Source organism: Somniosus microcephalus, chromosome 18 (genome assembly GCF_052327205.1).
Source record: "Somniosus microcephalus isolate GS21.2 chromosome 18, FLI_Smic_1.0, whole genome shotgun sequence".
NCBI lineage: Eukaryota > Metazoa > Chordata > Chondrichthyes > Squaliformes > Somniosidae > Somniosus > Somniosus microcephalus.
Window position 1 is genome coordinate 21,429,396 of NC_141004.1, and position 72,089 is coordinate 21,501,484.

General features: G+C 46.2%; 1 protein-coding gene across 1 annotated transcript; it reads left to right on the forward strand.

The window, feature by feature from the left end:
* Positions 1-32,302: 32,302 nt before the first annotated feature.
* Positions 32,303-49,338, forward strand: LOC147105106 (gastricsin-like). Its single transcript, XM_086011185.1, has 9 exons — positions 32,303-32,434; positions 34,286-34,451; positions 36,101-36,218; positions 36,332-36,450; positions 38,980-39,179; positions 41,361-41,483; positions 44,191-44,335; positions 47,288-47,386; positions 48,881-49,338. Exons 1-9 carry the CDS (start codon positions 32,379-32,381, stop codon positions 49,034-49,036), a joined length of 1,182 nt encoding a protein of 393 aa, XP_085867311.1. The 5' UTR covers positions 32,303-32,378; the 3' UTR covers positions 49,037-49,338.
* Positions 49,339-72,089: the final 22,751 nt, after the last annotated feature.

The following is a 72,089-nucleotide window of genomic DNA, read 5'->3' on the forward strand; positions in this document are numbered from 1 at the left end:
GTGACGCCAAAGGGAACCCTAAGGAAGTGGTAGAGGCGGCCATTCGCCTCGAAGGCGGTATACTGGCGGTCCTCAGGGCGGATAGGGAGTTGGTGATAGGCCGACTTAAGGTCAATGGTAGAGAATACCCGGTACTGTGCAATCTGATTGACCATATCAGATATGCGGGGAAGTGGGTACGCGTCCAGCTGGGTGTACCGGTTTATGGTTTGGCTGTAGTCGATGACCAGGCGGTTTTTATTGCTGGTCTTAACGACTACGACCTGGGCACACCAGGGGCTGGTGCTCCCCTCGATGATGCCCTCCTTTAGGAGATGCTGCACCTCAGAGCTAATAAAAGCTCTGTCCCCAGCGCTGTACCGCCTGCTCTTGGTAGCGACAGGTTTACAGTCACGGGTGAGGTTAGCGAACAGGGAGGGGGGCGGGACCTTGAGGGTGGATAGGCCGCAGGTGGTACGCGGTGGGCGGTTTGAAAGCTGCTGGTTGTAGACTGTGAGTGGGGGGAGGGGTCCACCGGAGGTGGCATTGGAAATCCAGCCCGAGTAGGACGGCAGCGCAGAGCTGGGGCAGGACGAGAAGTTTAAAATTTTTATACTCCGTGCCCCTAACCGACAGGGTCACAACACAGTAGCCGCTGATGTCTGTAGAATGGGACCTCGACGCCATCGACATCCGGTTGCGCGTTGGCCGGACAGTGAGGGAGTAGTGGCTCACCGTGTCTGGATGGATGAAACTCTCCGTGCTTCCGCTGTCGAACAGGCAGGTCGTGGCGTGGCCGTTTACTTTGATGTCCATCATGGACTTGGACAGGTGATGCAGGCGAGCTTGGTCAAGTGTGACGGAGGCTAGTGTATGGCTGAGCGAGCTGCTGTAGTCTGCGGGTGAGGCGGTGGTCGGGTCTGGAGACAAGGTGGCGGTCGAGTGTGGTGAACAAAATGGCGGCGCCCACGACGTTGAATAAGATGGCGGAGAAGATGGCCGCCCCCACAACTCACATGAGGCACTGCCGGCGTCGGTGGCCTTGATCAAAGATGGCCGCCCCCACGACTCACACGAGGGGATACTGGCATCTGTGGCCTTGATGAAAGATGGCCGCCCCCACAACTCGCATGAGGCACTGCTGGCGTCTGTGGCTTTCCCCCTGCAGGCCTTCGCGAAGTGGCCTTTCTTGTGGCAGTCGGAGCAGGTCGCGTTTCTTGCAGGGCAGCGCGCCCTCGGGTGTTTCGCCTGGCCACAGAAGAAGCAGCCGGCGGCCCGATCGCGGGGCTCCAATGTCGCAGCCGGTACCGGGGGTGGCGGTCCCGATCGGTTCCGGGACACCGACGCTGTGGTAGGTCCCAGAGGCGGCGGTGCGAGGGGTATTGAGGCCGGGGTCGGGCCCGAGTCCCAGGGTCACGCAGCACAGTACCTGGAGTATGCCTCAAGGTCCCGATGGGCCACTTCCAAGGAGCGATCGAGGGTAGCAGCTGTTTTCAGGTCGAGGTCCTTTGATTCCAGCAGTCTTTGCCGTGAGTGGTCTGACCGAAGGCCTTTCACGAAGGCATCTCGGATGTTTCCATCTGTATGTTCTGCAGCTGTTACGGCTTTAAAGTCACAGTCCCTGCCGAGTATTTGCAGCGCCCGTAAGAAATCATCAACCGACTCTCCTGGCTGTTGCGAGCGGGATCTTAGGAGATGCCTGGCGTACATTGAGTTTACAGGGCTCCGATACTGTTCTTTTAGCAGGTTGAGGGCGTCCTCGTATGTGGCAATGTCCCGGATGAGTGCAAATACTTTAGGGCTCACCTGAGCGGTCAGAACTCTTAGTTTGGATGCCGGAGGCATGCCGGATTCTCCCAGGTAGGCTTCAAAGCAGCTCAGCCAGTGTTCGAAGTCGAGGGCTGAATTCGCAGCCTGTGGGTTTAGATCCAGGTATGGCGGCCGGAGGGCTCGTAGCCAGGCCGGCTGCTGGGGCTGTTGTAGATGGCCGTTTGGCTGAGGCTGTACGTCTGACTGGTCGTTTGGCTGCTCCGTTGTAGACATTTCAAAATTTAGCCAATAAAATTGATATACCTATCAATTCAGTTCATGAAAAGCGACGAGTTAAGTTAGTAACTATAGGTTTTTATTGGCTAAATAACAGAGCCCACCCTCGTGGGTGATCGGATCCAACAAGGAGGAATACCAGCCAGTCGACCACCTTTATACCTGGGCAAGCAGACGGAGCCATGGGCGGAGTCAGCTGTGGTCAGCCCAGGTATAACAGCGTGACAAGAGGTGACCTTGTGTAGTGATACAACAGTGTAAACAGTGATAACCATAGTGTAACGATATAAACAGTGATAACCATAGTGTAACGATAGTGAACGATAAAAGTGGTTTACCACAGTTCCTAACTGTAAGATTGTACTACTTGTTTGGAGTTAATTGGAACAAATTGCATATGCCTATGAATTGTTGTGTTTGCAGATTGTGAAAATTTAAAATACATTTATGGCTGAAAAATAGTGCCATTAAATAAAGTGTCAGGCAATTGCATTTTAATTAAAAAAAGGGGGGAAGCTCATTTTCTTCCATTTATATTTTTAACAGATATGTTTTGGCTTGGTGGTAATCCCATTGAAGATGTCGTATCATGTTAAAAATAAAACTATGTCACAAGTGGTGCAGGGGCATTGGGCCCTCCATGCTTGAATTATTGTGAATACAAGTGGTGCAGGGGCATTGGACCCCCGCCGTGTATTGATTATTTAACTAATCTTGTTTTTCTGTCGATAGATGCCTGCCATGTACTGTGATTCTCTCTGGGTAGGGGAGATGGAGGTGTCGGGGATCAAAGATAGATCTAGATAAGTATAAGGGAAGGTTGTTTGTGGGGGGTCAGAAATTATTGCTCACCTTTGGACAGGATACTACAAGCATGTTTTAGTATCCGATGGGGGACTGTAGGGTTTTGCAAGAATTTCAAAAATCTCTTCAGCTCTGAAGATTTATTTTTTGACTAAAGAAAACCTGGGTAGAATATACCTTTAAAAATCCAGGGATCAAAATGGCCGTCAGACCTCGTGGCAGGAAGAAAAGGGGCAGCCTGTGTGTGTGTGGAAAGGAAAATCAAAGATGGCTGTCCGACCTCATGGCAAAAGACACAACACAGCCTGTGTGCATGTGGAAAGGAAAATCAAAGATGGCTGTCCGACCTCATGGCAAAAGACACAACACAGCCTGTATGCATGTGGAAAGGAAAATCAAAGATGGCTGACAAAGGATTTTTTTTTAAAAACAGCCTCTGAAGTAATGAGGTATTTAAACTGTCAATCAAATGTGGTTTGGGAAACTGCTACAATGTTGACTCAAAATTGTCAACATGAACAAAGGAACTTTGTTTACATGAACGCTCTACAATGTTGGCTCAAAAGATTAAGCACTTGAGACTGCCAATCAATTGCGGTTGGGGACAACGGATTTGTTTACACTAGCATCCAAGGGCTGTTTACCCAGCAATTAAGGAAACAGACATTTTTTTTCAAACTGAGACAGCTTTATCCAAACCCATCACAATGAATGGGGATACATTCAAAAACCCATCACAATGAATGGGGACAGATCGATTCCCTTTTGTATAGCCCAGATACATCCGGATTTGGGCGCGAAGATTTCGGCTCCAAATGGGGTATAAAGATAGCTTCTCAGGAAGCCATCTCTCTCTCTCTCTGCCGCCTCACCTCCTTGCTCTGCCTGCAAGGAAGTACAACTCGACAGCCCGCCCAAAGGAGTGGAATACCAGCAGTTACTTTTAAACACTGGGGTATCTCCATTTCAGGGTGGTGAAGAATCTAAGACCACAAGGGCACAGAGCAGGCGTTTCTGGTGAGCATAGATTTTCTGGCCTGTCACAAGGCAACTTAGATAGGTATTTAGGGGTGGGAATTAAGGGGAATTTTTGTTAAATTGTGGTTTTAGTCAATTTTCCCTCGTTGCATCCGTTCTCTCCTCCCCTATTAAGTAAGAGTGTTGTACTAAGCAAAGGTGCTGTAGTAAGCAAAGTGTACTGTATTAAAGGTGTGCTGCAATAGTGAAAAGTGCTGTATTTAAGTAAAATAGTGTTGTACTAAGCAAAAGAGTGCTGTAGTAAGTAAAAAGTGTACTGTGTTAAGTATAAGTGTTGTATTAAGCATAGGAGTGCTGTATTGATTATTTTCAATTTATTTCTTTTTATTTCAATAAATACTGGTCTGTTTTGCACCCAACCACGAGTCTCGTTTTGTCTACATTGCTGCTGAATAAGTCCGGCAGTCAGAACAAGGAAAGGGGAGAGATTCGAAACCGCACGGGGCTCTGGAGCAGCTCAGAGACTTCCGACTGGCCAGAGGCAATAACCCCAAACCCCCATCAATTCCTACACCTCCACATCTGATGCACTTGTTCACAGCAAAACCTTTACTCTCATCCATCCTGGTCAACCTCCCTGATACGGCCCCCGTCTTTGCTCCCTTAAGTCCAAGGAGTGCAGACTTCAGTGTATCTGGTGCACAACTGGTTTAGCCATCCACCACCAGATCTGGCTAGATCACATTGAGTGCTATCGGGCTGTGCTTTCTTCTGCCAAAACCACTCACTACTCCTGGATCACCCTTTCTGCACTACCAACCTTCTCCTTAAAATTGTCTCTCCCCTACCCCCCTCCAACATTGCAACAATGATCTTCTTTGTCATTTAGATGGAGCTCATCCATTCAGCTGCCTCCGATGCTTTCCCCTTCCTTCCCCTTGCCAACCAAGCCAAATCTCCCCCAGGCTCCCCCCCCCACCCCCCACCCCCCCACCGCCACTGCCCTAACCCTGAACTTATGTTTTTCCTCCCATTTCTCTCTCATCTCCCCTCATGTCCTCTCCAAGCTCATCTCATCCGTGAGATCCACTTTCTACTCCTTTAATCCACTCCCACTAAACTGACCACCCAATATCCTTTCCTGGCCCTCATGCTAACTGATATTGTAAACATTTCCCCCTCCTCAGATACTATACCACCCCCAACTGCTGTTGTTACCCTTTACTTCTTTGTCCTTACAAACTATCACCTCACCTCCAATTTCGCTTTCCTCTCCAAAGTTTTTAAAGGTTATATTGCTTCCTACATCAGTGTCCGTCCTTCCCACAAGTCCCCATTTGAAACATTCCCAAAAGGTTTCCGCCCTGCCACAGCACTAAAACTGCCCTAACAAACTGTCACAAATGACAGCCTCCATGACTAGTGCATTATCCCGCATTGTCCTCTCTGGAGCCTTTGAGACAGTCGATCACACCATCCTCCTCCAACAACTCTCTTCTGTTGTCCAGATCCATGAGACTCATACTTAGATCCACTCTTACCTACCCAATGGTAGCCAGAGAATCGGCAACAATAGCTTCTCTTCCTCAAACCATTGAAACCAGAGTCCCCCAAGTATCGATTCTTGGCCCTCTCCTCTTCCTCATATACATGTCTCCCCTTGGCAAAATCATCCCCAGACATGTGATCAGCTTGCACTTGTACGCTGATGACACTCAGCTCTACCTCTCAACCACCACTCTCAACCTGTCCACTGCCTCAGTGTTATCATACTGCTTGTCCGACATCGCACAAACTTCAGCTCATCTAAAACTCCGCTGCCCACGCCCTATTTCACACCAAGTCCCACAGACCTACCACTCTGCCCTTGCTGGCCTACATTGACACATCTAATTTAATGTTCTCATCCTTGATTTAAATCTCTTCATGGCCTTGCCCCTTCCTAGCACTGTGAATTCTTCAAGCCCAACAACGCCCCCCCTAAACCCAACCTCTCCTTTCCTCTGAATCTTTGGGCTCGATTTTCCTGCAGGTGTGGGGAATTGTCGGGTTCCCTGAATGTCGGGGTTCCCACACGAATCTAAATGGGTCTGCCAGATTGATGCAATTTTCCCTCAATTGGCCAATTCATTTCCAGCGTGTGGGAACCCTTGCTAATTGACTATTTCCAGTCAGAAAGCTGCACAGTATGATGTCATCATTCGTGGTGCTTTTAAGGTCCACAGCAAGCATTGCTTCCTCTGCAGGCTTCCAAATGAACCAGACAGGATGGCAGAGGAGCCTGCAGCGGCTGTGGCCAGTGCCAGACCCCGAGCTGCCTCCAAATCCGACGAGGCTTCACTCCAGGCATTATTGGATGGGGTTAGGGCCCATAGGAAGGTCCTCTTCCCTAGGTGAGGGAGGAAGAGGCCTCCCACTGAGACCAAGGCTGCATGGATGCAGGTGTCAGCAGATGTCAACTCACTGGGAGTCACCAGAAGAACCTGGATACAGTGTCGGAAACGATTCCATGACCTTCACCGTACAGGAAAAGTAAGTATGAAGTTTCCATCACCCTCAAACTGATCCCCATTGCCTTTCCCCACCAGCACTCAGCTTTAGCACCCTCTTCCTCCACATCCCACTTCACAGTCACACCCATGCACCCTTACCCATTCCCTCTCTCTCTATGCTCACATTCACATAACTATTCCACCATGCAGCCCTCACACTCCCTCTCACTCTGATGCTTTGAACACAGCTGACAACACACAGGGAGGGCCCTTGGTCTTGCAGCCTCACACCATCTTTGTCTCCCTCTAAGTATCTATGCTATGCAATCTCTACACTCACTCCTTCATTCTCACTCAAACTCCACTTGTCTCTCTCATTGCAGGAAAAGAGAGCTCACAACAACAGAGAGCGAGCCAGGACTGGAGGAGGCCCACGCTCAATAGCCCACCTGACCCCTTGGGGGGAAGGAGTGCTGGAAATTGTCGGGGCTGATGTGGCTGCGGAAGCTGGGGAAGGAGAGACGGGGCAGTCCCACAAGCTGGTGACAGAATAGTTTTCCATCTCTCTCATTGACATAGCATGAGTCGCTGTTATGATTCTGAAGCTACATCATTTGGACTTATGACCATCTGCAAAATCCAATGTGCATGTAACCTTGGCATCACATCTCTAACTCTTTCCTTTACTCCTCCACAGGACCATCCAGAACCCCCGTCCCCACTGTGGAGGAGGAAGAGGCTGAGCAGCCAGACTCCTCAGAGGAAGGTCCAACATCTGAGGGCGCAGCGTCAGCAGAAGTAAGCGCACCCAGCACCAGCGCAGACACTCACAACTCGGGGGGACCTTCGGGACATAGAGTAGTGTTGTCACCTGGTGTATCACAGCTCACAAGTGAGCCTCAGCAGATTCTGGAGACAGGGACAGCAGTGGAGAGTCCTCGTCGGAGGGCGCAGGACTCTGCCAGCTCGGTTCAGTTGCATGTCGGCCCTCTGCCCCTGGGTCCATCCGCAAGAGAAGAGGTGATGGATCTCCATGCACAGATGCAGTAGTCTCTGGCAGGTTTTGTCTCCAGGGTCGCTGCGAGTGTGGAGCGAACGGAGGAGTCAATTGCGAACAAGAGCAGAGCCTTAGTGGAGTCATTGGCGCATGAACGCATCACCATGGAAAGGATGGCAACCTCCATGGAGGTGATAAGTCGCTAGAGTGCCAAAACAGGGTGAGTGTTCTGAATAGAATGACATCTCTTTTTTTCTCCTTTCTCTTGCCTAGAACCCTAATTGAAGACCTGCCTGAACGTTGGACTGAACCTTTCACTGCTATGTGCAATTGATTGTATGAGCGATGATCCATTCCAGAGTCAAAAGACATCTCCATTTTAGGTGTTTGCCTCTGTGGTGAATCCAGACTTGTGGGTGGAAAGCACACTGTATGGTGTTAGTAAAACACATGAATGTGTTTGTATGAAATTCCTCTGTCCATTATGAGCAGACGTGTTAATCACTCTTAAAGCAGCAGATAAAGGATCTTCACGCGCACACATGGTGGGGAATTTCCACCTGCACGGCTTGGGCGGTAGATTGGCGTACAGCATTGCCCTTCGCTATAGAACCTGCCCGATTTGCAGAAATGGCGGGCGGGACTTTACCCGCCCAGAGAGTGAAGGTGACAATTATCCCCATTGTGTTTGTTACTAATATCACGCAGTGTGATTTCACCTTGTTGGTGTATGCCAGGTATTTTCTGTCTTTTTTTGGGGGAACTTTCATTTCTTGATTGCAGCAGCTCAGCAAAAACAAAAAGACAATAAACTTAGAAGTATTGCCAACATTTTTTCTGTTGTTACTGTTTTTGTTAGCTCTGATTGTGGGTGGGGATGTGGGCTGCACCGCACTGCAGCTACAAACTCATTAGTCCTCGGGCCTCATCTGAATAATCTGAGCGAGCTGCCAGCGACTGTCTTGCCCTCACTTATATACGTATGGGGCTTACTGTCTGTTTCAGGCGGACACCAGGGACGACCGCGAAATGGCTTGGCCCAAGTTTGGATGGGATGTTTTTTCAGGCATCCTTGGGGCCCAGGACATTGGTCCCCAAAATTGGGCCTCGTTGCATCCTCTTTATGGGCGTAAAATAGGCGCAACACGGCCCACATTCTAACCCCAGAAGTCCAAAGTCACCCAAAGCATGCTAGACTTACCATGTCATGTCTCAAATTAAAAGACAGAAAGGGAAGACTTGCATTTATACAGCACCTTTCACGACCACCGGACGTCCCAAAGCGCTTCACGGCCAATGAAGTACTTTTTGAAGTTTAGTCAATGTTGTAATGTAGGAAACGCGGCAGCCAATTTGCAGACAGCAAGCTCCCAGAAACAGCAATGTGATAATGACCAGATAATCTGATTTAGTGACATTGGTTGAGGGATAAATATAGGCCAGGACACCGGGGATAACTCCCCTGCTCTTCTTTGAAATAGTGCCATGGGAACTTTTACTTCCACCTGAGAGGGCAGACAGGGCCTTGGTTTAACGTCTCATCCTAAGGACGGCACCTCCGACAGTGCAGCACTCCCTCAGCACTGCACTGGAGCGGCAGCCTAGATTTATTGTGCTCAAGTCTCCGGAGTAGGAATTAAACTCACAACCTTCTTGACTCAGAGGCGAGGGTGCTATCAACTGAGCCAGTGGCTGACACTCCTATACTTAATTATATATTGTATCCCAAAATACTGTTTCCAGAAAAATATCTATCTGATTTGCATTCAAATGAATCGATCCTTTTTGTCATGCGCTGACATCATGATGACCCACGCTTTCATTTCTGGGTTTTGCGAAGGTCACAGGTCATGTACAAGCTGTAGCAGCTCCACTTCCGATATCGGTGACCTGCCTTCTGTTAAAAGCAGCCTTCTCCTGCTGAGACATAGGAAATTTTCATTACTGACAGCATTATCTGGGCATCTTCCATCACTAGTTGAGTCATCTCCCTATCTAGTAAGGAGTTGGACGGAGTAACAGTTTCTGTTGCTCAATGTTCTCTCATACATTCCAAGTGAAGTGTATGTAGATTATAACCAGGGAGATATTCCGAAATGGGCAACAGACTGCAGTATCTAATTTGAGGGAGGACATTACATGGTGGGATAGGATGCACTAGGTTGTTTCCAAGTGGGTCACATCCAGCTTTATATGTGTGGAAAAGTCTAGCAGTATTTTGGGTACAATATATGAGGAGGACACAAAGGGCAGGATATTCCCTGCGGAGGCGGGATGGCGGCGGGAGAGCTGGATGGTGGGTTCCGGTCCCACTCACATCCACAGCCGCTCTCGCAAAAAGATTTTCCCTTGATTGGCGTTGTTAAGCCCGCCCAGTCAATTAACAGGAAGCGGGTCTGATGACATCATTTGATGACATGTCATCAGCCGGTTTCTTCCCCAGGAGACCAACACAGTCTGGTTGCACGTTGCACAGGAGGACACAAGCAGGGATGCCATCAGGAGGACCAGGCAGCAGCGGCCCCAACCTTTCAATGATCTCAGCAGATCACAAAACATTACTGCAATACCATACTCAACCTCACCCTGCTGTGCCACTCATCACATCCCCATCACTCTGCCTTCCCTACCCTACTCCTGCTCATCCTTACTCACACCAACTTACCTTGCACCTCCACCCATCCCTCTCTCTCTACATTATCACTTGCCCATCTCACGAGCCACCCCTCACACTCACACTCACCCTTATCTTACTGCAAGCATACCAACTAACAACACACAAGGGTAGGCACTTGGGCGGTTTAGTCAATGTTCGTGTGAAGTTTCTGGTAATGTGTTGTCATACAGTGAAATCTATATTTTCAACACTTTACCTTATTGGACAGATCTGTGCGCACCTTGAGAAGTGTCTTACTGACTTCCAGTGAATGTTGAGACGTAACGGTGCTCCCGCTATAGTGATGAGTGTGGATGGAATGGCTTGGACATTAAAGGGATGCTTTACAGTGCTGGTGTGGGATGGTGTCAACCTGGCGCATCATGTGGCAGCCAGGGTTTACAGCGTCAAGTGAATTAAATCAAGCCATGGTGATGCCATCGCTGGCCTCCCGGGCAGCAATGTTGTCAGGGGCTGATGCCCTGTGTCCTGTGCGGCATCAGGTGTTGGCGGAGAAGGTTGTTGATGCTGTTGGTGATGTTGGTGTGCCTGGTGATGTTGGTGTTGGGGCTGATCGTGGAAGGATTCAGAGGACCAAAGTGTGTTTTTTCCAAGGGCACTGATATTGCTGCAATAGATGGCAGCTGCAGGTGAGACTGCAGAAGCGATCTGTCAATGGTGAGAGAGGTTGTTCCAATGAGGTGGCACTGATTACACAGTTGGCTCTAAACACTTGCAAGCTAAAGAAATCTCTATTTGTCTTACAAATGCAGTAACAAACAGTTTTTGCAGCTCTGAAACTGACCATCTGCAACATGGCATCCTTTACACCACTTCTGCATCCATACATGTGTTCTTGCACTAGCTGTTGATGAAGATTGGGAACCCTGAGGGATTGTATCGCCACTACCTGAGCCTTGGGTGAGAGCAGTTCACTCGCAGCCGGGCAGGGGTTGACCCTGGGCTCTTTTGGGTATGTGTGGATCAACTCCTCGCTGTCTCAACTTGCTGAGCCATCCGAGGACTGAAAAGATTCCACTAAACTTACAGGGCCAGTTACATGCAGAGAGAGAAGACTCCACAGGGGTGGAGGGAGAAACATGGCTCAGAGGCAGAGAAATACATTCCATTTAAAAACTTATGTGGTTTTGGATAGATGGTAAATACAGATATTATCTTGCTCATGTGCTAAGGTACTTGTGGGTGGCAATTGTGAATTCATTATACCAGATGAATCAGGCCTGAGTAACACATCAAATATCCATATATGGTCAAAAAGTCAATGTCAAGCTCGTTCTAGCTCTTGCTTACAGCTGAAAAAGTGATATTGTGATTCTGTCATAATTCATCTCTGTCCCCCACCCCCGCCCAATAGCAAAAAACTGTTCCTGCTTCAAAATAAGCCACAATGGACACAGGTTGCTGGTTGACTCATGTTGAGTAGGTTAAGAGGAACTACTTTTTAATCTTCCTCCCTATCCCAACCTGCAATGAAATACTTGGGGGGAGAAATTCAGTATCGCCCCGTTTGGGGTGCAATTACCAGCCGGGCACAAAGTTTAGCGCCTGGCGCTAATTCTTACCTCCAACTGCAAACTTGGCTTCTATTGCCCCTGGAGGTGATTGGAGCACTAAATCAGGTGCTACACACCTCTCTTAAGACACTAACGCCGAGGAGCGAGGCGCTACCTCAGAGCGCTGGCGAAGCTCATGTGATGTCAGTCAGCAATGGAACACAGACACAATGGCGCCGGCCAGTTCTTAAAGGGGAGGGTCGATCTTGCTCTCCATCCACACCCTGCTCATTGCAGCCTTGAATCTCGGCCTGGACAGACCTGTACATCAAATCTGCTGGAAAGAACAATGGAGAGGCCCAGAGAAAGAACTCAGAGTGCAGCCCTCACAGTCTCTTCTAAATCGATGCAAGGAAGGTCAAATCAAAATGAACCTGCAAAGTGCTGCTCAGTACCCAAAACTCCTTCACACAGCATTGAATCTCTCCAGAAGTCTCTCTCTCTCTCTGAATGCGTGGTGCAAAAATGTCGCTGACAAAAAAAGGCAGGAAGCGGTCGCCTATAAATAGCACTCCCCCAGTCCCTTCCCGACTGCAAAACGCTCTCCTCAACCTGTCGTTGCTAGCGGCAGGCAGTAAGGCAGGAGGCACTATTCAATATCTGGTCCGGGCCGCTACTGGAGTGTTGCGCACTCGACTGACGTCACGATCTGCGGGCGCAGGAGATCGGGCGGTAGTGTTTAGCGCCACCGCAAAATGTCTGGTCCATTTCGCGAGCGGCACAAACATCGCCGTGCACGGGCGCTAGTTGCTTTGCGCCCCATTAGCCTCTTAGGGTGCTAACGGGAGGCGCAAATCAACCGAATTTTTCCCCCTTGATCTCCATGGGATGTTTCATCTAGTAACATAAAGGTCAGGTATGAGAATAGGCCATTGAAGCCAATTTTAATGGAGGAAGCGGGATGGAGTCGGGTCGCCTGGTGGGCGGGTTTCGGACCTGCTGCTGGTTTCAGTTGCTCCCGGTGTTTCATTTTCACTTAATTGGTCCACTTAGCCCCGTCGTGCATGCTGCCTCCTGCAATGAGTTGCAACGGGTCTGCTGGTCTGCACTAATGAGGTCTTTGCTGCACTTCTTTTTAAGGGCTCCATGTAGCCTCAGCCTCCCATTTCTTGATGCTGCTGCTGCTGCTGCGAAGGGCCAGGATCACCATGAGTGCTGCCACAGGCAAGAAGGCTGCTCCTAGATTCAATGACGACTCCCTGCAAGCTCTTGTAGAGGGAGTAAGAGGGCGCAGGGACATTCTGTTCCCTGCCGACGCTCGCAGGAAGCCTCGTCAACAGACGAAGGCAGCATGGCTGGAGATAGCTGGTGTAACCGATGGCCAATTTCCTATCGGCCCTGCCGCAATCGCCAATTATTGTAAGTGGTTTCGCCCCGCCCGTAGCGAGCATGCAAACCCCCTTACTACAAGTTCTGGATGATAGGGATTATTGAGGACAGATTGGAACACGGACAGCGTTTTTGGGCTCACCCGTACAGTGTTTAAGGTTGACAAAACCACTCCACTCGCATACAGTACGAGCAGTGTGAACACAACAGTACAGTTTAAAACAGTACAACCCTGACTTGTCCAACAAGCCCCTGCCATGCTGACTTACCATGGCCTAAAAACACCCTCCCATAAACTAAGCTATCACAGGACCCTTCCAATGCTAAACCCCCTCTAGTTTGGTAGGAGCATACAGGCACCCCCTCACACAGCTAAGTGATCTTTTGGGTGTGCAGGCTTGGCAATGCTCACCTAGATTGCCCTTGATCATGCTTGTAGCTTCCTCCCATACATCTCGGCTACCTGGTTCCGTACCGGCCGTGCGGCATGCGAGTCCCAGTCTGAGTCGAAGTCCATCTCAGTTGGAAGAGCAAAGATCAGCTCCTCTTGATGTTCCATTGTGGAGAGGGCAGGAGAGAGAGAGAGGTTTCCAAAACAGCTCTCTGATATACCCCTCCAATACACAGACCGCTGTCTGTGGTTTTAATGGAGACGTGGCCTCAGGGAAATGGTTTCCAGGCCTCCTCCCAGGTTTGGATGGCTTAGATCTCGTTTCGACCTCCCAGCCAATTTAACTTAACGAGCTAATCTTCTTCAGAAACAATGAGTCGCCAGCCTCGTTATTCATGACTTGGGAGTGGGCCTCTCGGGCCATTGATCCCAAGGACAGTCCGTTACTATACGAATGCAACCTGTTTACGTCAGCCACCTTCAGCTTGAGTGTTTTTCCACAGCTCCCCCCCAAACAGCCTGTTCGGTTTTTAATAAGAGTATATGCTACACTGAGGAGGTCAGCGCAAGTTTGCTGTGTGGACGCACCTGGCTCCAGTGCCACAAATGCTTCAATAATCTTTTCCGAACATTAAAAGTGAGTTTCACATCACACTTACCTTCGCCCTGCTTTCCTTCTCATCTCATCACCAGCACTCTGCATTGTCAGCCTGCTCCTCCACATCCCACCTTACCCTTACTTCCCTTGCACCCTTACCTTTCTATCTCTCTCTCTGTACTGAATCACTTCACCATCCTGCTATGCAACCCTCACATTCACTCTCATGGTTATGCAATGACAACAACTAACAATGCACAGGGAGGCTCCTTCCTCTTGCCACCTCACTCCATCCTGCCCTCCGTCTAAGATTCTACCATATGGATTCTTCACACTCACTCCATCACTCTCACTGAAACTCCACTTGCGTCCTTCCTTGCAGGAAAAGATAGCCCACAATAAGAGGGAGAGAGCCAAGACAGGAGGAGGCACACCATCACTCGCCACATTAACTCAGGCTGAGGAGGCTGCTCGCAGCATCATGGGAGGTGGCAAGGAGCTGGAAGTGGGGGACGGAGAGACGGGCGCACTAGAAGAAGCAGGTGACAGATTGCATTTTCATCCCTCGCTTTTACAATTCCTCATTGACTGCAATGGCATATGTTGCTCGTAGAGATTGACTTCTGATCATCTGCACAATAGGATGTGTCTGCTACCTCCAAATCTGATGTCTAACTCATGCTCTCCCACAGGGCCATCGAGAGCCCCCTCTCCACTGTCCAGGAGGAAGAGCCAGACGAATCTTCAGAGGAACCTGGTGCCTCTGAGGGCGCAGCATCACCAGGACTCAGCGCACCCAACACCAGCGCAGAGGCGCACACCTTGGTGTGTTGCTCGCGACATAGAGCAGTGTTGTCACCTGGTGTATCACAGCTCACAAGTGAGCATCAGCAGATGGTGGAGACAAGGGACAGCAGTGGAGAGTCCTCGTCGGAGGCCGCAGGACTCTCCTAGCTCTGCTCTGCTGCATGTAGACGTTGTGCCTCTGGGGTCTTCCAGAAAGAAAGCGGTGCTGGAGCTTCAGGAACAAGTGCAGGAGGCTCTGACAGAGTTTGCATCCAGGGTAACTGCGAGTGTGGAGAGAATGGAGGAGTCCATCTCTAACATGAGCACTGCCTTTATGGAGGTAATGGCGCATGAACGTGCCACCATGGAGAGGGTGGCAACCTCCTTGGAGTACATAAGTCGCCACACTCAACAGAGCATGGTGACTCTTCTAAACAGATGATCTGCTATGGAGGATAGATGTGCATCTATTGAGGAGAGACACCAGAGGTACATGGATGTCTCCGTTATGAGGACTGCCAGTGCACAGATGGGTCCTCATGGTCCTCCTGATGTGCAGCAAGGTGCTCTTCAGCTACTTGCTAGCAGTGAAGTGTGGGTGACCCATGAGAGGGATGTTGGTGGCAGACAACAAGGAAGTGCTCACACAGCCATGCCTCTGCGGAGACCTCGGTCAGAGCCCCAGGTTCCTCACACAACTGAGATGGCCGTCTCAGCCCCTGCACAGCCGCAGGAGCAGCAGACTGTGGAGGAGCCCTCCCAGGCTCCCAAACCCAGAGGATGCCCGCCAAAGGCATCTAAGCAGGCGCAGCAGCAAAGTGAGCAAGGTGCCTCTACATCTGCTGAAGCCACAGGGGAAGCACCACGTAGGAGCACGCGTAAGAGGATGTTAAAGCACTAATAGTCACAAGGGTAGTCACTTGGGTGTCTTATAGTGTTGTTCAATATCGTGTATCATCCTTTTGTGATGTAAATAGACAAAAGTGATGGCAAAGAGTTGACGTTCTGGCCTATGTGTTCTGGGAAATGGAAGTTCAAGAGTGAGGGCTCAGGGCTAATTCCATTTATAATGCTTGTGGTGAGAGTGAGCGGACACCACCGTTTATTGGACAGATGATGCATGAGGTTTTGAGAATGTCGGCCTTATATTCATCTCCATCTGCCAGCCACCTGTGTTTGAAGCATAAGCTTACACGAATCTGGCATGGATGAGTGCTTCCCTTGCCAGACGGCCAGCAATGTGGTCGCGTGTAGTTGCATTGGCCACATCCAGCCCCGCAATGTGTGGCTCCCCGTCCTCCTCCTCATCCTCCTCCTCATCCTCCTCCTCAACCTTCTCTTTGTCCTCCTCCTCGTCCTCTTCCTTATCCTCTTCCTCATCCTCTTCCTCTTCTTCCGAGGAATGTGTTTGCTGAGCCACTTATTTGTCCGTCAGCACAAGCCGCGCTGCTGTGCAATGTTGTGCAGGGCACAGCAGACCATGATGATTCTGGACACCCTGGCTGGTGCATGCTGCAGGGCTACACCAGATCTGTCTAGGCATCGGAAGCGCATTTTGAGCAAGCTGATGGTTTACTCGATGATGCTCCTCAGCCTCGTTTGTTGGCCTCCTCATCAGTGTCATAAGCCCCTTTTTCAGGGGATAGCCCTTGTCGCCAAGTAGCCATCCGAAAATTTGGTTTGGCGGATGGAAGAGCTGAGGCACAGTAGACTGGCGCAGGATGAAGGAGTCATGGTAACTGCAAGGGTACTTAGCGCAAACATGCATGATGATCTTCCTGTGGTTACACACCAGCTGGACGTTCAGGGAGTGGAATCCCTTGCGGTTGACAAATATAGCTGGGTTGTCATAGGGGACCGTAATGGCTACATGTGTGCAGTCTATGATGCCCTGTACCATTGGCAAGCCTGCCATACTGGCAAAGTCAACCGCACGTGCCATCACACTTGGGCCATCCGTGGAGAAGTGAATATAATTGTGGACGTTTGCAAAGAGGGCATCAGTGACCTGCATGATGCAGGTGTGTGCGGCCAACTGGGAGATGCCGCTGATGTCTGCAGCTGATCCCCGGAAGGAGCCTGAAGCAAAGAAGTTGAGTGCGGTGGTGACTTTGACAGCCACTGGTAATGGGTGTCCACCCGCTCCTCTGGGCTCCAGGTGTTGGTGCAGCATTGTGCAGGTGTCAGCAACTACGTCTCTTGAAAGTCTCAGCCTCCTTTGGCACTGCTGCTCAATCATGCTGAGGAAGCTGATCCTCTGCCTGTAAACCCTGTGTTGGGGTATCTCCTGCGGCGAGGTGCAACTCTGCGCTGACGCCCTCCGCCCTGTGCAGCATCAGGTGCTGAGGAGGAGGTTGGCACTCCTGGTGCTGGTGCTGAGTTTGTGGCTGGTTGTGGTGCTGCCACGGCTGCTCTTCCTCCGAATCTGACGACCAGGATGAGAGGATATAAATGGTTCCCATACTGTTGCTATAGATTTCAGTTGAGGCAAGAAACTTGCAAGCGCACAGTCAAAGTGGCCTGAGATTATTCCAATCAGGTCACGCTGCAGTCACAAGGACAGTAGAGTTGCTAAATCTTATCCCAAACCTCCAACAACAAAGTTGTGGCATTTGAATGTCAGCCATGTTGCAGGAGTGCTTTTAAGCAGCTGCAGCAATTGACAATAAATCATGTCCTTGAGAAACCCGACTCATTGCGGCTGGCGTGTTTCTCGGACGACGGGAAACAGGAGCCAAAAGCACCAAAATCAGAATCGCAGATTAAAATAGGATTAGCAAGGCACTTAACAGGCTGTTAACTGCCTTAACTGCCTGTCCCGCAGTTTGCTCATGGGTCAGTTCAGGAGCGTGGGGGCGGGTTGGAGGCGGGTTCGTAGCCAAACAACATTTTCTCCGATTTTCGCTACAGACCCGCCTCCAAGCCCGCCCTCTGAGGTCCATTAAAATTGAGCCCATTCACTCTACCAACATAAAATGTAACATTGTTGAGATACCGCGGCAAACGTGGGCGTCGAGACCAGAGCTAGTAAAACAGAATAGCTTTTTATTTCAGCCTCATGGCAAAACAGGAACTGGAAGAGCCCGCGCCTGACTTAAATACTCCCCAGACAGGAAGTGCTCCCGGCAGCCTGTCCCTGTGGGAAACAAGTTGCTGGAGGAAAGGGCCCCCGGTTGGGGGCGTCTGCTTAAACTGTCCGTACCGCCGTGAGCGGATTGTGTCCAGTGGTGGCATGTCGCCACAACATTTCGAATAACCCCTTCGCCCCTCCACCCCATTTCTTTGCTTTTGCTTGGTTGATCATTCAAAATATTTCATTGAAATTACAGCACGGAGGGAGGCTTTTGGTTCATTGTCTCTTGGTCCTAGCCCTTTAATTGAAGCTACTCTAATCCAATTTTCCTGAACCTTTCCTATACCTTTTTATTATTCCTTTTCATATACTTATCTCAATCCCTTTTAAATGATATAACCCCTGCCTTTACTAGTCACTTGTGCTAAAGCATTCTATATCCACGTGAAAGAAATTCTAACCTCCCTCTTAGTCCTCCAGTGTTAATCCTGAATCTGTACCCCTTTGTTTCCACTGATTGGCAAATCAGTAACAATCTTTCACTGTTTACTCTCTCAAACCTTTTGTAATTTTAAAACCTCCGTCAACCACCTCTGTCTTAACTAAAAATTTTCAAAGTAACTCTTCGGAACCATAAGCTCTCATTACAGGTGTCATTCTAATGAATCTACCATTTACATGGCTCAAATTTTCTTCCTGCAATGTGGTGCACAGGACTGCACATAATATTCAAACTTGGCCTAACCAATGCCTTGTACAAGTTCAACATCAGTTCCTTGCTTTTATATTCAATCCCCCAAGTATAAAACTCTGAATCCCATTGCCTTTTCTACCTGTAGTTCACCTTTAAGGATCTATGGGCTAAAAATTGAGTAGCGCCCCAATTGAGGCGCTAACTTCGCCCGGGCGCTAAAAGTAGCGCCCCGGAAAAATTAGCGGCCCCGCGCCAGAAATTGAGTGGTTGCGCCCCAAGAGGGAAGCGGGGCGCTACTGGAAGTGCCCCGCCTCCCTCTTCGGGTGCTGCGCGTGAATATCGTGGTGCTACGTGCCGCAGCGCCACACGCTGCGGCACGTCGCGCTGCAGTATTGCAGGCCTTCTTCCCCTTCTTAAAGGGGAGGGGCCTTGTGCAGCGCGACCTGGGGCCCAGCTGGGCCCCCAGGGATCAGGAGTGCAGGCAAAAGAGCCTGGCACTCAAGAGAAGTGCTGGGCTCTTGGAGCGCAGCCGGCACTCCGTGGGTTGGGGGGGTGCTGTTCAGGAGGCCGGCGACGGGAGCGCAGGCAGGTGCTGGCAGGCGGCCAGCAACAAAAATGGCCGCCCCGCACCTCCCCTTTAAATTGCGCCTCCCCAGCCGCAGGTACGCCACCCTGACCCTGTAGGACATAGCGTCCAGCGGTAAATCAGGGAGCGCTCTCGAAGATCGCGGCCGGGGCGTGAGCGGGGCGCTGCGCACACCAATGACGTCATCGCCAGCGGTGCAGCACTACCGGTTAGCGCCACAACTAACCTCCCGCTGAATTTGGTGGGAGACGTGGGCAGTGCCGCGCCCGGGTGCTAGTTGATTTGTGCCCCACTTAGCGCCCTCTTAAGGCGCTAACGGGTGGCGCAACCAACTGAATTTTTCCCTCTATGTATCTACTCCCCTAGATCAACCTGTCCCTTCACTCTGCTAAAGAATCTTGCCAATGCCTTTAACTCTTTTTCCTAAAATGTACTATTTTACGTTTCTCTGCATCCGCCGTTTATCTGCCCATTCTGATGACCGGTCCTCCTTCAATGGCCTACTTTTTTCCTCAGGATTTGTCCTTTAATTTGGCATCATTGGTACACTTTCATATTCTCTTGTGTCTCTAGATTAGCATTTTATATAAATGGAATACAAGAGAGCCCAGCACAGATCCCACGGGGACATTGCTACCGACTTCCTGCTAATGCAAAAAACATCCATTTACCACGATTCTTTACTTTCTCAGTCCTTGCAGCTACATTCCCTTTAGTACCTGTAAATTCAGTCTGAGTAAAGAGGTTTTTTGAGAGTAATTTTAAATGTACTTTTCACTAACTTTGCCTAGCCCTACTTTCTTAGCATACTTGGAAGTAATTATAATTAATGTTTTATATGCTGTACTTCAGTGAGGTCCCCTTAACCGCCTTCTTTGTAGAGTAAAGCTTAAGTTTCTCAAAGCTTTCCCCATAGCTCCTTCACTTTACACTTTATACTCATTTTTGTATCGGCTTTCTGCTGTCTTAGGAAGGAGGTGGCTTTTAGCAGGGGCACAGCTCCACTTTTTAAATGTAGGTTTACATGAATCTCTACATTCTTGTTACTGGCTGCCTCATCAAACCATAAAGACAGTACTATAACCTACCAAAGATTTTCACCTCAATGTTGCTTCCTATTCTACTTGCTGCACTGCCAGGTTCAGCTAAGAAAGTTGAGTAAAGTTTCTAGTGTTGATGCAGACCCTCTGATCTCAGCCAATCTACTTTTAACTTGGCAGCAAACTGTCTGCGGTGCTCCTCACGGTTATATTTGACACACACACCTTCTTCCTCCTCCACCACTTGCTCCCTTGTCTACTATATCTCTGCTATATGGTTTCTTTATTTCAACCTTATTCTTGAGGATATTCATATTTCCCTTTACCCCTTCCCTCACTTTTATACGTCCCTTTAAATATTACCATTATGATCTTGGGTATTTATCACCCCTTTAATGTAGAATTTTAAATTTATCACTTTTCCTGCAGCTTGGATTTTCTGTTGTTGCTTGCTTGGTTTATTGAACTTTGAAATTCAGCGTTAACCTCTGTCCTTTGTGTCTTTACTGATTCATCTGCTTTAGCCATCCTCTATTTCAGTTTATAATGCTATATAACGTTGCCAGATCTTGTATTGTTGATGACTCTTCATTGACCAGTTCTTTCGAAGTTTGTTGGCTCATAAACCCGATGAGGTTGGGAAAATAAGCAGCACGGGCAAACTGGTCGAGCGGTGAGGATTCACCGTTAAATCTCCCTCAACTCTTGCAGCACTCTTTGCTTGTCCATACAGCCCATAAAGATTCACCTGCACTGCCAATGAAAATCTCTTGGGTATTTTCAGTTTTAAAGCTGAATGTCTTCAATCTGTCCACAACATATTGTAAATGGAAACTTCTTGCAACACATTCCACATTTAACGATGTACAGTTCAAACCACTTTACTCATTTGTTTCGCCAACCAAACCTCAGTTTTCTCCTTCAGTTGTTGGAATGCTGGTTGATTCGACTCATGTCCTGGAGCTTTTACCCATTCAGTTGGTAAACCTAGTTTACAGTTCTCCAGGAACATGAACCCGGTTATAATTTGGTGCAAATTATCATTTTGAAAAATATAAATGTGAAACCCCTGTAAAGTCAAACTGCTTCTGTTATCTAAGTACAGTAAATATGAAGAGTTTATCGAAAGGTATCACCTTGACTTATCTGTTTTCCACTGATTATCAGCCTCGTTTGTGTGAATTGGTTATCACACAGTGGTCTGGTGTCGTTCCAAAACATCAATAACAAAGCCTCAACTAGTTAATCATTGTGTTTTATTTGTTGCTGTAGATAGGCATTGTATCTGTGGCACTTTAATTTACAGTGGCTATTTTTGAGTGTCCTCGTGCAGCCTGTATAAAGTGCTGGGCTGGACTTGTAGACTAATAGAAACCTCAACAATGGAGGCTCCAAATTTTGAAGCATAAAAAGTACCTTTCCAAATATAATTTTCTGAATAGTCTTTGGGAAGGGAGTATAGATAGAAATGTTTTAAATTAAACGTGATTGTAATTTTTTACAATTTTACTGATTAATAGGCACGCATGACAGTTTGATTGACCTTTACAGTGTCAGCTGTGGCTCAGTGGGTAGCACCCTCTAGGAGAGAGGGGCTAGGAGTGAGCAGGTGTTACTGGTTGCCTGATTGCTGCAGGGAGTTGGAGTGAGTTTGTAAAATGTTGGTGTTTTTTTTTCAGGTTTTAGGGCCTTTTTGGCCCATAAACAACAGACAAATGGCTGCTGAGGGGCTGGAGTGCCAGTTCCCTCAGAGGACAGTGTTCCCAAGATGAATTTAATTAGGGGAGAAACTGTGGTTGGAAGGGAAAGAAAAAGGCCCAAATATTTGGGCCAGGACCCCAGGAGGTTTGGAAAAGAAAACACGGTGGTGGTTCAGTGTGAGGATAAGGAGATATGAGCTTGGGATATTATCCAAGCGGTACAGGAGGACTGTGGTGAGGGAAGCTGCTTTGCCTGCCGACCAAAGCCGAATGTTGGGTTCGGGGTGACGGTCAGTGGCCGAGAGGAAATGGAAAGACTTTTACTCAGTTTGAAAGTTGGCGATAAGTTCTTGGAGGTATCTCTGCTATATTTGGAAGAGGTGGTGATCTCATTCTTAAACTTGCCGGTTTATATTGAGGACGATGTGCTAATCAAAAAGTTGGAGTCGTGGGACATTAAAATTTGCTCAGCCATAAAGAGGAGATACTATCCAGGAACACGGGTAGCAGATGGAACCCGTTGTGTAAAGGTGCAGTTCCCTGAGGGGGTGAAGACATTACCGTACAGCATGAAATTCGAGACAATGGAAGGAGTGCAGTACTTCCGGGTACTGCATGATAACCAAGTGAAGGTTGGTTATTATTGTCTTGGACACAACCATCTTGTAAGAAACTGTCCAGACTTGTACTGTTATAATTGCAGTGAGTCTGGACACATCGCTCGGAGCTGCAAAGTGGAGAGCTGTGGGTTGTGTCACAAAGGCCCCACCCGCCGTAAGTGTGAGGCAGAAGGAAGCTCTATGAGTGACGAGGAGATGGGAGAAGGAGCAGGAGGTGTGAGTGGAACGGCCGGAGGAGCGGAGCAGTCGGAGGACACAGCTGGTAAATTGAAGGAGAAAAGAGCACAGGGAGAGGCAGAAAATTGTGGAGCAGAGAACAGGTTGGAGATGGTGAAAAACACACCAAGTACAGTGGAAAAGAACAAAGACAGAGCAGAGGGCAGCAAGGGTCGAGTGCAGACTTAATACAGTTCAGCTCTCCCTAACAAATCTGGTGTCCATTGGGGGAGAGGTGGCGGGAGCGGGGTGCGTGGTAAATGTAAGTACTCCAAAGAAAGACGGGGAGTCGGACATCTCGGTGAGCAGGAGGGGGTAAGACATGGAGAGAGTGCAAGAGGCAGGAGCCTTAAAGAGGCAGCAGGACAGGAGCAGTGAGACAAAGACAGCAGAAGGGAGCAATATAGGTGTGCTATTGTCCCAGAGAGAGAAGGATCAGGGAGCAAGGATCAGAGGTGGAGATGAGGACAAAAGGAGCGGCACTGTTGGAGAAACCGCAATAGCAGGAAGACTCTCTATGGGAGATGATGTATCTGACGGGGAGCAGGATTATGTATCTGACGGGGAGCAGGCACAGAGAGTTACAGAAGAGCTTGACAGTGAGGAATTAGAGGGGGACAGAGACATGGAAGTGGGGGGTGGGGTGGAATCATGTGGAAAGGGAAAGGTTAGTGAGGGGCAGAAGGAGGGAGAAAGGGCAGCTCCTTGGCCCAAACTTAATGCAAGGAAGAGGCTGAAACAGCAGGGAAGGTTCAAACAGGAGGTGAAAAAGAGTCGGAGGCTGCAGGAAAAAGCAACAGCTGTCCGAAAAGTTGGAAAGGAGCATCGGAGGAGGGAAGGGCCAGAGATTAAATGATGGGGAGATTATCAGGCATACTTCCCTTCTTCGGAGCCATGATTATATTGGTCTCGATTAGTGTGAACGGACTGAGGGGTGAGAAGAAATTGCAGCAGTTGTTGCAATGTTTTAAAGGCACATACTTGTGTCTGCAAGAAACCTTTTGGGATGAGGATATCCTAGAAAGAGTTCAGAAGCTTTGGAAGGGAGAGGTGTTTGCAAGTTTTGCAAACAATAACCATAGAGGGGTGGCTGTTTTGGTGAGTCCATCCATAAAAGAGAACGTTGCCTTGGTGGACAAGGACACTGAGGGGAGATTTTTACGGCTATGGGTAAAAATGGAGGAATTTAATTGCGATCTCTTTAATATCTTTGCACCGAACGACCATTGCAAGCGTCGCGAGTTTTTTCGGGGGTTATTCACTGAAGTGGCAGAGGTGGAAAATCCTTGTATAGTGGGGGGTATTAATGTATTTTTATCTCAGATGGACATTTCAGCCCAGATGACTATTAAGGATGATAACTCCAGAGGGATGATTGTAAAAATGATGGCAAATTTAAATTTGAGAGACTTATGGAGGGACCGGAACCCCATAAAAAAGGAGTTCTCCAGAACAGGTTGGGTGGGTGATGTTTTAAAACAGAAACAAATAAATTTTGTGTTAATGCGGGAAGGGATAAGTTCTGAGGTGGTGGAGATTTATTATAAAAAGTATTTTTTAGTGACCACTCGGCTTTGGTTCTTAGAATTAGGAACAGCAGAGTTAAGATCAGTTCAGGGGTGTGGATTTTAAACAACCAATACCTGAAAGAAATTGCTTATAAAGAAGGGATTATAAATATAATAAAGGATGCTCGGAAGGAACCTTTGTTCTTGAAAGAAAGAAGAGTTTGGTGGGACAATTTCAAAAATGAGGTAAATTTTTTTCGCTATGTTATGGGAAAAAGAGAACGGCAGCTAACCAGTGTCGAGAAGAGAATATAAACAAAAGGTTTACGGATTTCTGTAAAGCAGTTGACGGAGGGGATAAGGGAGCTGAGACTAAGTTCCGGGTGCTAAAGGAAGAGTGGGAATTATCCAAGCTGAAAAATGCAAGGGGGCCATTCTCCGTGCAAAGGCTAAAGATGCATTGGAGGATGAAAGATGCACTAGATATTTTCTAGAGCAAGAGAAGCTGTGACAAAAATTATCATTAATTGGAGAGTTGAAGGTCGGGGAGAAGATCATTCATGAAAGTGGGGAGATTTTAGAGGCGGCTAGCAGCTTTTATCAAGAGTTATATACAAAAGAAGACATTTCCAATTTGGCGATGGAGGTGGTTACTGCTTTTATTGAAAAGGGTTTAAAGGAGGATGAGAGAAGCATGTGTGACAAAGAAGTAGGATTAGTGGAAATAAAAGTAGCAATAAGTGGAATGAAGGGGGAAAAGCCCAGGGTCCGATGGACTAAGTGCAGAATTTTATAAATAATTTTTTGAGATTTTAAGTCCATTGCTCTTCGGAGTTTTTACAGAAATTAAAATTGAGGGAAGCCTGGCCCCATCTATGAGGAGAGGTGTCATAAGCTTAGCTTATAAAAATAAAGGGGATAGAAGGGACCTGAAGAATTGGAGGCCCATCACATTATTAAATGTGGATTATAAGATCTTGGCGAGGGTTATGGCAAATCGTATGAAGGAGTTGTTGCCGCAGATAGTTTTGCCCTCTCGGTCCTATGGAGTCATAGGCCGGAACTTCGCAGACTTTGTGGTCCCAATCCGAGATGCGATAGAGCTCATGGAAAAGAGCAGGAGGGAGGCTTACGTATTAAAGATAGATCAAGAGAAAGCCTTTGATAGGGTCTCTCATGAGTTTTTATTGAAGGTTTTGTAAGCATTTGGTTTCGGAGAAAATTTCATTGATTGGATAAGTATTTTTTATTCAAACATATTTAGCTGTGTTAAATGTAATGGTTTTTTATCCAAATATTTTCCAATACAGAGATCAGTGAGACAGGGTTGTCCCCTGTCCCCATTGTTGTACACATTGGTAGCAGAACCATTGGGCTGGATTTTGATACTGGGGCGGGCTGGGGTCGTGTAACCCGCATTTCGTGTTATCCACCCGAATCTAAATTGATGTGGGAGAATGATGCGATTTTAACTTAATTGGCCAATTGAGTTCCAACATGTGGAAACCCATAGCCAAAGGGTTTTTCCAGTCTGAAAGTCGCCTCCGATGATGTCATCATTGCTGCTGCATTTAAGGTCTGCAACAAGCCTTGCTTCTTCTGCAGACTGCCAACCTTTTGGCCTTTGCACTGAGAGGCACCTGCAGGAAGAATGGCCAGCCGGAGACCTAGGTCTGCACCCCACTTCGATGACGTTGCCCTGCAGGCTTTAGTAGAGGGAGCAAGAGCACATAAAGAGGTGCTCTTCCCTTCTTCAGGGAGGAAGAAGCCTCCCCAGCAAACCAAGGCAGTGTGGATCCAGGTGGCAGAGGAGGTCTACTCTTTGTCAGTAACCCGCAGAACCTGGCTTCAGTGCAGGAAGAGGTTTCATGACTTTCTGCGCACTGGAAAAGTGAGTATAAATTTCCCATCACCCTCAATCTGATCCCCATTGCCTCTCCTCACCAGCACTCAGCTTTAGCAATCTCTTCCTCCACATCCCACCTGACACTGACATCCATGCACCCTTAACCATTCCCTCTCTCTCTATGGTCACATTCACCTAACTATTTGACTATGCAGCCCTCACACTCCCTATCACTGTGATGCTATGAAAACAACTTACAGCACACAGGGAGGGCCCTTGGTCTTGCCACCTCACTCCATCTTTGTCTCCTTCTAAGCATCTATGCTATGGAATCTCTACACTAACTCCTTCATTCTCACTCAACCTCCACTTGTCCCCCTCATTGCAGGAAAGGAGAGCTCACAATAAGAGAGAAAGAGCGAGGACAGGAGGAGGGCCACCCTCAGTAGCCCACCTCACCCCCTGGGAGGATGCGGTCCTGAAAATCGTGGGTGTGGAGGACGATGCGCAAGTGGGGGACGGACAGGCGGTTGCATCACAGCAAGCCAGTGACAGAATAGTTTTCCATCTCTCTCATTGACATTGCTTGAGTCACTGATAATGATTCTGATGCTCTAACAGATGGACTTATGATCATCTGCAATATGCAGTGTGCATGTAACGTTGGCATCACATCTCTGACTCTTTCCTTTACTCCCCCACAGGACCATCACAAGCACCCACCCCACTAGCCAGGAGGAAGAGCCTGAGCATCCAGACTCCTCAGAGGAAGCTGCAACCTCTGAGGGCGCAGCGTCAGCAGAATTCAGCGCACCCAGCACCAGCGCAGACACTCACACCTCGGTGGGACCTTCAGGACATAGAGTAGTGTTGTCACCTGGTGTATCACAGCTCACAAGTGAGCATCAGCAGATGGTGGACACAGGGACAGCAGTGGAGAGTCCTCGTCGGAGGGCGCAGGACTCTGCCAGCTCAGGTCTGCTGCATGTCGACCCTCTGCCTCCGGGTCCATCCACAAGATCACCGGTGCTGGAACTCCAGGAACAGATGCAGGAGTCTTTTGTAGGTTTTGTCTCCAGGGTCGCTGTGAGTGTAGAGCGAATGGAGGAGTCCATTGCGAACATGAGCAGAGCCTTTGTGGAGGCATTGGTGCATGAACGCATCACCATGGAAAGGATGGCAACCTCCATGGAGGTGATAAGTCGCCAGAGTGCCTAAACATGGTGAGCGTTCTGAATAGAATGACATCTCTGGAGGAGCGATGGTCATCTATTGAACAGAGAAACCAGACCTTCATGGAAGTCCTTCTGAGTAGGACTGCCAGTGCAGATACGGGTCCCGTGTCCCCCCTGATGTGCAGCAAGGTGCTCTCCAGCCACTTGCAAGCGCTGAGGGGGACCTGACCCATGAGAGGGAAGTTGGTGGCAGACATCAAGGAAGTGGGGGCTCCTTTCCAAACGTTCAGAAGGAATTTAAAGATAGTAATTTACAATCAATTTTTAAAGTTCAATCGATTAATATATATTACAGGAGACAAATTAAACTTCAGGTTTTGATGTTAAAATGTGATGGCGGAATTGCTGTGCAGAGCGGCGGAATTGATTTGTATGATACAATGAAATGATCACGATGTTGTAAATGTTCCTCATGTTCAATAAAGTATATTAAAAAAAAAAGTGGGTAGCACTCTCGGCTCTGAGTCAGAAGTTTGTGGGTTCAAATCCCGCTCCAGGATAACTTGAGCACATAAAATCTGGGCTGAAACTGAAAATGCGGTGCAGTGCTGAGGGAGTGCTGCACTGCCGGAGGTGCCATCTTTCAGATGAGACATTAAACCAAGGCCCTGTCTGCTCTCTCAAGTGGACATAAAAGATCCCATGGCACTATTTTGAAGAAGAGCAGGGGAGTCCTGGTCAATAATTATCCCTCAATCAACATAACAAAAACAGATTATCTGGTCATTATCACATTGCTGTTTGTGGGAGGTTTTTGTGTGCAAATTGGCTGCTGGGTTTCCTACATTCCTACACTCAAAAAGTACTTCATTGGCTGTGAAGCGCTTTGAGGCGTCCGTTGGTTGTGAAAGGCGCTATAGAAATGCAAATCTTTCTTTTCTTAGAAGACCATGGCACCTGGGTTTTTTCTTTCCTGGTTTCTCTCCCTCTCAAGGTGCTGATTCTTCCTGGGGTGTAGTCTCATGAGTGCTGGCAGCTCCTCGCTCACCAAAGTGGCCGCTCTTGATGTGTGGGCCTAGACAGTGAGCGTCAACAAGTTACCATCCAAGCACGATTTTCAGGAAACCTATAGTATATTCTGGGACTCGTGGCCCCATATATTTCTGCTAAAGATCAGCAACAGTGCCATCTACCAGGAACGTGACAAACATTTCACCATCTAACATAAAGTAAGTGCAAACTATGCACTGCACATGGCTAAACGTATAATTAGTTTCCCGAGATCTGTTCCGTTTGAGTCAGGCGAGTGCTTAGACAGAGTTTTCTTTTCCTTCCACTCATCTGCTGCAGGCTCTGGCTCTCTTGTTCTGGCCTCTTACGCATCCTCGATTTTAATCTCTAAACCTCTCTACCTCTCTTTCCTCCTTTAAGACGCTCCATAAAACCTACGTCTTTGACCAAGCTTTTGGTCATCTGTCCGAATATCTCCTTATGTAGCTCGGTGTCAAATTTTGTCTGATTATGCTCCTGCGAAGCACCTTGGGAGGTTTTACTGCATTAAAGGCGCTATATAAATGCAAGTTGTTGTTGTTTCTTCTTGTTGGGGTACAGTTTCATAAATGGCAGCCACTCCCTGATATCTCCACCAAGTATCAATTATTCATGTGCGAAACTTGATTGCGAGTGACACAAGGTTAACAAAGTGAGGAAGTAATTATGGCCCAAATCAAACATGTCACTGCCCAGCATCCACTCTTCCAGCAGGTTTGCTCTACATCAAGTCCAATGTTTCCCTTTCCTTGCCCAGGAGTGCTTTGACTAATCGTAGTACCACTATCAGTGCCTGACTGAGAGCTAACTCAGCATAGACCAGAGATTGAATCTGACTTTACCTCCAATCTATCAGGTAAGGCTGGTTGAAGATTTGTGCTAAGTATTCTGTTTACCAAGTCACTGCCTCATTGTGTTGTCTGCGGTATAAAAATATGAGGTTCATCTCCCTGGTTCTAGGATCACTTGTTGATTTAAGGCCTGTATTTATATCGATACATTGTGTAAGGACATTATATAGTAATGTAAATTGTGGCAGCAAAGTTCTGAAAATACAGAAAGAAAAACTTGCATTTATATAGCGCCTTTCATAATCTCGGAACATCCCAACATGCTTTACAGTCAATTAAGTACTTTTGAAGTGTAGTCACTGTTGTAATGTAGGAAACACGGCAGCCAATTTGCACACAGCAAGCTCCCACAAACAGCAATGTGATAATGACCAGATAATCTGTTTTTTAGTGATGTTGATTGAGGGATAAATATTGGCCCCAGGACACCAGGGAGAACTCCCCTGCTCTTCTTCAAAATAGTGCCCTGCGATCTTTTACGTCCACCTGAGAGAGCAGGCGGGGCCTCAGTTTAACGTCTCATCTGAAAGACAAACACACAAACTGTGGAACTCTGACTCTTGACCTGCACAAGGCCAGGGGCATGTGAAAGGCCAAGGGACAGTGGAATTTAACCTCAGCGGGAGTAAATGATGCATCACGTATTGAAATTTTCACTTCTGCAGTGAAATAAAGACTTCAGGGGTTCAACCACTAAATGACACTAATACAAAAGCAAAACACTGCGGATGCTGGAAATCTGAAATAAAAACAGAAAATGCTGGAAATACTCAGCAGGTCAGGCAGCATCTGTGGAGAGAGAAACAGAGTTAACGTTTTGGGTCGATGACCCTTCGTCAGAACTGGAAAACGTTGGAGATGGAACAGGTTTTTAAGCAAGTGTAGGGGCAGGGAAAGGGGGGAGGGGAGGAAAGAACAAAGGGAAGGTCTGTGATAGGGTGAAAGGCAGGAGAGATTAAGAGATAAAAGGGATGATGGTGCAAGGCAAAAGGAGATGTTAATGGGACACGTTAAGAAACAAAAGATGGCTTTAGATGAAGTGTAAATGGCAATGGCAGAATCATCAACAGCTGCCATGTGAGAGAGAGAGAAAAATAATGAAAAAAAAGATAGGGGCAGAGGTTATGGTCTGAAATTGTTGAACTCGATCTTGAGTCCAGAAAGCTGTAAAGTACCTAATCGAAAGATGAGGTGCTGTTCCTCGAGCTTACGTTGAGCTTCATTGGAACAGTGTAAGAGGCCGAGGACAGAGAGGTCAGAGTTCGAGTGGAGTGGAGAATTAAAGTGACAGGCGACCGGAAGCTCAGGGTCACCCTTACTGTTTGGTTTCATTCTTAAGAGCAGCCAATTTTGTTTAATACAAGGGGACAGTGGAAGCTTGTAATGTGTGGAACCTGTGCGATGTAGGAGGTACTGGATGCATTGTGCAATTGCATTGAACTCGTGCAACAAGCATATCCAACTGCTTGTGTTGAAGCTCAACGTTTCTGAGCTTGAGGAGCTGCAGGCAATACTTTATCGAATTTGGCAAACTAAAGGGTTCCTGGAATACACATTCTTGGTGGTGGTCAGCCATGTCGAAATTTGGTGACACAAAAGGAAGGGGATAGGCAAACAGCACAGAGGTCTGTGAAAGACTTCAAGAAGACGTAGACAGGTTAGTGGAACAGGCAGACAGGTGTCAGATGTGGCTAAGTGTGAGATGGTGCACTTTGGCAGAAAAAGCAAGGACGGGGATATGCACTCAATGGAAAGACACCAAAAGGTGTGGATGAACAGAAACACCATGGGACTCAAATGCATAATTCCCTCAAAGTGCAGGTTTAGGTAGTTAAACCCATAAAACAGGCCAACAGAATTTAGGGCTTTATAAATAAGAGTACAGAATTAGTCATGAATTCACACAAAATATTTGTTAGGCTCCAGTTAGAGTACTGTGTGGAGTTTCGAGCACCCAACTATAGACCACATAAAAGCCATAAAGAGCACACAGTGTAGATTCACCCAGATGGTGCCAGAGAGGGGAGCTATAGTTATGAGGAGAGGCTTGAGATACCGGGCTAATTTAGACTAGAGCAGAGATGGCCAAGAAAAGATTTAATAGGGGAGTGAATGACAAGGGGGTCATCAATTTAAAATTATCTCTGAGGGAATGAGTAGAGAGGTTTGGCGAATTTTCTTTACGCAGTGGGTTGTTGGAGCTTGGAGTGCTTTACCACAGAGAATGGTTGAGGCAGACACCATTTCAACTTTGAAGAGAAAAGTGGATAAATATTTGAAACAGAGGATCATACAGGGCAATGGCGAGAGAGTGGGGCAGTGTGATTAGTTTTGGATTACTGTACCAAAGAGCTGATACAGACACAATGTGCTGAATGGCCTCCTCCAGTGCTGTAAACATTTATGGTTTTATTGTTTTATGCATGGCTGCATAACTATATAAGTACATTTTTAAAAATAATTGGAGTTTTATTAAATAATTGTAAACAGAAGGTAATTTAATTTTTAGGAATAATGATTTGTGAGGTGCCAGCCATGGTTCAGTGGGTAGTACCCTCGCCTGAATTCAAGTGGGTTCAAGTCCCACTCCAGAGACTTGAGCACAAAAATCTAGGCTGACACTCCAGTGCAGTACTGAGGGAGTGCTGCACTGTCAGCGGTGTCGCCTTTTGGAAGAAATGTTAAATTTGAGGCCCCGTCTGCCCTCTCAGGTGAATGTAAAAGATCCCACGGCACTATTTGAAGAAGAGCAGGGGTGTTCTCCCCAGTGATCTGGCCAATATTTATCCCTCAACTAACATCACTAAAACAGATTATCTGGTCATATATTTCATTGCCGTTTGTGGGAGCTTGCTGTGCACAAATTGGCTGCAGCTTTCCCTACATTACAACAGTGACGATACTTCATGAAGTACTTCATTGGCTGTAAAGCGCTTTGGGATGTCCTGAGGTTGTGAATGGCGCTATATAAATGCAAGTTTTTCTTTTTGTGAACAATATAAATACATGCACAGTTACTTACTGAGTGGAATAGCTCAGTTTCCCTCCTAATTATAGAATTAAAACATATTTTACTGCAACAATCCAATTATTATCAGAATGGTTCGTTGTTGGCTTGTTTTCAGATGCGAGTCTCCTGACCATGAAATTTTGTTCAAGGTTGACGAAGGTTGAAGTATTTTAAGGTTACTTTGTTTGTATTAAAAAAAGAACAATGGAATAATATAGTTTGAGATAAAATGACCTTCATTAGTGAAGTTGAAAAACAAATCGCCTGTTTACTCGCAAGTATAAAGGCACCCAGACTGCTCCAATCTCCAGCACAATTCAAGGAATTGTGTGGACCTCTGTTGGCACCAGCATTCCGGGACACCACACCAAGGAACAGAATGAAGTGGTTAATCTTTGCCCTGGTCTGTATCCAGCTCTCTGAGTGTTTCTACAAGTAAGTCATTAAACAATTGAATAACTTTGTACCACTTGAAATTTTCACCAGATTATATGCTAGTTGGTGAATATTCTGTTAATAGGGATGCTTGTTTAAAGGGAAAAGAGGCGCTAGTTAATTCTGCCTGATAGCTGAGCTTCATTTGCAGTCACACGTATTAGAAGTGGATGGACAAAAAGGTTGATTATTGCCATACTTGCCAAAATGAATGACAATGTAGAACTAGAGGATGCGAGTATAAAATTAACAAGTTTAAGGCAAGAAGGAAATTATTTCCCACAGTTGCTTAGATCAGTTTGGATGAAGAAGGCTCCTCGTCCAATTTGATCTCACCTGTCCAGAATACCAACCCTGTCATCTGCCCATTACAGCTTGAAGATCTGCCTAAACACACAGGCAGGTCCTTAATTTAACGTCTCGTCCAAAAAAGGCACCTCTGAGAAATGCAGCACTCCCTCAGCACTGTACTAAAGTGTTGGCTCATGATCCCACAGCCTTCTGATTGACTCATCAGAGTGCTACCAAGTAAGCCAGGCTGTGTCACTTAAATAATTCAAACAAAAGAGTTGGATGAGCATCTAATTAAGAGGGAGACTGAAGGCTGTAGGGATAACTTTGGGGAGAGATGAGCAATAATTAATGGAACACCATGGTTCCTGTACTACTGGGACTAAGGCATTGCCATCTGTGTCAAGGTACCCTTCTGGGCTGGATCGTGGTACACTGTGGGGAGGGACAGAAATTCTGGGATAAATTTTTCAAACTTCCTTCCAAGAGATTAAATGTGTACCACGGAGGAAAAATTGGGTCACGCCCCCTTTGGGGCACTAACTTCGCCGGGGCGCTGCTTTTAGCGCCCCCAAAAAATTATCGCCCCAACACCGCAAATTGAATCGAAGTGCCCCAAACAGGAGGCGGGGCGCTACTGGAAGCGCTCCCCCTCCCTCTTGGGGCACTCCCATTCAATTTTCGCGGCGTTACGTGCAACAGCGCCGCATGCGTTGGCACGTAGCGCCGCGGTGTTACAGGCCTCCCTCCCCTGATTAAAGGGGAGGGGCCTAGCACAGCGTGCACTGGGGCCATGCTGGACCACCGGGGAGCGGGGTGCCGGCAGAAGAGCCCGGCACTCAAGAGGAGTACCGGGATGACTGATCGCGGCCGGCACCCTGCAGGACGAGGCGAAAGGAGGCTGGTGCTGGCAGGAGGCTCAAGAAAAACGGGCGCCCGCCCTTTAATTTGTGCCACCGCGGCCACTGAAACACCACCCTGACGCTGTCGGGCATAACGCCCGGTGGTAGGTCAGGGGGCGCGAGCCAAGTTAGCGAGCGGGGCACGAGCGGGGTGCTGCGCATGACGATGATGTCATCACCGGATGCGCAGCACTGCGGGGTGCTACCAGCTACCGCCGCCGTTAACCTTCCGCTGAATTTCGTGGGAGGCGTTAGTGGTGCCGCGCGCAGGCACTCGGTGCTATGTGCCCTGTTAGCGCCCCCTTGGGGAGGCGCAAAGCAACCCAATTTTTCCCCCATAGAGTCCATCATAAGGTTTGACAAAAGGTCATTATTCACAGATTTTTTGGGGGGATCAGCACAAGCTTGTATAAAGTCTGCAGGAATGCGCTTTGATTCTAAACAAGTCACTATGCATGAAATCCAGAAATAAATCAAGATTAATAGTTTGAGAAAGGTCCTCATTTCCCCACTCAGTTCTCGTGGGGACCTGAACTGTTTTGATTTGAACCCTTGTTGAATCTTGGAATGACAGTGCGGTTCATGATTTCCATTTTTAAACAAAGCTTGCTCCGCTCACAATTATTTGATCGCTGATAATGGGTTTTTATCATCTCAGAGTGCCTTTGCACAGATGCAAATCTGTGCGCGAGATCCTGAAGGAGCGCGGGGAGCTGAAACAGTTCTTAGAAACTCACAAGTGTGATCCCGCCTTGAAGTACCGCCATCTCTTCCCCGGATACCAGTCGGAGGATGCAAATGAGCCGCTCCTGAATTACATCGATGTAAGTAAAAAGGGAAACCAACTCAATGTAGTCAAGTGAGGCCGGGTTAACGGGCTGCTGCTTTGGGTTTGAGTTTCCAGTTCACATATCAGCAGGTACAATGAGCAGACAGGCTGGTGATTGTAAACTCTGCCAGCACTTTCATTTCTCAGTTCACTATTGGGTTTTCAGAGTAATTCCTTCGGTAGCTGCCAACTTACTAAGGAGAAGAGCATGGGAATGCCCCAACGCAACAAGCTAATAACCGTTCCCTCCGCAACACCCTGGTCCACTCCTCAATCACCCCCAACACCCCCTCCTGTTCCCATGGCACCTTCCCGTGCAAGCGCAGGAGATACAACACCTGCCCTTTTACCTCCGCCCTTCCCATCGTCCAGGGCCCCAAACACTCCTTCCAGGTGAAACAGCGATTGACTTGTATTTCTTTCAATTTAGTATACTGCATTTGCTGCTCACGATGCGGTCTCCTCTACATTGGGGAGACCAAACGCAGATTGGGTGACCACATTGCGGAACACCTCCGTTCAGTCTGCAAGCGTGACCCCCAAGCTTGCGGTGGCCTGTCACTTTAATTATCCGCTCTACTCCCACTCTGACCTCTCTGTCCTGAGTCTCTTACACTGTTTCAATGAAGCTCAACGTAAGCTCCCCGCCCCCCTTTTCTTGCTTCTGCACTTGCTTAAAAACCTGTTCCATCTCTAACTCTTTCCAGTTCTGACGAAGGGTTATCGACCTGAAACGTTAACTCTGTTTCTCTCTCCACAGATGCTGCCTGACCTGCTGAGTATTTCCAGCATTTTCTGTTTTTATTTAAGCCAATCGCTGAACCTTTCCTCAAGCTTTCGTTTCCGAGTTATTCTCCCTTTAAACACTAGTGGAGCTCTTCTACTTTTAATGACTCATCACTAAAATAAATTGTGACATTTTGGGCTCCTCTACTGATAGGAATAGGAGGAGGCCGTTCAGCCCCTCGAGCCTGTTCCGCCATTCAATGAGATCATGGCTGATCTGCGATCTAACTCCATCTACCCGCCTCTGGCCCATATCCCTTAATACCTGTGGTTAACAGAAAGTTATCAATCTCCGATTTAAAATTAACAATTGATCTAGCATCAATTGTCATTTGCGGAAGAGAGTTCGAAACTTCTTCCACCCTTTGTGTGAAGAAATATTTCCTAATTTCACTCCTGAAAGGTCTGGTTCTAATTTTTACACAATGCCTCCTAGTCCTAGAATCCCCAACCAGCGGAAATAGTTTCCCTCACTCTACCCTATCTGTTCCCCTTAATATCTTGAAAACTTCGATCAGATCACCCCTTAAATTTCTAAATTCTAGGGAATACCACCCTAGTTTGTGTAATCTCTCCTCGTAACTTAACCCTTGGAGTCTGGGTATCATTCTGGTAAACCTACGCTGCACTCTCTCCAAGACCAATATATCCTTCCTAAGGTGTGGTGCCCAGAACTGCTCACAGTACTCCAGGTGTGGTCTAACCAGGGCTTTGTATAGCTGCAGCATAACTTCTACCCCCTTGTATTCTAGTCCTCTAGATATAAAGGCCAGCATTCCATTAGCCTTTTTGATTAATGACACAGTTACCCAGTGTAAAAATTATCAATTCTAATTTCCGTTTTCAAACTTGCACCAGAACTTCTACTATGGACCCATTACTGTTGGTACCCCACCCCAGAGTTTCACAGTTCTGTTCGACACTGGTTCATCCAACCTTTGGCTCCCATCCATCTACTGTAACAGCCCAACATGTAGTAAGTATAACTCACGCAAGTGATTGTTTCCCCAGTTTATTTTGTCATTGTATGGTCAACTAACTCCCCACAGCCTTTCAGGAAGAGATCATGATTTATTCCTCTCTTTTCAGTGGATCACACCAGATACAATCCAACTAAATCCTCAACATTCACCACAAAAAAACAAAGCTTCAGCATAGCTTACGGCTCTGGTAGTTTGAGTGGCTATTTTGGATACGATACAGTGAATGTAAGTATTATATGGTAATGACCAAAAAGGTACCAGTCATTGACCTTGCATTTATATAATGCCTTCTGTGGCCTCAGGACCTCCCAATGCACTTTACAGCCAATGAAGTATTTTTGAAATATAGTCACAGTTTTAATGTAGGAGACGTGGCAACCAATTTGGGCTCAGCAAGGTCCCATAAACAGCAATGAGATAATGACCAGGTAATCTGTTTTTAATGATGTTAGTTGAGGGATAAATATTGGCCCTGCTCTTCTTCGAAATAGTGCCATGGGATAGGTTTACGTCCACCTGAGAGGGCAGGTGGGGCCTCAGCTTTAATGCCTCATCTGAAAGACGGCACCTCCGACAGTGCAGCACTCCCTCAGTACTGCACAAAAGTGTCAGCCTAGAATTTGTGCTCAAATCCCTGGAGTAAGACTTGAACCCACAACATTCTGACTCAGAGGTGAGAATGCTACCAACTGAGTCACAGCTAAAGGCTTTCCACGCCTCAGTGATTGGCAGGGCGGGACCTCCACAATCCTACAGGTGCCCTGCTGATTCCAGCTGTACTTCCAACCGAATGGCCTACTCCTGCTCCTGTAACCCCAGGGTCGTTTACATGCAGAAGGTGGGGTTATACCAGGGTATATGAGGTTTGCCAGGGGGTTATACCACAATGGGGGCAGAGACGTACTGGGCCAGGCCTACCGTGAAATGACTATTTCTCCAATTTTTTTGATCATCGAATGATCAAATACCTTTCTCCAGCCTTTGACGAAACAGATAATAAGTAATTCCTCGCTTTTCAATTTGGGCCCTCGGGCCGTCTCTGCTGATTTCTGAATGCTGGACCCCAGGCACCTGTGCCCAGCGTTCAAAGAGCACAAACCCATGGGTATTTAACATGTGCCGGCCCACATGTGGACGGGCACACTTTCCCTCGACCAGATCCCCAGTGGGAATTGGCAGGGAGTCAGGGACACAGCGGAAGGCGTCCCCAAGTTGCTTTCTGCTTCACACCCAGCCTGGATCTGCCAAAGTATTGGTGGGTGTGAGACAGAAAGCCTCAGCCATTGCAGATTGGTTCCTAGATATTAACTGCGCACTGTTTCTTACAATGATGATATGACAGTCATTTTCTCGTGTTTGGGTTAGTCAACACACGCCAGCGATGCACGGTATTACTGACCTGCATGGCTGGCCATTGCCTGACCAAAACTGTAAAAAGTCCACATAAAACTGAAGCAGGATACAGTCTACTCCTGGCAGTTCAGTCATTTATTAATGGGAACATTAGCATTATGTTACTGGACTAGTAATCCAAATGCCTGTACTGATGACCCAGAGACATGAGTTCTAAATCCCACCATGGCAACGTGGGGATTTAAATTCAGTTAAATAAATTTGGAATAAAAAGCTAGTATCAGTAATGGTGACCATGAAACTATCGGATTGTTGTAAAAACCCATCTGGTTCACTAATGCCCTTTAGGGAAGGAAATCTGCCGTCCTTACCTGGTCTGGCCTGTATGTGACTTTCAGACCCACAGCAATGTGGCTGACTCTTAACTGCCCTCTGCAATGGCCCAGCAAGCCACTCAGTTGTCAAAAAGGCAGCTGACCACCACCTTCTCGAGGGCAATTAGGGATGGGCAATAAATGCTCGCCTTACGAGCAATGCCCACATCACGTGAATGAATGAAAAAAAAGTTTAATAATTGATCCATGAATTTTAATCAAGCAATGGAAATAACACGGCAAAGTGATAATTTATTAATAAAAATCAGATTATCAGATAATTTTAATTCAGCGATTTTGAATTAGAGGAGTAGCCTACATATTATCAACAATTGCAGGTACCAGGGAATGACTTTAAAGCCAGAATCTCATCTCGTGCTGCTTGCATTTTTCTTCAAAGGTTTATGATGTCATCAGTTGAACTGATCGCTACCTTTATAATAACTCATTTGTAATATTCATTAATCTCTATATATTGTTGCAGTAAACTCAAAGTGTAATGTTAGCGTACTTGATTTCCAAAAGGCACGAGCTCAAGTGAAACCTGTACTAAGAACACTTTGTTTCTGTCGCCAGCCTTGTGAGCAATTACAATGTCACTTGTGGGACTCAGATTGAGGCCTGAGATTCCCCACACGCTCCATCTTCCCAAACAAAACCAGAGAGGAGCTTGAAGGAAGGTGAGGCACTGCCCTAAAAAAAGGGCAAACAGCGACATAGAACTGCCTCCTCTGTCTTGCTCCAGTTGGTGGGTTGTAGAGTAGCGTTACTATGGCACAGGAGGAGTTTGGTGGCAGCTCCCTCAGTCTGAGGTGGGATTGTGCCCAGTCTGGTATTTGAACAAAATGACCTAAAGGAATAGAAGCCTTCTGCTGATTTTGAAAGAATCTGTATTCGGAGCACAGTTGTTGGGTTAGGATTAATCAATCAATGGCCAAGGCATTGGAATCGTCTGTCAGCTCAATGTTGTCTTGTTTCTAAACTTAGTGTAATATTTTCTGGTTCTCTTTTTGTCTCCCCACCCAAGGTTGCAGGCATATCTATTCCAAAGCAGGAGTTTGGCCTCAGTGAGAGTGAACCTGGGTCGGCCTTTTATTATTCAAAGTTTGACGGAATCCTCGGTCTTGCATACCCATCACTTTCAGCAGGGGGCGCCACAACAGTGTTTGATAGCATGATGAGCGACAATCTGGTGTCAGAGCATCTGTTTTCTATATATCTGGGCAGGTAAGAGTATGGGATCATACTGAAATATTGAAATGAGCCAAACGGCTGCCAGTATTTAACTGATGGGATTTGTTCAAAGCAGAGAGAGAAGTTTCATAAGAAACCATGGGAATCCTATAGTCTGGTGCTCAAATAGGTGATTAAAGAAAGACTTCCATGTCCTCAGGATATTCCAAAGCACTTTACAGCCAATTAACTACATATTAAGAAATAACAACAGAAAATGCTGGAAAAACTCAGCAGGCCAGGCAACATCCGTGGAGAGAGAAATAGATTCAACGTTTCAGGTCAAAACCCTTCGTCAGGACTGAAAAAACACAGGAAATGAAACAGATTAAAAGGCCAGTTTGGAGGCTGGGAAATGGGGATGAAAGAATAAAACAGAAGTGAAGAGACATTAAGAGGTATTCAAAACCAGACGAGATGGTGATAGGACTAGTAAAGAGACAAAAGACGGCTCTAGATTAGGTGTGAAATGCGCTGTCAGAATGAGACAGCTGCCATGTGGGAGAGAAAAAAAGGGGAAGGGCACAAAACAAAGGAGTGGATAAAATATATATATAAAAATGTAATAGGGGCCGAGGTTATGATCTGAAATTGTTGAACTCGATATTGAGTCCGGAAGGCTGTAAAGTGCCTAATCGGAAGATGAGGTGCTGTTCCTCGAGCTGACGCTGGGTTTCCGTGGAACAATGCAAGAGCCCGAGTACGGTGAGGTCTGAGTGGGAATGGGGCAGTGAATTAAAGTGACAGGTGACCGGAAGCTCGGGGTCACCCTTACGGACTGAACAGAGGTGTTCCACAAAACAGTCACCCAATCTGCGTTTGGTCTCCCCAATGTAGAGGAGACCACATCGTGAGCAGCGGATACAGTATACTAGATTGCAAGAAGTACAAGTAAATCGCTGTTTTACCTGGAAGGGGTGTTTGGGGCCCTGGGCAGTGGGAAGGGGGGAGGTATAAGGGCAGGTGTTGCATCTCCTGCACTTGCATGGGAAGGTGCCGGGCGAAGGGGAAGGGGTGCTGGGGGTGATAGAGGAGTGGACTAGGGTGTCTCGGAGGGAGTGGTCCCTACGGAATGCTGAAAGGGGAGGGGAGGGGAAGATGCGTTTGGTGGTGGGATCACGCTGGAGGTGGCGGAAATGGCGGAGGATGATCTGTTGAATGTGGAGGCTGGTGGGGTGAAAGGTGAAGACAAGGGGAACCCTATCGTGGTTCCGGGAGGGAGGGGCAGGGGTGAGGACAGAAGTGGAGGAGATAGAACGGACACGGTCGAGGGCCGTGTCAACCACAGTAGAGGGGAATCCTCGGTTGAGGAAAAAGGAAGACATGTCGGAAGCACTGGTGTGGAAGGTGGCATCGTCAGAGCAGATGCGGCGGAGACGGAGAAACTGAGTAAAACTACATATTAAGTGTAGTCACTATTATAATGCAGGAAACATGGCAACCAATTTGTGCACAGCAAAGTCCCACAATCAGCAATGTGATAATGACGAGATAATCTGTTTTTTTAATGATGTTGGTTGAGGGATAAATATTGGCCAGGCCACCAGTAGAACTCCCAAGCTCTTCTTCAAAATAGTGCCATGGGATCGTTTATACCCACCTGCGAGAGCAGACGGGGCCTTGGTGTAATGTCTCATCCGAAAGACAGCACCTCCGACAGTGCAGCGCTCCCTCAGTATTACACTGGAGTAACAGCCTAGATTTTGTGCATCATTTTCTGGAGTGGGACTTGAACCCCCAGCCTTCTGACTCAGTGGTGAGAGTGCTACCCACTGAGCCACAACTGAAGCTGAGCCAGGTGTTGAAAGCGGGACATCACTACAGTACATTTTTGTACAAGACCAGTATATAATCTGGAGTTACTAAGCCATAGTTCATGTTTGTATGGAGCAGTGTCATGTGCGAGTAATATGAGCCTATACTATAATTCAAAATAATGATGAACCTTTTATAGTTAAATACTGTTGGTCATAGATTGCTTGATGCTAACTGTGATGCAGAATCTAAGGCAATATATTTTGCCTAAACCAGTTACAGGACTATCCCAGTGGGTGGAGGAGTTAGTGGGACTCATGTTTCTGTCAGTAACTTGAAGCTAGATGAGGACAAATTATGTCAAATTGCTGAAGGACTAATTGAAACATTAGTAAAGCTGAATATATTTCTTCATTCCAGGGTTCCAAATAGTCAAGACGGTGGTGAAGTGACATTTGGAGGAATTGACAATAAGCTGTATACTGGTGAAATTACCTGGGTCCCTGTTCTTCAGGAAATGTACTGGCTTATCTACATGCAAGGGTAAGTAAGAAAGGAAGAACAGTAAAATGGATAATGAGTGATTGCTTACCCAGCGGGCTGGTACTGGCCACAGATCACCTTGAGGACTAAGTTATATAAATACAATGAATTAGAGCAGACATGAGTTCAAATCCCACCATGGCAGCTGGGGAATTTAAATTCAATTAAAATAAATCTGGAATAAAACAATTATTATCAGTAATGCTGACCATGAAACTACCAGATTGTCGTAAAAACCCATCTGGTTCATTATTGTCTTATAGGGAAGGAAATCTGCCGTCCTTACCCGGTCTGGCCTATATGTGACGCCGGACCCACAGCAATGTGGTTGACTCTTAACTGCCCTCTGAAATAGCCTAGCAAGCCGCTCAGTTGTATTCAAGAAGGCGGCTCACCACCACCTTCTTGAGGGCAATTAGGGATGGGCAATAAATGCTGGCCTTGCCAGCAACGCCCACATCCCATGAATGAGTAAAAAAAGTAAAAGTCTACAAAACACAAATCCTAGTGACATACACAATACAAACTTGAAGCTCTGTGCATAGATACTTTCAATCTTGCTTAAAAAGAGATGTGCAGAGGCAGGAGGCCATTTGGCCCGTCCAGTTCACCTTCAACAGAAACTTTTCATCACTACCTCACAGTGTCTAATTGCTGTTTATATGACTCCAGAGATTTTTGCCACCATTATCCTGTCTGGAAGAACATTTGAGGTATGAATCACTTTTAGTGTGAAGAACTGCCTTGTGACATTGTACCTTTTATCAGTTTCTACCTGTGTCCTCTTGTGCTGCAGTCATGTTTTAACTGGAGAAGGTGCAAAAAAGATTTACTAGGATGATACCAAACTGAGAGGTTATACCTATCAGGAAAGATTGAACGGGCTGGGGCTCTTTTCTCTAGAAAAGAGAAGACTGAGGGATGACCTTATAGAAGTCTTTAAGATTGTGAAAGTGTTTGATAGGGTAGACATAGAGAAGATGTTTTCACTTGCGGAGAAACCAGAACTAGGGGCCATAAATATAAGCTTGTCACTAATACATCCAATAGGGAATTCAAGAAAACTTCTTTACACAGAAATTGGTTAGAATGTGGAACGCAATACCACAAGGAGTAGTTGAGGCGACTCGCATAGATGCATTTAAGGGGAAACTAGATAAACACATGAGGGAGAAAGGTATAGAAGGATATGTGGATGCGGTTAGGTGAAGAAGGGTGGGAGGAGGCTTGTGTGGAGCATAAACACCATCGTAGACCTGTTGGGCAGAATGACCTGTTTCTGTGCTGTAAATAGGAGGTAACTTGAAATGGTGATCAAGATTAACCATTTCTATTTCACTCAGTATATTATTATCAGATAAATTCCAGAATTGTTGGTATATATTGGATATGGTACTGGCATCGATGGTCTTTAACATCTTGGGGGAAAAATTCAGTTGTTAAGAGGGCGCTAATGGGGCGCAAAGCAACTAGCGCCCGGGCGCGGCGATATTTGCGCCGCTCGCAAAATTAACTAGACATTTTGCGGCGGCGCTAAACACTACCGCCACGATCTCCTGCGCCGGCAGATCATGACGTCAGTCGAGTGCGCAACGCCCTGGTAGCGCCCGGGACCGGATATTGAGTGGCGCCCCCTGCCTTACCGCCTGCCGCTAGCAACAACAGGTTGAGGGGAGCGTTTTGCTGTCAGAAAGGGACTGGGGGAGCGCTATTTAAAAGTGACCGCTTCCTGCCTTTTTTTGTTGGTGACATTTTTGCACCACGCATTCTGAGAGCGAGAGAGACTTCTGGAGAGATTCAACGCTGTGTGAAGCGATTTTGGGTACTGAGCACCACTTTGCAGGTTTATTTTGATTTGCCCTTCCTTGCTTCGCCAGCGCTCTGAGGTAGCGCCTCGCTGCTCGGCCTCTGTGCCTTAAGGCAGGTGTGAAGCGCCTGATTTAGCGCTCCATTCACCTCCAGGGGCGATAAAAGCCACGTTTGCCGTCGGAGGTGATAATTAGCGCCAGGCGCTAAACTTTGCGCACGGCTGATAAAGGCGCCCCAAACGGGGTGATACTGAATTTCTCCCCCTTTATGTTGAGTGTGGTCTCGGACATATCCTGCTGTGTAGGTGGCAGTGCCTCAGATCTGATCTGATTGCTGCCTGCATCTATCCCATAGAGTGAAAAATACTGCCAGGCAACAGTGGGTAATGACCTCAATGAGATTCCAGCAAGTTAGAAGAGACACTTGTTAGAATGAGCAAAAGGAGAAAAACATAGACAGACATTAACAGAACAAAAATTAAAGAATAATTTAAAAGGGAGGAAGGTTTAAAAAACATGAGAGTCATGAGCAATGTTCCTCCTAAGGTGACTGGCCACATCACCGCGCGCCAATCGTAAGGTCCCACGCAGGCCGCTCACCAGATGCTGCTGCTGGAAGAGATACGCAAATTTAAAGGGCCCGCACAGGGGGAAGAAGTTAGAGGGAAAATTGGTCATGAGTAGAGAATACTGAAAGTGAAAGATGAAGACAAAATGCTAAACTCAGAAATCTAAAATGTTTGTAAAAACCAGAACTTCTTAATTAAGAGGTGAAAAAGTAGGGAAATTAAAAATAGATATAACCATAAGCAAAAAAAATGTTGGGAAACTGCTATTATGGTTCTAAATTACTATTTAACAAAAAGATAAATAACTATCAATGTAATTCTGTCTTTCAGTGTGTTTCTCAATGACAACCCTACCTTCTGTACCCGAGGATGTCAAGCTATGGTTGACACTGGGACTTCGTACCTCACTGTACCAGATCAGGAGCTCGGAGAACTGATGCAGTACATTGGCGCAAGCCAGGATGAGTATGGTGCGGTAAGTTTTTGTAACAAGTGCTAACTGATACAGATTCTGTGACTGTACCAGCAGTAAGGCTTTAGTGACAGTTATTGGTCACTAAAGTGGAACTACGTTGACAAGACCGTCCCTTCAGCTCTGGGACTTGGGTTTGATACAACTGATCGTGGTGGATGACCGTCTCCTCTATCTGATTTCTGTAAGAATCCTAAGTAAAATTAATTTAATTGTCTCCATCGAATCATTAATGGATTTAAGTCTTAGCTAATTCGCACAAAATTTGTACTCTTATTTGGAGGGGTCACAAGGATAGCTGGTGTGGAAAATGAAATTGTCCTACCAGTACAGTAATGCCTGCTCTTTTCAGACTGCGCTTGATAGACATTGTTGGGGCAGTGTAGAGGCATTTAACTTCTACTGCCTATGACAAGGGAGTGTTTGGTGCAAAAATAAAATGTCGCTGTCCCAGCACTAGACAGCCACATTTTGCTGGTTTTGTGCAAAATAAAGGCTTCAAAATTATATTATCACCCCATACAATGAGCAGAAAAAGCTTGGATTGAGGAAAACCTTTATGAAGATTAATTTGATTTCCCTTCTGCCTTGTTACCAAGAATGTTTCTCTCTGCTCCCTGTTGAAGCACAGATCTGTCCATTTCTTCTTTGATTGCTTCATTTGAGTTCTCATTTGCTGTGCTAGTTGATTTGTGTAATTAAAGTCCATGGTTCCTGGCTTTAGATTGCCGAGTGTCTCTCTCTTGGTTGAGCACCAATTGCTTCATGTCACCGCTTCATGATTTTAAAAGATTGGATCTTGTTTCTCGTAATCCTTTTCTAAGTGAAAGCGGAATTAGTTCACTTACCACCTTCTCCTCATCGGATTTTGATTGAAGGGCTGGTATCACTCTCTTTGTCCACCTTCAAACCCTTTGCAATACCTTTTGTGTCTTTCTGTACAGTTACCAAAACGAGACAATACATTGAAGTGTAGGTTCACCAAAGGTTTATAGTATCAGTAGAAACTCTTTGGACTTCAACTCTATAGATCTGCTTATAGTTCCTAGAATTCTGTTTCCCATACCAATTGCTCTTGTACAGTGAGACGAAATGTTCAATGTTTGGTAAACTGCCATGATCAATCATAGAATCATACAGCACAAAAGGAGGCCATTTGACCCGTTGTGTCTGTGCCGGCTCTTTGAAAGAACTATCCAATTAGTCCCACTCCACTGCTCCTTCCCCATAGCCCTGCAAATGTTTCTCCTTTTCAAGTATTTATCCAATTCCCTTTGGAAAGTTTCTATTGAATCTGGATCCACCACCCTTTCAGGCAGTGCATTCCAGATCATAACAACTTGCTGTGTAAAAATCAATTCTTGTCATCCCCCTGGTTCTTTTGCCAATTATCTTAAAAGATGGCAGAATTTCAAATCATGCCCTTTATACCATGATTTACACATGATCATCATTTTGCAGATAGCCACTGACTACAAATGCTGGTTGGACCCAATATCAATTTTGAATATGTCTTTATCCTGGACTATAATACTTGTTTGAGTCCCTCGATGCCAAACACTGTCCCACAGCCAAAGGGCAGGAAAGGGACCTCTTTCCCAGGTCTCTGACACGGCTGCTCCTAAGGCACAAAATGATGTCCTGAAGCCGCGTCGTGTGATATGCGCAACAAACGTGTCAACACATTTAAAATAAATGGATCGACATCTTTCTTAAAACAAAGGAATTTCATCAGAACATGTTACTAGTATTGTGCTGTGTGATTGCACGTGGTCCTTATCAAAGAAAACATTGAACAACATTTGGCTTTACAAAGCCATTTTAGCCTTCATAGGGCCCTGTGATACTGGGACATTTTAGAAGAGAGTTTACATAGGATTACATAGGATATACGGCACAGAAACAGGCCATTCGGCCCAACCAGTCCATGCCAGCATTTATGCTCCACTCGAGCCGCCTCCAGTCTTCCCTCATCTAAACCTATCAGCATAACCCTCTATTCCCTTCTCCCTCATATGCTTATCTAGCCTCCCCTTAAATGCATCTATACTATTCACTTCAACCACTCCCTGTGGTAGTGAGTTCCACATTCTCACCACTCTCTGGGTAAAGAAGTTCCTTCTGAATTCCCTATTTGATTTCTTGGTGACTATCTTATATTGATGGCCTCTAGTTTTGCTCTTCCCCACAAGTGGAAACATTCTCTCTGTATCCACTCTATCTAAACCTTTCATCATTTTAAAGCCCTCTATTAGGTCACCCCTCAGCCTTCTCTTTTCAAGAGAAAAGAGACCCAGCCTGTTCATCCTTTCCTGATATGTATACCCTCACATTTCTGGTATCATCCTTGTAAATCTTTTTTACACCCTCTCCAGTGCCTCTATATCCTTTTTGTAATATGGTGACCAGAACTGTACGCAGTACTCCAAGTGTGGTCTAACCAAGGTTCAATACAAGTTTAGCATAACTTCTCTACTTTTACATTCAATCCCTCAAGAAATAAACCCGAGTGCTTGGTTTGCCTTTTTTTATGGCCTTGCTAATGTGTGTCGCTACTTTCAGTGATTTGTGTGATTGTTTAATTCAATATAACAAAATACAGAGTAAGGCCCTCGCCTCTGTGGCAAAGCACTCCAAGTTATAACAACTCCCTGAGTAAAGAAATTTCCCCTAATCCCTCTCCTAACTCTCTTAGTAAGAATTTTAAATTGATGACCCGTTGTCTTTGACTCCCGAGCTGGAGGAAATTCTCTTGTCCAATTCACTCTACCAAAGGCCTTGATTATAAAAGCCTCGATTCAATCTCTTCTTGTGGTTCTCTCCTCCAGTGGAAATCAAGCTGTGTGAAATAGGTTATCTGTGGAATTAGTAACGTCTCCAACAATTCCTTGCTGTGCGTCTTCCGTTCGAGCTACACATGCAGATCTACTGAATGTTTTCTTCTTTATTCAATAGTACGTTGTCAACTGTGACTCTATTGCAAGCATGCCTTCATTGACCTTTATCATCAACGACGCTAAACTCACTATTCCAGCCTCGGCCTACATCAGACAGGTGTGTACGACAGATACTGTCTTTTTTTTTAAAACCAATGCGCAACGTGACTCAGTTTAGTCAGAATAGCTGCAACATTGACTGGAGAATCTGTCTGTTTTGTTAACTGTGAAACCTTAGAAATATTAGGCAAAGATTTCCTTTGTGCGCTAGTTGCAATAAAATCACAAACCCTTTATAAAGAAGATGTTTTATGATTTTTGTTGCACACAGTGCACAAGGAAAATGTTATTATTTGAGGGGAGGGCAAAACAGGATGTCGGTTTTATAATCTAACTTCCATTCGCTCTCTCTTCATAATGTCACCTTTCAGTGAGGGGTTGTGTTATAAATTTCTCTATGACCACTTTTAATGAAGCTATTATCATTTAACAGGAGGCCAATTGTGTGGGGCAGAATATAGATCCACTGGGAGATATTTTCCCCTTCCCTTCCCTGCCCTCCCCTTCCTCCAGTGGAGTTCACTGTCACCTCACACATTCTACATACTGGTGGAGGAATTCTCAAATTCCCATTTTCAAATGGCTGAAGATATGGAGACTCAACTTGAGCTATTCCAATGGGAGTCAAAAACCTGACTGTCAGAGATACCTGACCGCCATATAAAATAAAGTAAATAAAAAATCCATAAATGTGGACATTAACATTAATCTCTTTAACCTATTAATGGCCCATATTTTCCGATCCCTACGGGAGTGCACGAGCTGCGTACACACCCGTAGGGGCCGCGAAAGTACCGGTTTCAGGTGTGCGAAGTGCATGCGCTTAAAACCGGCACTTCCGATCTGTCAAAAATCCTCTTGACAGATCCTCTGCCTGACCGGGAGAAGGGCCTCTGCGGGGGCAGGGGGGAGAGGTCCGCTTTCTGCACACCCTCCGCCCGCAGAAAACCTTTAAAAATCTTATGCCTGGTACTTGAGAAGTGCCGGGCTCACGGAGCGCAGCCGACACCCCATGGTGGGGGGGCTTCACAGGAGGCCGGAGACAGCAACGGGGGCAGGTGCTGGCAGGTGGCCAGCAACAAAAATGGCTGCCCGGCACCTCCCCTTTAATTTGCGCAGCCCCGGCCGCAGGTAGGCCCCCCCCCTGACTCTGTCGGATATAGCCTCCGGCAATAAGGCACTACCGAAGATCATGGCTGGGTTGCGAGCGGGGCGCTGCGCACAGTGATGACGTCATCGCAGGAGGTGCAGCATCACGGCGTGCTAATGGTTATCACTGAACGCTAACCTCCCGCTGAATTTCACGGAAGGCGTTAGTGGTGCTGTGCCCGGGCGCTAGTTGCTTTGCGAATCAGCTGAATTTTTCCCCCAGCTCTTAACTCTTAAAAAGTAATCTTTCTGTTGTCGGCCCTATTATGAGGCTAGAAAAGTGTAAACTGAAAGTATTTCCGCAGGTTTTTAGTCTAATAGATGAAGTAATTAAACTTGTGCTGAAACTTTGAGGATTTATGCTCATGAATCTAACGGAGTGTCATTATCTCACATTTTGCAGAGTAATGGCTTTTGTTTTGCTGCGATTCAGTCAACCTACCTGTATCCGCCTACCCGAGATGGACCATTCTGGATCTTGGGTGACGTCTTCCTGAGAGAGTTCTATTCTATTTACGATAGAGGGAATAATAGAATGGGATTCGCTAAAGCTGCCTAAGCTGTGAACCTTCTAACTTACTTCACTATCTCTCGAAGTAAAGCTGCACCTTCTCCAAGTGATGCCCTGTCTTGACATAAATGATCTTCCTTAATAGACTGATTACAGCCAATTCACTTTAAATGCCTATTGTGGTAAATGGGGTTTTCTGCTAATATTACCTGGGTTGGCCTCGATTTTACCTAGTTTCTACCACACCTGTTCACTGAAATATTTCATCCTTTATTTGATTTTCCCCTGAATGTTACCATATGTTCTTGTGAGTAAACAATAAATACTATCAAAGCATTGCAAAATACTAACCCTGGTTTGTCTGATTCTTGTCTTGTTGATGTGCGTTCAAGGATTTGTCAGTGATAGACAAGCGCCTATATTCACTGTAAACCGACAGATTTTATATTCCAATCATTCTCTGACGTTAAAGTATGTTTTTTCATGTTACACCCAAGTGGTTTCCTTTTACTTCTTGTGACCTACATTGGCTCCCAGTCCAGCAATGCCTCGATTTTAAAATTCTCATCCTTGTTTTTAAATCCCTCCATGGCCTCACCACTGTGGCCTCTCTGTAACCTCCTCCAGCCCTACAACCCTCCGCGATCTCTGCGTTCCTCCTATTAAGGCCTCTTGCGCATCCCCGATTTTAATCGCTCCACCATTGGCGGTTCAAATTGCCAGCCTCTGCAGTATTTTACTTTCCTCAAGTCAGGATTAGAGAGACAGCACAGAAGGAGGCCATTCCTACATCGTGCCTGTGCTGGCTCTTTGAAAGAGCTCTCCAATTAGTCCCACTCCCCTGCCTTTTCCCCATAGCCCTGCAAATGTTTCCTTTTCAAGTATATATCCAATACCCTTCTGAAATATAGATGTAGAGTAATAATAAAAAATTAACAGATTTATTCCCTCTGAACCCACATTGATCCTCTGGGCTACGACTGACCGAGTAAATGAGACATTCAGATCTGTGGGAAAAAGTAAATCACATAGTTTTGGGTTGATTGGCGGGAGAGGTGTGGTAATCATTTTGAAGAGAGGATAGGGCTATGTTGAAAACAGTAGAAAGGGCTCCGTATCAGGCATCCATGTTGGGGATAGCAAACAATTGGAGTTCATCAAAAGGAAAAATTAGGAACTACTTTGAAAATTGTAAAATAAAGTTGTAAATTTAGCATCGTCAGATGAGCTGGTCAGAGATCAGGCTTTAGGGTAAGTCATGTCTGACTAATCTAGTTGAAATTTTTGAGGTGGTCATTAATAAGGTAGATAAGGGAGTGACTATGGATGTTATCTATAAAGACTTCCAGGAGCCATTCTAAGGGACTAATGGCAAAAATGCTACTTTGCTGACGACACTAAGTTAGGGGGCACAGTAAATAGTATAGATGGGAGCAGAAAGTTGCAAAGGGGCATTGATCGATTAAGTGAGTGGGTAAAACTGAGGCAGAAGGAGTTCAATGTGGGAAAGTGTGAGGCCATCCATTTTGGATCTAAGAAAGATCGATCAGAGTATTTTCTAAATGGCGAAATGCTGGGAACTGTGGGCGAGCAGAGAGATTTCGGGGCCCAAGTACAGAAATCACAGAAAGCTAATGCAGGGGTTCTCAACCGGGGGTCCGCACCCCCAGGGGTCCACGAGAGGGTTTCAGGGGGCCCGCCATAAATAATCTCCGGGAGTTAAAAAAAAATAAAATACACCGTCATGTAAAGGTGGGATCGAGCTGAGCAAACTTGCGGCTCCGGCCCCAACACGGACCTCTGTCCACCCCCTCCCGAACGTCTGTGAGATGACAGCGGCCGCTGCCGCCAAGCCCAGGCCCTTACTTTCATTTATCACTGGGGTTCTCAACCTTTTTGCTTCTGAGGCCCCCCTCCTGTGTTCAAAAAATTCCACGGATCCCCCATAACAGAACACGCGGATTTTTTCCGCCTAAAAATTCTCTCTGCGCTGCTCCCACTAACCGGCACCGCAGAAAATGCAGGTCCCCACGCCCACCCCGCTCCCTCTTTCCCTCCACATGAGCCCCAACCACCTACCCTCCCCTCCCCCTCTTTTCCCCCAAAACCCCCGACTCCCTCGCCAACCGTTCCCGGCACGTCCGCCGGTCCCAGTTCTCAGCTTGATTGTCACTCAAACAGCCTTTATCCTCCCCCCCACCGATCTCTAATATTTTCATAACTAATAAACCAGGGATTCTCAACCGGAGTCCGCAGCCCCCTAGGGGTCCGCGAGAGGGTTTCGGGGGGTCTGCCATAAATAACCTTCGGGAGTTAAAAGAAAAATACACCGTCGCGTGAAGGTAGGATTGAGCTGAACAAACTGCGGATGTTATATTACAGTGTACAGAGCTCTAGTTAGACCCCATCTGGAGGGCTGCATTCAGTTCATGGGAGGGAAAGTAGTGAGTGAGGAGGACATAAAAAACCTGCAAAGGGACATAGACAGGCTAAGTAAGTGGGCAGAGATTTGGCAGATGGAATATAATACTGGAAAGTGTGAGGTTATGCACTTTGGCAGGAAAAATCATAGAGAAAGTTATTACCTTAATGGCAAGAAACTGGAAAGTACTGCGGTACAAAGGGATCTGGGGGTCCTGGTGCACGAAACACAAAAAGTTAGTATGCAGGTGCAGCAGGTGATCAAGAAGGCCAATGGAATGTTGGCTTTTATTGCTAGGGGGATGGAATATAAAAACAGGGAGGTATTGCTGCAGTTGTACAAGGTATTGGTGAGACCGCACCTGGAATACTGCATACAGTTTTGGTGTCCATACTTAAGAAAAGACATACTTGCTCTCGAGGCAGTACAAAGAAGGTTCACTCGGTTAATCCCGGGGATGAGGGGGTTGACATATGAGGAGAGGTTGAGTAGATTGGGACTCTACTCATTGGAGTTCAGAAGAATGAGAGGCGATCTTATTGAAACATATAAGATTGTGAAGGGGCTTGGTCAGGTGGATGCGGTGAGGATGTTCCCAATGATGGGTGAAACTAGAACTAGGGGGCATAATCTTAGAATAAGGGGCTGCTCTTTCAAAACTGAGATGAGGAGAAACTTCTTCACTCAGAGGGTGGTAGGTCTGTGGAATTTGCTGCCCCAGAGAGCTGTGGAAGCTACATCATTAAATAAATTTAAAACAGAAATAGATAGTTTCCTAGAAATAAAGGGAATTAGGGGTTACGGGGAGCGGGCAGGAAATCGGACATGAGGCTAGGTTGGATCGGTCATGGCCCTGTGGGTGGCAGAGCGGGCCCAGGGGCCGTGTAGCCTGGTCCTGCTCCAACATCTTGTGTTCTAATTCTGTGTTAGATTTCAGGAGATGGTTCTATTCACAGGGATTAGTGGAGACCTTGGGAACAGGCTTCCAGCTAGGAGTCCCTCAAGAGTAAATTGGGCCTGTTCCTGGCTGGGGTGGAAATCACCTCTTACAGAAGGTAAGTACTGTAGGAAATACAGGGACAGAGTGATCTCCTGGACGAGTTTCGATCGCCTAGATGGGTCGGAGAGGAATTTCCCCGATTTTTTCCCCCAAATTGGTGCATTGGGTTTTTTATCTGGTTTTTCGCCTCTCCCGGGAGATCACATGGGTTCAGGTGGGATGTAGAGTGATAGTAGATTTGAGGTTAGGATCAGATCAGCCATGATCTTATTGAATGGCGGAGCAGGCTCGAGGGGCCGATTGGCCTACTCCTGCTCCTATTTCTTGTGTTCTTATGTTCTGGGCACCGCACCTCAGGAAGAATATATTGGAGGCCAATATTCATCAGAATGATACCTGGGCTAAAAGGGTTCGATTATGAGGACAGGTTGCATAGACTAGGCTTCTATTCCCTTGAATATAGAAGATTAAGGGGTAATCCAATCGAGGTGTTTAAGATGATTAAAGGATTTGATAGGGTCAATAGAGAGAAACTACTTCCTCTGGTGGGAGAGTCCAGAACAAGGGGGCAGAACCTTAAAATGAGAGCCAGGCCGTTCAGGGGTGATGTCAGGAAGACCTTCATCGCACAAAGGGTCGTGGAAATCTGAAACGCTCTCCCCCCAAAATCTGTTGGTGCTGGGGGTCAATTGAATAGTTCAAAACTGAGATTGATACATGTTGGTTTGGCAAGGGTACTGAGGGTTACGGAACCAAGTCGAATGGATGGAATTAAGATATAAATCAGTCATTAGCTAATTGAATGGCGAACAGGCTTGAGGAACTGAATGGCCTACTATTCCTAAACCATAATTAGCACGCAATTGGAGGTAGCCTTTTGACTTGGGTTAGAAATTAGTTGGGAGGGAGGAGACTGAGGGCTGGATTTTGCCAATGGGGAGCTCTTGGAGGCGGGACTCCCACTTGTCGGGTTTTAGTCCCGCCTCCATCAACTTCTGGCCAACCCACGCTATTTTCCCTTAATTGACCTTGTTAAGCCCGCCCAGCCAATTAAGGGGAAGCCGGTTACAGAGAACGTCAGCGTATGATGTTTCATCTGTCAAAAAATTTTGACAGATGAATTGTCATCGTTTGACAGCTCTGTGAAGCTTCAAACACTGACATTCTCTGTTGTTTGATGAGTTCTTGTATTCAAGACTCATCAAACCTCTATTGTGAGCAGAAATTAGATAGTTGTTGCATCGGAGAATGCAGCAGCCGTCTGTCATCTCTGCCAGTGAGATGCGAGAGTCTCCGCATCCCCAATGTTTGAAGCCTGCAGGAAGAAACAAAGGTAAGTAAACATTTTCTACCACTTTCCACTCAGCTCACATACTTACCTCTCCACACTTGCACCCATCACTGACCTTCGCAGCGCACTTTTGCACCCCGCAGACCCACTGCTTGCCTCGCTGACACTGGCAGGGTTCACAGCCTTCGGGAAGCCTGCACTTGTGTGGGTAAAATGGGGATAATCCTCTTATCTGTCTGTTAACTACCTGTTAACAGGCAGTTAAGTGGCTGTAATACCCTTCCCGCCTCCAAGGAGACGGGACCCGGCGCGGGTTGGCTACCCGCCTCCTGGCAAGATGGCACGGAGGCGGTTGGGCACCCGCCCCCAGAGTCTGCCATTTTCCCAGAAGTCCCGCCTCCAAACCCACCTCTCCAGGGCTGGCAAGACCGCGTCCTCTGTTTTCTGTCCGTTAACCCATCCTCAATCCATGCTACTATATTACCCCCAATCCCATTACATATTGTTTCGCTAATTGCATGACAATGTACCTAACATTCTTTTAATTTCTGTTCAATTTAAAATAAGGCAAAACATTGTCCTGGGCTGACTTAAAGGAACATGTAATTAGAATGTCCAATTTGCAGATGTACGTTCCGTAGAGGTGAGTTATTTATACGAGTCAAGGAGACGTCATTTGGAGCTGGCTGAAGCTTGACACGCTGTTCCGTTGATCCAGCGTGAGGACAGATTCTTGTTTTCGTAAAGGCCTTGCCAGAAGCTCAGTTGATTCCTTCTCCATCCACCATGTTTTCCTCCTTCATTGAAGTAACTCGTTGATCTTTCCTTTTGCGAAACCAATTCCTGAGGCGTTGCCAAGCATCATGTGGAGGAGTCGGTGACACTGTCTGGCTGACCGTTGTCAGTAGTTCGATCGCATCCATTTCCTGTGTCATGCTCCAAGCTGGGTCTTGGAAGACAAGTGTACGACTGCACCTTGTATCGTTCCTCCATTTCGGTATCCCGCAGGATATCTTTTGAGATTGCCTACGGAGACAGTTTTAGGAATGTACTTGCCATTCGGCAGTTTAATATGTATTTCAACAGTTCTTTCGTTAATAACGGTGTAGGATTCACAAAATTGGACTTTATATTATAAGGGGTCGAATGGCAGTAGAGGCCATGATTTTTAAAGACTATTTTAAAAGAAGCCCAGAAAAAGGGGCATACAAAATGGCCACCAGACCCCGTGATCAACTTATTGGGACACTTTAAAATGGTTCCTGCAAATCCTCAGACAGCTTTGTGGATTCAGCCCAAAGTAAGTTCTGGAAGCCATTTCTGAGAGAACGAAACCAGACACCCACATATACATATAGATTGGATGCAGATCCAGTCAAGATCGGCCTGTAGATAAAGGCCATCTAAATGTTGACCCAGACAAAAGGGAACAGTTTCATATTCATGAGAAGAGCATCAAGGACCCGGTAAAGACATCACCAGGACATTAAAAACAATGAAGGTCATTCCAGACCAGAGATGGCCCTTTACCGGCCATCTCAAGTATTTTAAAATATAATAACTACCCCGTTGTGCAACAAGCCCGCCAAAAGTTAAAACAAAAGACTAACCTGATTTGGCGCGAGATAAGGGCTTCTGGTGAGAAGTATATCTGGGAACCCAGAGGTAGAAAGAGGTCATCGAGGGAAGCATCGTGGAAAAATGGGAGGAAGCCATAAACAGAGCGGCCATCATCGGAGAGGAAGAAGGTTCGAGCCGGCATCCCGCCCCGGGGTAAAACATTGGGAGATCATCAACCAACCCCCGGCCGTTGACGAAACGAGAGGCCATCGACCCGCTCTGGCTCGGGTGAAGAGATAAAAATAAACTACAGAAGGAACCTTCCAAGATAGGGGCCAGCCCAAGGCTCCTCCGACCGGGGTCGAGCAAACGATCCCCGACCCCGCCGACATCCAGACCAGCCGGTGTCCAGCTGTCCCCGACCCCCACCTCAGGTTTGTGCATTGAGTGCTGCTGGAGTTTTGCTAAGTGGGAGAAAAATCATTTAAGTGTATTTTGTGAATTTTAGTGTGTTAAAAAGTCAATTATTTGAAGTAAGTTTAATTTTTTAAGGGTTTTTTAAACTCTTGGGCAGTTTAAACAGGAAGTAGAATCCAGGTATAAAAGGGGAGGGGCTAGTGCGGTGCACGGAGTGCTTTGTGCATTGAGTGCTGCTGGAGTTTTGCTAAGTGGGAGAGTTCGGATAAGTGGGAGGTGAGGGTGTGTTTTTTGCTCTGTTTTATTCCCCACTCCCAGGCTTAGACAGCACTGCGGAGGCGGAGCAGCGAGACGAGTCAACCAAACAGGCTCCACAGACAGTATTCAAGGAGGAGGTTGGTGATCAGCTGGTTGGTTGGTTTTCTTCCTTCTCTTCTCTTTCATACCTTTAAGTTGGTAAGTCCTATTGAATAGTGGTGTGATATTATCATATATATCCGGGCAGGGTCTTCATAACTAATAATAAGAAATTTAATTAATTATATAGAATGGAGCAGGTGATGTGTTACTGTTGCGAGATGTGGGAGCCGGTGAACCCCATTGAGGCTAACGGTGATTACATCTGCGACAAGTGTTTGCTGCTAGAGGAACTCAAGTTCCATGTTATGGAGCTTGAGACCGAGCTTCGGACACTGCGACACATCAGGGAGGGGGAGAAGTTCCTGGACTCTATGTTTCAGGAGATGGTCACACCTATGAAGTTAATTACTGCAGATGTAGTCCGTGGTCAGGGACAGGACGGTGTGACTACGAGTGAGGAAGGTACAGGGATCCAGGATGTAGTGTTGAAGGAGACGCAGCCCTTGTTCTTGTCCAGCAGGATCGAGGTTCTTACTCCCTGTGAGGGCGGGAGCGGGGACTGCAGGGAGGATGAGCAACCTGGCCACAGCACCGTGGTACAGGGGGCCATTCAAGTGGAGGGAGTAAAAAGAAATGTTGTAGTGGTAGGGGATAGTATCATTAGGGGGATAGATAGGGTTCTCTGCAGTCAAGAGCGGGAGTCCCGAAGGCTGTGTTGCCTGCCTGGTGCCAGGGTTAAGGACATCTCTTCTGGGCTGGAAAGAAACTTGCAGTGGGAGGGGGAGGATCCAGTTGTCGTGGTCCATGTTGGTACAAACGACGTAGATAGGACAAGGAAGACGGTTCTGTTAAAGGAGTATGAGCAGCTAGGGGTCAAATTAAAAAACAGTACCTCAAGGGTAATAATCTCTGGGTTATTACCTGAGCCACGAGCGAATTTGGCTAGGATAAATAAAATTAAAGAGTTAAATGCGTGGCTCAAAGACTGGTGTGGGAGAAATGGGTTTTGCTTCTTGGGACACTGGCACCAGTACTGGGACAGGAGGGAGCTGTTCTGTTGGGACGGACTCCACTTGGCCAGTGCTGGGACTAGAGTCCTGGCGAATCATATAACTAGGGCTGTAGAGAGGGCTTTAAACTAATTAGTGGGGGGGAGGTTTCTAGAGAGCAAATAATAGAAATGACAACAGAGAAGGTCATAGACTTAGGTAGCAGTGGGGGAATTAAAAAACAGAATGTGTCAGGAAGGGACAGAAGGTATGGAGTAAAAAGTAAAGTACTAAAAAGGGAAAAAACAGGAACTAAGTGTTACAAAACATATTTGAAAGTTCTTTATCTGAATGCACGTAGCATTCGTAACAAAATGAATGAGTTAACGGCACAAATAATGACATATGGGTATGATCTTGTGGCCATTACAGAAACATGGCTGCAGGGTGACCATGACTGGGAATTAAACATACCAGGTTATTTAACAATCAGGAAGGACAGGCAGGAAGGGAGAGGAGGTGGGGTGGCTATGTTAATAAAGGAAGGAATCACTATAATACAGAGAAATGATATTGGGTCAAAGGAGCAGGATAGTGAAACAGTTTGGGTGGAGGTAAGGAATAATAAGGGGAAAAAAACACTCGTGGGTGTAGTCTATAGGCCTCCGAACAGTTGCAACTCTGTTGGACGGAGTATTAATCAGGAAATAGTTGAGGCTTGTAATAAGGGAACAGCTATAATTATGGGGGATTTTAATTATCATATTAACTGGACAAATCAAATTGGGCAGAGCAGCCTTGAGGAAGAGTTCATTGAGTGTATTAGGGATGGGTTTCTTGAGCAGTATGTAACTGAACCGACCAGGGGGCAAGCAACCTTAGATTTGGTCCTGTGTAATGAGACAGGATTAATTAAAAATGTCCTAGTAAAGGATCCCCTTGGAATGAGTGACCATAACATGGTTGAGTTCCATATTCAATTAGAGGGTGAGAAGGTTGGATCTCAAACAAGCGTGCTGAGCTTGAATAAAGGAGACTATGAAGGTATGAGAGCGGAATTAATTAGAGTGGACTGGGAAAATAGATTAAAGGGTAAGACGGTACATGACCAGTGGTGTACATTTAAGGAGTTATTTTACAACTTCCAAAAAAAATATATTCCACTGAGGAAAAAAGGGTGTAAAAGAAAAGATAGCCATCCGTGGCTAAGTAAAGTAATTAAGGATAGTATCCGACTAAAAACAAGGGCATATAAGGTAGCCAAATCTAGTGGGAGGATGGAAGATTGGGAAGTCTTTAAAAGACAGCAAAAAATAACTAAAAGATTGATTAAGAAAGGGAAGATAGATTGTGAAAGTAAATTAGCAAAAAATATAAAAACAGACAGTAAAAGTTTCTATAGTTATATAAAAAGAAAAAGGGTGGCTAAAGTAAATGTTGGTCCCTTAGAGGATGAGACCGGGAAATTAATGGTGGGAAACATGGAGATGGCAAAAACACTGAACAGTTATTTTGTATCAGTCTTTACAGTAGAGGACACTAAGAATATCCCAACACTGGACAAACAGGGGGCTCTAGGGGGGGAGGAACTAAATACGATTAAAATCACTAAGGAAGTGGTACTTGGTAAAATAATGGGACTCAAGGCGGATAAATCCCCTGGACCTGATGGCTTGCATCCCAGGGTCTTGAGGGAAGTAGCGGTAGGGATTGTGGATGCATTGGTAATAATTTTCCAAAACTCACTGGACTCAGCAAAGGTCCCGGCAGATTGGAAAACTGCTAATGTAACACCCTTATTTAAAAAGGGTAGTAGGCAGAAGGCTGGAAACTATAGACCTGTTAGCCTAACATCTGTGGTTGGTAAAATGTTAGAGTCCATTATTAAGGAGACAGTAATGGGACATTTGGATAAACATAATTTAATAGGGCAAACTCAGCATGGTTTCATGAAGGGGAAGTCATGTTTAACAAATTTGCTTGAGTTTTTTGAGGAAGTAACATACAGGGTGGATAAAGGGGAACCAGTGGACGTAGTGTATTTAGACTTCCAAAAGGCATTTGACAAGGTGCCACACAAAAGATTATTGCTCAAGATAAAAAATCACGGGATTGGGGGTAATATTCTGGCGTGGGTGGAGGATTGGCTCTCTAACAGAAAGCAGAGAGTTGGGATAAATGGTTCGTTCTCAGATTGGCAACCAGTAACTAGTGGTGTTCCGCAGGGGTCAGTGCTGGGTCCCCAACTCTTTACAATCTATATTAACGATTTGGAGGAGGGGACCGAGTGTAACATATCAAAGTTTGCAGATGATACAAAGATGGGAGGGAAAGTAGTGAGTGAGGAGGACATAAAAAACCTGCAAAGGGACATAGACAGGCTAAGTAAGTGGGCAGAGATTTGGCAGATGGAATACAATACTGGAAAGTGTGAGGTTATGCACTTTGGCAGGAAAAATCATAGAGCAAGTTATTATCTTAATGGCAAGAAACTGGAAAGTACTGTAGTACAAAGGGATCTGGGGGTCCTGGTGCACGAAACTCAAAAAGTTAGTATGCAGGTGCAGCAAGTGATTAAGAAGGCCAATGGAATGTTGGCTTTTATTGCTAGGGGGTTGGAATATAAAAACAGGGAGGTATTGCTGCAGTTGTACAAGGTATTGGTGAGGCCGCACCTGGAATACTGCATACAGTTTTGGTGTCCATACTTAAGAAAAGACATACTTGCTCTCGAGTCAGTACAAAGAAGGTTCACTCGGTTAATCCCGGGGATGAGGGGGTGGTCATATGAGGAGAGGTTGAGTAGATTGGGACTCTACTCATTGGAGTTCAGAAGAATGAGAGGCGATCTTATTGAAACATATAAGATTGTGAAGGGGCTTGATCGGGTGGATGCGGTGAGGATGTTCCCAATGATGGGTGAAACTAGAACTAGGGGGCATAATCTTAAAATAAGGGGCTGCTCATTCAAAACTGAGATGAGGAGAAACTTCTTCACTCAGAGGGTGGTAGGTTTGTGGAATTTGCTGCCCCAGAAAGCTGTGGAAGCTACATCATTAAATAAATTTAAAACAGAAATAGATAGTTTCCTAGAAGTAAAGGGAATAAAGGGTTACGGGGAGCGGGCAGGAAATTGGACATGAGTCTGGGTTCGGAATGGTCATGGCCCTGTGGGTAGTGGAGCGGGCCCAGGGGCCGTGTAGCCTTGTTCTGCTCCTACTGTGTTCTAATTCTGTTAGATTTCAGGAGATGGTTTTATTCCTGTTCCTGGCTGGGGTGGAGATCGCCTTTACAGAAGGTAAGTACTGTAGAAAATATAGGGACAGAGTGATCTCCTGGAAGAATTTCGATCGCCTAGATGGGTCGGAGAGGAATTTCCCAGATTTTTTTCTCCCAAATTGGCCATTGGGTCTTTATCTGGTTTTTCGCCTCTCCCGGGAGATCACATGGGTTCGGGTGGATGCAGAGTGATAGAAGATTTGAGGTTAGGATCAGATCAGCCATGATCTTATTGAATGGTGGAGCAGGCTCGAGGGGCCGATTGGCCTACTCCTGCTCCTATTTCTTATGTTCTTATGTTCTTATGTTGAGAGAGGTGTGGCGCAGCTCGCTGGGGCTCCACGATCCACGAGGAGACAGGACGCCTGAAGGAACCAAAACGCAGACCTGTTTCAAAACCTTGCACTTCCTAGTTGGATTGGTGAGCATGTTTCTGGCCCTCCATAATCAGATCTAGATAGGTTTAAGGGGGTGGATATTTAAGGGTGTAATTAACATGAGTTGTTGTCCCTCGATGTTCCGTGTGTTTCCCTATTTCATGATGATCTTTGTAGAGTATAATATGCCTGTATTTGCCTTAGTTAGTATTGTGTCGTTATGATTTGTTTGTGTTTTTCCCTCCCATGTTCTCTCTTATTTGCTTGCATTTGATTTGTTTTACCATATGCAATAAAATTTCATTTTGTTTCATCAAACTTGGTCTATAAGAGTTTTCTCTACATTGTAGTTCCTGCCCCAAAGTCCAGAGTACAGAATCTAAGGGGCGAGTGGGTCGAACCACTCAAGGTTTTACTGTGCAAGAGAGAGAGGCCTCTAGAGAGAGAAACCTCTGCGAGCTAAAACCCCTTACAACGGAACGTATTTGAACAGGTTTTTTCCACTTGGGTCTTAAACCAGGTTTTTGCTTGAACTTCTTTTCCTGCACCCAATCTCCTGCTAGGGGTTGCCACGCTTTGTTTGTCAATTTTTTCTGCCTATTTGTCTCCCTTGTCCTCTAATCAATTTGATGTATCTCCTCTGTTACTTCTTTTTTTAAATCTAACTGTTGCTGTCGGGTCAAGGAATCAGAGAGTGTAGAGGCAATAAAAGAACCATGGGTTAGCGGTGTATGCGTCTCAGCCCCATACATTAGATAATATGGAGTTTTAGGGGACACTGTCCCTGATGCAGATGCGGGCACATTATTAAGTGATAGCTGCACCTCCGGTATGACGGTGGTCCACTTATTTCCCCTGATTCTCAACAGTTTGACCAATAGCTTTTTTACATCTTCGTTTTTACATTCCACCAGCCCTGCTGATTGCAGATGACTTGGCGTGCTGTGCTCTAACCCAATCCCCCTTTGTTCGCAGTAGTCATTGAAGACCTTGGAGACAAAGGCTCCGCCTTGATCGGAGTGTAAGATTTTGGGTGCACCAGCTACAGTAATTATATCAGTAATAGCATTGGTAAGTGCGTTTTCTGAAACAGTTTTTGTGGGGACCAGCCAGCAGAAAGAAGTGCATCCATCAACACAAACGAGAACATGTCCATATCCCAAAGATGGGGGAAGTGGTCCAACGAAGTCAATAAAGAATTTTCCCATTGGTTCATCAGCTTTCACAGGAGCCAATGGTGGTGGCTTAATTAGTGATGACTTATTGGTTAAATTGCATGTGTCACAATTTGCCACGTACGTTTTACAGGCCTTAAGCATGCCTGGCCACCAATATAAGGGAGTCAATTTGCAGAATATTGTTCTGTCACCACAATGTGTTTGACCTATGCCCTCGTGAGCTTATTTTACAAGCTGTTCTCATTTGTGGTACTCGTTTGTCTCAGGGGTACTTCTCGGTTTCCCTTGGATAACTTAACTAGCACAATACTAGGGTGGTGTATCTTCTGAATAGATATATTGCTTATTCCTTCACACCTCCCTCTTGACCAAAAAAGGAACTGAAGCATCAAGACAGAGTTTGGTCAATATTACTAATAAGGTTACAATAGCACATCAATTTCACGAGATTCAAAATCATGTGCTACATGAAAATTCCTTTTAAGTCATCCTAAAACAATGATTTGCCTTATTTTAAATTGAACACAATTTAAAAGGATGATAGGTAGATAGTCATGCAATTAGCGAAACAACATGCACTTAGAATGTCCAATTGGTAGATGTACATTCTGTAGAAGTGAGTTATTCATACGAGTCAAGGAGACGTCATTTGGAACTAGCTGAAGCTTGACACGCTGTTCCTTCGATCCAGCGTGTGGACAGATTCTTGTTTTCGTAAAGGCCTTACATAGAAACATAGAAGATAGGAGCAGGAGTAGGCCATTCGGCCCTTCGAGCCTGCTCCGCCATTCAATGAGATCATGGCTGATCATCCAAATTCAGTACCCTGTCCCTGCCTTCTCCCCATATCCCTTGATCCCTTTAGCCTTAAGAAATATATCCAACTCCTTTTTGAATATATTTAATGAACTGGCCTCCACCACCCTCTATGGCAGAGAATTCCACAGGTTCACCACTCTCTGGGTGAAGAAATTCCTCCTCATTTCAGTCCTAAATGGCTTACCCCTTATCCTTATACTATGACCCCTGGTTCTGGACTCCCCGGCCATCATAAACATCCTTCCTGCATCTAGTCTGTCCAGGCCTGACAGAATTTTATAGGTTTCGATGAGATCCCCTCTCAATCTTCTAAACTCCAGTGAGTATAAGCCCAATCGACACAATCTCTCCTCATACGTCATTCCTGCCATCCCAGGTATCAGCCTGGTGAATCTTCGCTGTACTCCTTCCATGGCAAGAACGTCCTTCCTCAGGTAAGGCGACCAAAACTGCACACAATACTCAAGGTGCGGTCTCACCAAGGCCCTGTACAGCTGTAGCAAGACATCCTTGTTCCTGTACTCGAACCCTCTTGCTACAAAGGCCAACATACTATTTGCCTTCTTAACCGCCTGCTGCACCTGCATGCTTACCTTCAGCGACTGGTGCACAAGAACACCCAGATCTCTTTGCACTTCCCCTTCTCCCAATCTATTGCCATTCAAATAATAATCTGCCTTCCTGTTTTTGCCACCAAAGTGGATAACCTCACATTTATCCACATTATAGTGCATTTGCCATGTTTCTGCCCAATCACCCAATCTGTCCAAATCGTACTGGAGTTTCACGACATCCTCCTCACAGCTTACCCTCCCACCCAGCTTTGTGTCATCTGCAAATTTGGAGATATTACATCCAATTCCCTCGTCCAGATCATTAATATATATTATGAACAGCTGGGGTCCTAGGACGGATCCTTGCGGTACCCCACCAGTCACTGCCTGCCACTCGGAAAATGACCCGTTTGTTCCAACTCTCTGCCTTCTGTCCGCCAACCAGTTCTCTATCCAAGTCAATAGCTTGCCCCCAATCCCATGTGCCTTAATTTTGCACGCTAATCTCTTATGTGGGACCTTATCGAAAGCCTTCTGAAAGTCCAAATACACCACATCCACTGGTTCTCCCTTAACTATTTTACCAGTTACATCCTCAAAAAATTCCAGTAGATTAGTCAAGCATAATTTACCTTTTGTAAATCCATGTTGACTTTGTCCGATCCTGTCGCTGCTTACCAAGTGCTCTGCTATTACATCTTTTATAAGAGATTCTAGCATTTTCCCCACTACCGATGTCAGGCTTACCGGTCTATAATTCCCCGCTTTTTCTCTACCACCTTTTTTGAATAGTGGGGTAACATTAGCTACCCTCTAATCCATGGGTACTGTTCCAGAGTCTATCGAGTTCTGGAAGATGACCAGCAATGCATCTACTATTTCTAGGGCCACTTCCTTAAGTACCCTGGGATGTAGACTATCAGGCCCTGGGGATTTATCGGCCTTCAGTCCCATCAATTTTCCTAACACCATTTCCCTACAAATACTGATTTCTTTCAGTTCCACCCTTTCATCAGGCCCTATGTTCCCCGGCATCTCTGGGAGGTTATTTGTGTCCTCCTTTGTGAAGACAGAACCAAAGTATGAATTTAGTTGGTCTGCCATTTCTTTGTTTCCTATTATAAATTCCCCTGATTCTGACTGCAAGGGACCTACGCTTGACTTCACCAATCTTTTTCTCTTCACATATCTATAAAAGCTTTTACAGTCAGTTTTTATGTTCCCTGCTAGCTTACTCTCATATTCTATTTTCCCTTTCTTAATTAATACCTTTGTCCTCCTTTGTTGAATCCTAAACTGCTCCCAATCCTCAGGATTATTGCTTTTTCTGGCCAATTTATATGTCGTCTCCTTGGATCTTATGCTATCCCTAATTTCCCTTGTTAGCCACGGTTGAGTCACCTTTTTTGTTTTATTTTTATGTCAAACTGGGATGAACAAATTCTGTAGTTCATCAATTCGGTCTTTGAATATTTGCCATTGCCTATCCACCGTCAACCCTTTGAGTGCCATTCCCCAATCAATCCTACCCAACTCGCTCCTCAGACCATCGTAGTTTCCTTTATTTAAATTGAGGACCCTAGTCTCTGAGTCAACTACTTCATTCTCCATCTTAATGAAGAATTCGATCATATTATGATCGCTCAGACCCAAGGGGCCTCGTACAACAAGATTGCTAATTAATCCTTTCTCGTTACATAATACCCAGTCTAAGATGGCCTGATCTCTGGTTGGTTCCTCGACATATTGGTCCAGGAAACCATCCCGTAAACACTCCAGGAATTACTCCTCCACAGTATTGTTACTAATATGGTTGGCCCAATCTATATGTAGATTAAAGTCACCCATGATGACTGCTGTTCCCTTATTGCACGCTTCTTTAATTTCCCTTTTCATGCCATCCCCAAACTCCGCCTTACTGTTGGGAGGTCTATATACCACTCCCGCTAATGTTTTTTTCCCCTTAGTATTTCTCAATTCTACCCATACAGATTCCACATCATCATAGCTAATATCCTTCATTACAATTGTATTAATCCCTTCTTTAACCAGTAATGCTACCCCACCTCCCTTTCCTTTTTGCCTATCTTTCCTGAATATTGAATACCCCTGGATGTTGAGTTCCCAGTCTTGGCCATCCTTGAGCCACGTTTCCGTAATCCCAACCAAATCATATTCGTTTACCTCTATTTGCACAGACAATTCGTCCACCTTATTACAAATGCTCCTCGCATTAAGACACAAAGCCTTCAGGCTTGTTTTTTTAATGCTCTTAGACCTATTAGAATTATTATTTACTGTGGCCACGTTTGATTTAAACCGTTGATTTCTCTGACTGCCACTTTTGTTTTTCTCCTTCCTATCTTTTGCTTTTATCCCTGTTTCCCTTTCCTCTGTCTCCCTGCTCAGGTTCCCAACCCCCTGCCATTTTAATTTAAACCCCCCCCGAACAGTGCTAGCAAACCTCCCCGCAAGGATATTTGTCCCGCTCTGGTTCAGGTGCAACCCGTCCGACTTGTACAAGTCCAACCTTCCCCAGAAGCAGGCCCAGTGATCCAGGAAACTAAAGCCCTCCCTCCTGCACCAACTCATTAGCCACGCATTCATCTGCTCTATCCTCCTATTCCTATACTCACTGGCACGTGGCACCAGGAGTAATCCAGAAATTACAACCTTTGAGGTCCTGCTCTTTAATCTGCTACCTAGCTCCCTAAATTCTTGCTGCAGGACCTCATCCCTCTTCCTACCTATGTCATTGGTCCCAATGTGAACCACGACCTCTGCCTGTTCACCCTCCCCCTTCAGAATGCCCTGCAGCCGTTCAGTGACATCCTTGACCCTGGCACCAGGGAGGCAACAAACCATCCTGGAGTCATGTCTACGGCCACAGAAATGCCTATCTGTTCCCCTTACGATAGAATCCCCTACCACTATTGCTCTCCCACTCTTTTTCCTCCCTTCCTGAGCAGCAGAAGCACCCCTGGTGCTGGGAAGTTGGCTGCTGCTGCCTTCCTCTGGTAAGTCATCCCCCTCAACAGTATCCAAATCGGTATACCTGTTTGAGAGGGGGATGGCCACAGGTGTCCCCTGCACTACCTGCCTGCCTCTACTGCTCTGCCTGATGGTCACCCATTTCCCTTCTGCCTGTGCAGCCCTTACCTGTGGTGTGACCACCTCATCAAACGTGTTATCCACGACCCTCTCAGCATCGTGAATGCTCCAAAGCCCATCCATCCGCAGCTCCAGCGCCGCAATGCGGTCTGCTAGTAGCCGCAGCTGGATGCATTTCTGGCACAGGTGGTCATCAGGGACACCGGCAGTGTCCCTGAATTCCCACATAGAGCAAGAGGAGCATAACACGGGGCTGGGCTCTCCCGGCATGACTTACCCTTTAATTAATTTAAATTAATTCACTATCACCAATTAAAGATAAACTCTAAGGCGCTTGTATGGTTTACCAACAGTCCCCGCTACACCAGAAAAGACCTTAGCAACTATAAACCACAGAGTTAAAGGTTAAAAAAGAGAAATACTCACCAACCAATCACTTACCTGCTCCCTGGTGACGTCACACTCTGATTACTTTTTACCTCTCTCCCCGCTGCTGAGTTGGTAAGCCTCGCCTCGCTCCTCCTTTTAACTGCCGCCTCGGTGCTCTCCTGGTCCGATCTGGTCGGGCCTCGCCTCGCTCCTCCTTTTAACTGCCGCCTCGGTGCTCTCCTGGTCCGATCTGGTCGGGCCTCGCCTCGCTCCTCCTTTTAACTGCCGCCTCGGTGCTCTCCTGGTCCGATCTGGTCGGGCCTCGCCTCGCTCCTCCTTTTAACTGCCGCCTCGGTGCTCTCCTGGTCCGATCTGGTCGGGCCTCGCCTCGCTCCTCCTTTTAACTGCCGCCTCGGTACTCTCCTGGTCCAGGAGCTCAGTTGATTCCGTCTTCATCTGCAGTGTTTTCCTCCTTCATTGAAGTAACTTGTTGATCTTTACTTGTTTCGGTTGTTGCTTTTCGCGAATCCAATTCCTGAGGCATTGCCAAGCATCATGTGGAGGAGTCGGCGACAACGTCTGACTGCTGACTGACCATCGTCAGTAATTCGATCGCATCCATTTCCTGTATCGTGCTCCAAGCTTGAAAAACAGTGTACGACTGCACCTTGTATTGTTCCTCCATTTCGGTATCCCGCAGGACAACTTTTGAGATTGTCTATGGAGACAGTTTTAAGAATATGCTTGCCGTTCGGCTGGTTAATATGTATTTTAACAGTTCTTTCGTTAATAACAGAATGTATTTGAACAGGTTTTTTCCACTTGGGTCTTAAACCAGGTTTTTGCTCGAACTTCTTTTCCTGTACCCATTCTCCTGCTAGGGGTTGCCATGCTTTGTTTGTCAATTTTTTCTGCCTATTTGCCTCCCTTATCCTTTGATCAATTTGATGAATCTCCTCTGTTACTTCTTTTTTAAAATCTAACTGTCACTGTCGGGTCAAGGACTCAGAGAGTGTACAGGCAATAAAAGAACTATGGGTAAGCAGTGTATGCATCTCAGCCCCATACATCAGATAATATGGAGTTTTAGGGGACACTGTCCCTGATGCAGATGTGGGCACATTATTAAGTGATAGCTGTAATGATATCAGCAAATAGTGATGATATTTGTCTGTGTTTGATTACTTATGCCTTACAGCATATTTGTCTGTGTTTTTGATTACTTGTGCCTGACCAGCAGAGGTCATGTGAGAGACAAGCAGTCCAGAGGAGTTTTACTTTCAGTTTCATTCTAGATGCATCACAGCATAGTGTGTTCTGTAAAAAGCTGTAGAAAGTCTTGAACAAGGCTTTAGATTAAACAACATTCTCTTTCAGAAATGAGTCTTTATTGAACCCAAAAAGAAATCAAAACATGATGTCAGAAGTGGCTGAAAGAGAAAAAATCTGAAGTTAGCAACTTGATGGGACAGTGAAAGCAGTTGTGGCAAGTAAGCGAAATCAGCTCTCCGCATATTAGCAAGCCAGAAGAGAACATCGTTGCTTACCATTAGAGAATAGCTAACGAAGTGAAAAAATGGAAGGTTTACTCCCACCAGCTACGCTTCAATTGACAGGTAATGTAGCTGAAAATTGGAGAAGGTTCAAACAACGTTTAGAGTTGTATTTAGCGGCAATCGGAGCTGACGAGAAAAGTGATAAACAAAAATCGTCCGTGTTCTTACATGTCATGGGTGATGCAGCGCTGGAGGTATATAATAATTTCATATTTGCTGTTGATGGAGACAAAATGAAGCTAGATAAAATAATGGAACAGTTTGAGGCCTACTGCATACCTAAACGCAACGTGACCTTTGAGAGGCACAAATTTTTCACATGTGTACAGAAAATCGGCGCGACTATTCATCAGTATGTGACTGAACTGAGAAACCGGAGCAAATCGTGTGAATTTGGGGGACTCACAGACTCGCTGATAAAAGACAGACTGGTGTGTGGTATTCCAGATAATGGTCTAAGGGAAAGGCTGCTAAGCGAGCAAGATCTAGACCTGGGAAAAGCCATAGCATTGTGTAGGGCTACAGAGACTGTGAAGTTGCAGGCAAAGGAGCTGTTCAGTGACAGTAGCTGCAACGTGGATGCAGTGAGAAAGAACGGATACAAACCGTTTAACAAAGAGAGCGCCAATGTGAAAAAAGAGACGTGGCCAGCAAACAAAAATGAAAGAGACAATCGGAAGTCATGTAGTCGATGCGGTACACAGCATCCACCAAGAAAGTGTCCAGCATATGGTAAAACATGCAATAGATGCAACAAAAACAACCATTATGCCCGTTGCTGTAAGAACCAAGCGCAACAAAGCAAGGTCCATACAGTAGATGAAAGCAAGATAGAGGAATTCAATGTAGATGTTGTGTCTGAAAACAAAAAAGAAAGAGACTGGATGTTGACACTAAAAGTGAATGACATACACATTCCATTTAAATTGGATACTGGAGCACAAGTTAATGTGATATCAGAGACCGATTTTAAGAGAATTAGACCCAGACCAAAGTTACATGGAATACAAGTGAAAGTGACCGGATACTCAGGTACTGATATACCAGTGAAAGGAAAATGCATTGTCAAAGTAACACACAAGGACAGAGAGCACACGCTAGCATTAATCGTGGTGCCAAAGGATGTGCAAGCCATACTAGGGTTAAAAGCCTGTGAGAGACTGAACCTGGTAAAGAGAGTCCTCGTTGTGGAAAGCAAAGGAGAGACAGTCTATGATGAACTCATGAAAGAGTACAAAGACCTATTTAAGGGTCTAGGCTGCATTCCAGGAGAACACACGATCAGAGTAGATAAAAGTATGACACCGGTCATACATCCATGCAGAAAAGTTCCGTTTGCTCTTCAAAAGCAACTGAAGGCAGAGTTGGACAGGATGGAAAGCCTGAACGTGATTCAGAAGATAGATGAGCCAACTGAGTGGGTGAGTTCCCTCGTCGTAGTGGACAAAAAGAATGGAAAGCTCAGAATTTGCCTGGATCCAAGAGATCTAAACAGAGCAATAAAGAGAGAGCACTTCAAGCTTCCTACACGTGAGGAAATCAAGGCACAGTTTGCAAATGCAAAATATTTCAGCAAGTTAGATGCGCCCTCAGGATTTTGGCAGATGAAGCTGGACGAAGCAAGTTCAAGACTGTGCACGTTCAACACTCCATTTGGCAGATACAGATTCCTAAGGTTACCATTTGGCATTGCCTCAGCTCCTGAAGTGTATCACAAGACTATCCATATGATCTATGAGCACCTGGAGGGAGTTGATACATCAATGGATGACATCATAGTATGGGGAACCACGAGAACTGAGCATGACGAGAGACTGAAAAAAGTGCTGGAAGCAACAAGGAAAACAAACCTGAAGCTGAATAGAGAGAAATGCCAGCTCGGGGTGACAGAACTGACATTCGTGGGAGATATCCTTAGCAGTGAGGGCATCAGACCAGATCCCAGAAAGGTGTCCGCCATTGAGAATATGCCAAGGCCACAATGCAAAAAGGACGTGCAGAGGTTTAATGGAATGATCAACTACATGGGTAAATTCATATCCAACCTCTCAGAAAAAATAGCGCCACTGAGAAGACTAACTGAAAAGAACATAGAATGGGAATGGAATCATGAGCATGAGAAGTCATGGAGCGATCTAAAGAAACTGCTCACAGAGGAACCAGTTCTGAGGTTTTATGACCCAGCGAGACCCATCAAGATATCATCAGATGCATCACAGAGTGGGCTCGGTGCCGTTCTTCTGCAACAATATGACTACTGGCAACCTATTGCATATGCATCGCGCTCAATGACAGACGCGGAGACGCGATATGCTCAAATAGAAAAGGAGCTGCTCAGCATCACATACGCCTGTGAAAGATTTCACCAGTTTGTGGCAGGACAAGCAATCAGTGTAGAGACTGACCATAAGCCCTTGATTGCATTGTTCCAAAAGCCACTGAATAGCTGTCCGCTTAGAATACAAAGAATGATGATCAGGCTGCAACGCTATACACTGAATGTTGCGTACACACCGGGTAAGCTGATGTATACAGCAGACACGTTGTCCAGAGCTGTTGACCCAAGTGAGCCCGCAAACACCACAATGGATGAAAAAGTGAACGCCTACGTGGACATGATCACAAGTGCACTGCCCATAGCAGATGCAAAAATGGAGCTCATAAAGACTGAGACAAACAAAGATGAAACAATGAGACGACTGAGAAAAAGCATCTTGGATGGATGGCCCAACATGAAGCAAGACTGCTCACCTGATATAGCAGAGTACTGGAACTGCAGGGCGGAACTATCAGTGGTCGAAGACATCATCTACAAAGGAAGTAAAATAGTTATCCCAAAGAGTCTGAGAAGAGAGATGCTAAAAAAGATCCATGGAGGACATCTGGGAATCGAAAAGTGTAAGAAAAGAGCACGAGAGGTGATGTACTGGCCACGAATCAACCAAGATGTGACAAATGAGGTGTCAAACTGCACAATATGCCTGAAATATCGAGCAAGCAATCCGGTAGAACCACTAAAGCCACACCCAGCACCAGACAGACCTTACCAGAAGGTAGGCGCTGACCTATTCGTATGTCAAGGGAAGGACTATCTTGTCGTCACAGACTATTACTCCCTGTATCCAGAGGTTTGTAGACTGTACACCACCACTGCAGAAGCTGTGATAAGAAGTATGAAAGCCATATTCTCCAGACATGGCGTGGCAAGCGAGGTCTTCACAGACAACGGACCCCAGTTTAACAATGCAAATTTCCGACACTTTGCCAAAGAGTGGGACTTTGTCCACACAACGTCAAGTCCTCACTATCCACAGTCCAATGGACTAGTGGAAAAATCGGTCCAGACAGTGAAAAGACATGTACAAGGCAAAAGACAGTGGAACTGACTTCTACCAAAGCATGCTTGTATACCGCACAACGCCGCTCGAGTGTGGTATGTCACCAGCCCAACTCCTGATGGGACGTCGGCTAAGGTCAAACCTACCCATCCCGGAGAACCTCCTGAAAACAAAAGAGGGGGAGAAAGTGAGGAAGTTCAAAGAACAACAGAAAGAAAAGCAAAAGTACTACTATGACAGAGGAACACAAAACCTTACCTGAACTCCACACTGGTGACCAAGTAAGGTTGAAAGACAAAACAAACACATGGACTCAGAAGGGAACTGTCCTGAGTGAAGTTCAACCAAGATCATACACCATTCAGACAGATGAGGGTGCTGTTCTGAGAAGAAATCGTCGAGATCTTCTCATGGGACCAGCCACAGCAGGTCAAGAGACTGATACTGGTGAACAACCTGATCAGACAGCTGAGAACCAATC

Excerpts from the sequence above, each read along its gene's own strand:
- LOC147105106 (XM_086011185.1), top strand. The coding sequence starts at position 32,379 with ATGAAGTGGTTAATCTTTGCCCTGGTCTGTATCCAGCTCTCTGAGTGT. Across the intron at positions 36,219-36,331 it reads CTGTAACAGCCCAACATGTA|TGGATCACACCAGATACAAT; the intron begins GTAAGTATAACT and ends CTCTCTTTTCAG. Across the intron at positions 41,484-44,190 it reads TGGCTTATCTACATGCAAGG|TGTGTTTCTCAATGACAACC; the intron begins GTAAGTAAGAAA and ends TCTGTCTTTCAG.